This window comes from Salvelinus alpinus, chromosome 11 (assembly GCF_045679555.1).
Source record: "Salvelinus alpinus chromosome 11, SLU_Salpinus.1, whole genome shotgun sequence".
NCBI lineage: Eukaryota > Metazoa > Chordata > Actinopteri > Salmoniformes > Salmonidae > Salvelinus > Salvelinus alpinus.
Genome location: NC_092096.1, coordinates 51,416,320 through 51,488,408, shown reverse-complemented (window position 1 = coordinate 51,488,408; position 72,089 = coordinate 51,416,320). Strand labels below are relative to the sequence as shown.

Below are 72,089 nucleotides of genomic sequence, written 5' to 3'. Positions count from 1 at the left end.
CCCACACATATTCTATGGGATTGAGGTCAGGGCTTTGTGATGGCCGCTCCAATACCTTGACTTTGTTGTCCTTAAGCCATTTTGCCACAACTTTGGAAGTATGCTTGGGGTCATTGTCCATTTGGAAGACCCATTTGCGACCAAGCTTTAACTTCCTGACTGATGTCTGGAGATGTTGCTTCAATATATCCACATAATTTTCGTTCCTCATGATGCCATCTATTTTGTGAAGTGCACCAGTCCCTCCTGCGGCAAAGCACCACCACAACATGATGCTGCCACCCCCATGTGTAGTTGCAAACCGTAGTCTGGCTTTTTTTTATGGCGGTTTTGGAGCAGTGGCTTCTTCCTTGCTGAGCGGCCTTTCAGGTTTGTCGATATAGGACTCGTTTTACTGTGGATATAGATACTTTTGTACCGGTTTCTTACAGCATCTTCACAAGGTCCTTTGCGGTTGTTCTGGGATTGATTTGCACTTTTCACCCCAAAGTACGTTCATCTATAGGAGACAGAATGCGTCTCCTTCCTGGGCGGTATGACGGCTGTGTGGTCCCATGGTGTTTATACTTGCATACTATTGTTTGTACAGATGAACGTGGTACCTTCAGGCGTTTGGAAATTGCTCCCAATGATGAACCAGACTTGTCTAAAATAATTTTTCTAAGGTCTTGGCTGATTTCTTTGGATTATCCCATGATCTCAAGCAAAGAGGCACTGAGTTTGAAGGTAGGCCTTGAAATACATCCACAGGTACACCTCCAATTGACTCAAATGATGTCAATTAGCCTATCAGAAGCTTCTAAAGCCATGACATAATTGTCTGGAATTTTCCAAGCTGTTTAAAGGCACAGTCAACTTAGTGTATGTAAACTTCTGACCCACTGGAATTGTTATACTGTGAATTATAAGTGAAATAATCTGTCTGTAAACAATTGTTGAAAATAACTTGTGTCATGCACTAAGTAGATGTCCTAACTGACTTGCCAAAACTATAGTTTGTTAACAAGAAATTTGTGGAGTGGTTGAAAAATGAGTTTTAATGACTACAACCTGAGTGTATGTAAACTTCCAACTTCAACTGTAAGTACATTTTTGAATGTATCAATTTTAAATGCTTTTGCCGCAGGTGCAGCATGCCTTATTGATTACAAAGGGATATTTAGCTGCAACAGACAGATATAAAAGAAGTGCAGATGCAATGCTTTGATGAGTGATTTACTTGTAATTCTGTCCCCAAAACATTTCTGCAGCATTGAAGGTCCCCAGGAACACAGTAGCCTCCATCATTGTTCAAATGGAATGCGTTTGGAACCACCAAGACTCTTCCTAGAGCTGGCCGCCTGGCCAAACTGAGCAATCGGGGGAGAAGGGCTTTGGTCAGGCAGGTGACCAAGAACCCGATGGTCACTGACAGAGCTCCAGAGTTCCTCTGTGGAGATGGGAGAACCTTCCAGAAGGACAACTATCTCTGCAGCACTCCACCAATCAAATCAGGCCTTTAATGGTAGAGTGGCCAGACAGAAGCCACTCCTCAGTAAAAGGCGCATGACAGCCTGCTTGGAGTTTGCCAAAAGGCACCTAAAGGACTCTCAGACCATGAGAAACAAGATAATCTGGTCTGATGAAACCAAGATTGAACTCTTTGGCCTGAATGCCAAGAGTCGCGTCTGGAGGAAACCAGGCACCACCTATCACCTGGCCAATACCATGCCTATGGTGAAGCATGGTGGTGACAGCATCATGCTGTATGGATGTTTTCAGCGGCAGGGATTGGGAGACTAGTCAGGATCGAGGTAAAGATGAATGGAGCCAAGTACTGAGAGATCCTTGATGAAAACCTGCTCCAGAGCACTCAGGACCTCAAACTGGGGCAAAGGTTAACCTTCCAACAGGACAACGACCCTAAGCACACAGCCAAGACAATGCAGGAGTGGCTTCGGGACAAGTCTCTGAATGTCCTTGAGTGGCCCAGCCACAGAGCCCAGACTTGAACCCCATCGAACATCTCTGGAGATAACTGAAAATAGCTGTTAGGCGAGGCTCCCCATCCAACCTGACAGAGCTTGAGAGGATCTGCAGAGAAGATTGGGAGAAACTCCCAATTTGCTTGCGCAAAATAGAAAACTGCCCGTCTTAACTATCTAATCACAGAAGGTTGGTGGCACCTTAATTGGGGAGAACGGGCTCGTGGTAATGACTGGAGCAGAAATAGTGGAATGGTATCAAATACATCAAACACAGGGTTTCCAGGTGTTTGATGCCATTCCATTCGCTCCAATCTGGCCATTATTATGAGACGTTCTCCTCTCAGCAGCCTCCGCTGTATCTAATAGACAACAATGAGAGTTGGGAGTTTTGAATACTGCCACTAGCGTTTGCATGATATGCAATGCATTTTCAGACTGGTTGAACAATGTTTGTGTATTGATATTTGCATAGAGTGAGCACTGTGTGTATATTCTGGCTGGACGTATTTCATAAATGAAAGACATGGTAACTTGGCAATGCAGAAATAATGACACACTGAAGATAAACTTGTACAATATATATGCTGCTGCTGTTATAATTTGGGTTTCAGAAATAATGAGTTAGATTTCATGATGACTTTTTATACTGTATTTAGTGGAAGCTGTTCCCAATGCAGAAATACGTATTGTTGCAAATGTGTGGATTGCACCCCTTTGTGCCCGATGTTACATATATATACACATTTGAAGTCGGAAGTTTACATACACTTAGGTTGGAGTCATTAAAACTAGTTTTTCAACCACTCCACAAGTTTCTTGTTAACAAACTATAATTTTGGCAAGTCGGTTAGGACATCTACTTTGTGCATGACACAAGTAATTTTTCCAACAATTGTTTACAGACAGATTATTTCACTTATAATTCATAAATAGCTTAGAAAATTCCAGAAAATTATGTCATGGCTTTAGAGGCTTCTGATAGGCTAATTGACATAATTCGAGTCAATTGGAGGTGTACCTGTGGGTGTATTTCACGGCCTACCTTCAAACTCAGTGCCTCTTTGCTTGACATCATGGGAAAATCCAAAGAAATCAGCCACGACCTCAGAATTTTTTTTGTAGACTTCCACAAGTCTGGTTCATCCTTGGGAGCAATTTCCAAACGCCTGAAGGTACCACGTTCATCTGTACAAACAATAGTATGCAAGTATAAACACCATGGGACCACGCATCCGTCATACCGCTCAGGAAGGAGACGCGTTCTGTCTCCTAGAGATGAACGTACTTATGTGCGAAAAGTGCAAATCAAATCAAAGTTTGTCACGTGCGCCGAATACAACAGGTGTAGTAGACCTTACAGTGAAATGCTTACTTACAGGCTCTAACCAATAGTGCAAAAAAGGTATGAGGTGAACAATAGGTAAGTAAAGAAAAAAAAACAACAGTAAAAAGACAGTGAAAAATAACAGAAGCGAGGCTATATACAGTAGCGAGGCTATAAAAGTAGCGAGACTACATACAGACACCGGTTAGTCGGGCTGATTGAGGTAGTATGTACATGTAGATATGGTTAAAGTGACTATGCATATATGATGAACAGAGAGTAACAGTAGCGTAAAAGAGGGGTTGGCGGGTGGTGGGACACAATGCAGATAGCCTTGTTAGCCAATGTGCAGGAGCACTGGTTGGTCGGGCCAATTGAGGTAGTATATACATGAATGTATAGTTAAAGTGACTATGCATATATGATAAACAGAGAGTAGCAGCAGCATAAAAGTGATCATTGCAGTGATGCAACCCGTCAAGATGCTCTCGATGTTGCAGATGTAGAACCTTTTGAGAATTTCAGGATCCATGCCAAATCTTATTAGTTTCCTGAGAGGGAACAGGCTTTGTCGTGCCCTCTTCACGACTGTCTTGGTGTGTTTGGACCATTCTAGTTTGTTGGTGATGTGGACATCAAGGAACTTGAAGCTCTCAACCTGCTCCACTACAGCCCCGTCGATGAGAATGGGGGAGTGCTCAGTCTTCCTTTTCCTGTAGTCCACAATCAAACCAATCCCAGAACAACAGCAAAGGACCTTGTGAAGTTGCTGGAGGAAACAGGTACAAAAGTATCTGTATCCTCAGTAAAACGAGTCATATATCGACATAACCTGAAAGGCTGCTCGGCAAGGAAGAAGCCACTGCTCCAAAACCACCATAAAAAAGCCAGACTATGGTTTGCAACTGCACATGGAGAAATGTCCTCTGGTCTGATGAAACAAAAATAGAACTGTTTGGTCATAATGACCATTGTTATGTTTGGAAGAAAAAGGTGGAGGCTTGCAAGCCGAAGAACACCATCCCAACCGTGAAGCACGGGGGGGGGGGGGGGGGCAGCTTTGCATATACCCTGCCCATTCTCCTCCCCCATGTCGCAATTTGTGCCACCCATAAGTTAGAAACATACATGCCACCATATATTGTGTTCCCTACCAGTTATCTCTTCAGACCTCAGTCCTACCTACCTTAAAAGTTATGGAAAATAAGCTCTTTTAGCATTTCTCCAATAGCTTTCCTGAAGCCTCCACTTCTATGTCAAAGATAATAAAACAAAAATACTGTAGTAAATACCACAGTAATGTCGACAAAAATAACTACATTAAATACTACAGTATAGTACAGTCCGCAAAAACACCACAGTAAATACTACGGTATAGTACAGCGCAAAAACACTACAGTAAAAACTACAGCATACTACAATCCACAAAAACAATACATGAATTACTATAGAATTACTATAGTATATGCTACCATTTTTTTTATTTACAGTATACTGTATACAGTAAATACTACAGTATTATAGTATAGTATACTGTAGTATATTTTATGTGGGCATTCAGAGTATATGGTCCATTCTAAAGATGGATACTTCAAGTTGCAGTGTATTACAAGTTGTGTGAAAATTCAATGTGTGCAATCCTCATTAATTGAACTTGGGAAGTCCTTTTATAATAGTGTCAGGGTTTAAAAAAACTATCCAATCTGTAAAAATAGACCAACATGGATATTTTATGATGCAGTCCTGTAAAATATATTTTTTTACCAGGGAACCAGCAGCATGTTTACAATTCACACACGACTAAGGTGACCTCAATACTAAACATTTACTGACATCATTCAGAGTTTATGGTCTGTAATCTGGAGACCCAGAAACAAACTTTGCATGCTGGCCATCTTCTTGATTAAAGGGATAATCTACAGTTGCTACAGTACATCCATTTTTAGATATTTAAAAGGAATAATACACTCCCATCCGTACTTATTTGCACAGTGAAGCTAAAATTTGTACATTTTGCTCTATGCTCAAATGTTTCATATGAGGCGACAGTACAGAATGTCAGCTTTTATTTGAGGGTATTTTCATACATATCTGTTTTACCGATTAGAAATGAAAGCACCATGTGTCTAGTCCACCATTTGAAAAAGTATTTGAACAAATTCACTTATAGTGTACTAAAGTAGTCAAAAGTTTAGTATTTGTTTCCATATTCATAACACGCAATGACTACATCAAGCTTGTGACTCAAAAAACCTGTTGGATGCATTTGCAATTTGTTTTGTTTGAGTTTCGGGTTTATGTTTTGAAAAACAGGAACTAAATGGTGACTAATTTATTGTCACTTACAGTAAATAAGATCAGAAGATGTTTCTGAACACTTCTACGTGAATGTGGATGCTACCATGATTATGGATAATCATGAATGAATCATGAATTATAAATACAAAATGCTAACCTCTTTAATATTACCAATATCATGGTAGGTTATGTAAGGTATGTCAGTCTGCCACCAGACTATAATGGAATGTACTCTTTTGAACTGTTTGTCTCGATTATATTGACTATGTTATTTTGTGTTGATGCTTTGTGTATTTTGCCTGTAAACATCACCTGAAAAGTGCTATACAAAACAATGTATGGTCATTAGTGTCTCTTTCTAATGTCTCTCAAATACAATAGATTTTTCTTTGTCAAGCTGTCATTTGTTTAACTGTAGTGCATAATCTATTTCCTAGAAAAAGTTTGTGAACCGTACAGTATGTCCTAATCATTGGTGACCACAGGAGGTCGCCGTTACATTTTGTAAGGCTGTTTGTATGGGTGAGAAATGGGGCAATTCAGTTGGACTACATAACATTGTTGCAACCATATTCCCAGGGCCGGATTAAGAAATCATAGGCACCGGGTCTGTGTTTTTCTTTATAGCTCCCCCCCACACACAGACACACACTTCCCGACACACCATCATTTTCTGTAAACAAATCCGTGCACCAAGATGCAATTCGACACGTGGTAAATTTACTATTGAAGAAAAAGACCCTTTATAATAAAGCCATAATCCAATTTGCAATGTGGCATAGGCTACAGTAGAGCAGAGGCGTTTTTACAATTTCCACTCATGGGGAACATTTGTTCAGGGTCTAGAAGAAAAAAAACCTTTTAAAAATGCATTTCATGCAATTCTACGTCATTTACATGGTAGAAGACATTAGCTGACTCTTTTTTAATACCACACAAATGACCGAAATGAGTGGTTACTCTGACACAGACAAATTGAGATCAATCTGGTTTGGAATTTAAACAAACAATCACCCAGGCCAATGGACACACAGATTGTGCAATAATAGGAGGCAATATATACAGCATGTACTGTATATATTATGGGCAGTAGGCCAGGGGAGACAGGGGATCGTTGTAACACTCCCAATATCTCTAATCAGGAACAAGCTACAATCATGTGACTCACTGAAGAAGCAAGACTCTGTGATAGACTCCGCAGATTTGATTGACAAAAATCTGATTTTGAGGTACGAAATTCTTTTTTTGACCCAATTTTTTGTTGTTGTTGATGGCACCACCTGCTTTGTCATTAGATTCACCAAACTTATTTCAGGTTTATAACCAGTGTGTGTAGATATATTTGGTGTAAGTTAGCAATGCTAAAGTTTGAACATGTAGCTAAAATTGAAGACAGCTAATGGCTGCAAGGGTCAGGGTTAGTTGTAACAAGCCTAAAATGGTCTGGGTTTTGGGAATGCAAATTATGGGCCCACCAAGCCTTGGGGAATTCATTTGTTTTTTCCATTAGGGACACCACAAACATTCAATTGTTTAGTCCACATGTTGTTGTTTAGTTGTCAGATGTTGTTTAGTTGAGAAGGGACAGTTAATGGATCGTATTATTATATTATTTCTGCTGCACAAAATGTTAAACATGGCAATGTGGTTCTCATGTTCTCAATAAAGGCTTATAATATTTCGTTGCATGTCATGATATATGATTTTTTTTCAAACTGTTTCAATTTCACCCCAAGCCCTGTTACAACTGACCGGGGAGGTGGGATAAATTGTAACATTTCACTCCTTGTATGTGTCACGCTGGTCTAAAGGGATGGAGAGACAGGCGCAGGAATGTGTAATAGGGGTTTTTATTTACCCAAATGACCACGTGCCATGTAAAGGCACGGGGACGAAGACCAAACAAACACGTATACAAAACACAGGGTTGAAACCCAAACAAAAGAGCGAGGAGTACCTCGAATAAATACACCGGGGCGAGACCCGCAACATACACTCACACAATGATACCACACGGGACGAGACCCGTAAACATCTGCGCAATACAAGCGGCACGAAAGCCAAAACAAAACAGCACAGGTACTCACACAACCAACGGACATTGGAACAATAATCGACAAGATCATTGAACAAAGGGCACACTTATACAATTACTAATCAGGAGAATATGGGGACCAGGTGTGCGTAATGACAGTTCAGTTCCTAGAGGCCTGTGACGTAGACCTCCGAAAATGGTGCACGGAATGAGCAACAGTACCGGAGGGATCCGAACATCAGACGGAACGGGCGGGAGTGGGCTCCGCATGTAACGCCCGTTCGATGTCCGTGTCAACCTCCCATACCACCGGTGCCACTAGGCAAGAAGCCGGAAGAATGAGAGTAGGATCCGTGGACCGCTCCTCTGTGTCATACAGCCGAGACAGTGCGTCTGCCTTAGTATTCTGGGAACCTGGTCTGTATGATAGAGTGAACACAAAACGGGTGAAAAACATGGCCCACCTTGCCTGGCGAGGATTCAATCTCCTCGCCGCCCGGATGTACTCCAGATTGCGGTGGTCAGTCAAAATGAGAAAGTGGTGTTGAGCCCCCTCAAGCCAATGCCTCCATGCTTTCAGAGCCCCGACAATAGCCAACAGCTCCCGGTCCCCAACATCATAGTTTCGCTGCGCGGGGTTGAGCTTCTTCAAAAAGAACGCACAGGGGCGGAGTTTAAGTGGCGTACCCAAGCGCTGAGACAGCACAGCTCCTATCCCAGCCTCGGACGGACGCGTCCACCTCAACTATGAACGCTAAGGAGGGATCAGGATGAGCCAACACCGGAGCCGAGGTAAACAGAGCCTTCAGATGACAAAAAGCTCTGTTCGCCCCAGCGGACCACTGCAGTCGCACCGGTCCCCCCTTCAGCAAAGAGGTAATGGGAGCCGCTACCTGACCAAAGCCCCGGATAAACCTCCGGTAGTAGTTGGCAAACCCTAAGAACCGCTGCACCTCCTTTACCGTGGTTGGAGTCGGCCAATTACGCAGGGCTGAAATGCGATCATTCTCCATCTCCACCCCTGACTCGGACAGGTGGTATCCTAGGAAGGAGACAGACTGTTGGAAGAACAGACATTTCTCAGCCTTAACATACAGGTCATGCTCCAACAGTCGATCAAGCACCTTGCGCACCAGAGACACATGCTTGGCGCGTGTAGCGAAGTATATTAGAATGTCGTCTATATGCACCACTACACCATGCCCGTGCAGGTCTCTGAAAATTTAATCAACAAAGGATTGGAAGACAGATGGAGCATTGTTGATATCACAAGTTTACTGGAGAACTGAGACGAAGTAGAGACTCTGGACAGGGTGGATGAGGTTTAATTAAAAGCAATTTATTCAGAGGTAAAGATATCTGAAATAGCGTGCACGGACCCTTTCATCAAGCTCAAATGGAACTCTCCGAAAGAAGCCCAGATAACAGAGTGCATAGACATTTTATACAAAGATAGAAAGTAGGTTGAGTCTGGAAGTTCTTGTCCTCTGGTTGGTCCTGATGAGTTGGGCGAGGTCCCCTTCAGGCTAGTATCGCTGTCTCATTGGCTCTGAGTAGATTTCTTTGTCTTCAGAAATGTTCAGCTAAAACAGGAGATTAGGTGTGTGCGTAGATGTTCCTATTTTGACATTTCTGTGTGTCTCTGTAAAATGTTCAGACTGAAGAGGAGATTTTGTGTGTGCGTAGATGTTCCTGTCTTATCAGTGTTTATGAAAGGTTTGCGTCAGCCCTCTGTTCTTGAGTATGTGTGTCTCAGTATCTCGTGATATGCAGTACCAGGCACCCTTTTCTTATCAGTCTTTATGAAAGGCCTGTGTCAGCCATCTGTCTCTGGGTGTGTGTGGGTCTCAGTATCTGCTTATGAGTTTGTGAGAAACCCTGTTTGGAAAGAAGTTAGTTATAACAACGTAATAGCAAATATGCTTGTGTTATAATAAATGATATTTATTACAAATCCCCCTCTTCACGTCTCATAAGAGACGTGACAAAAGCTAGGACAAAAGCTACAAGTGGCAAAAAATAGAGTAAACTTTATCAGAAGATAAAGTTTTGATTCCCCCTCTTCACGTCTCCAAAGAGACGTGACATAAACTAGGTAAAAGTAAGAAAAGCAAAAGTAAACAACCAGGGAAACTTTCTCAGAGAGAAAGTTTTGATTCCCCCTCTTCACGTCTCACAAGAGACGTGACATAAACTAGGTAAAAGTAAGAAAAGCAAAAGTAAACAACCAGGGAAACTTTCTCAGAGAGAAAGTTTTAATTCCCCCTCTTCACGTCTCCAAAGAGACGTGACATAAACTAGGTAAAAGTAAGAAAAGCAAAAGTAAACAACCAGGGAAACTTTCTCAGAGAGAAAGTTTTAATTCCCCCTCTTCACGTCTCACCAGAGACGTGACAAAAGCTATGAATGGCGTTTAATTAGTCATCAGTCCAATAGCCTGGCTCCGCATCCTCCAGGGCAAGCATAGGAAACATCTGTCCCTTCTCTGCCTGGTTGGGATCAATAGCAGTAGTTATGATCCTAGTGGTCAGCGTTCGAATACATGGAATGCAGCAGCATCCACAAAGCACCAGTATCGCAGTGAAGACAGATATAGATACCAGTATGGAGGAAACAAGCATCTTATATTTACCAAACGCATCCATCCAAGAGTCCCACATAGAGGTGTCAACCCCGGAGTGGTGCTTCATCTTCTCATTAAGTGTACGAAGACCCTCTAAGGCAACAGTAAGACTACCATCAGTTGCTGTGTTATTGGGAATGAAAGTACAACATTGCTCCCCGAACATGGCACAAACACCTCCGCGTTCAGCCAACAACATATCCACCGCGATTCTATTTTGGAATGCCATCAGGCTAGTTGCAGCCAACTGGCCATGAACCGCTTCAAAACCTTGTTGAGTCCAATTACCTAAATTTTAACCAAAAAACGGGAAAATGTTAAACCCTCAGGTCCATCCCTCTATACAACCTGTACCAGGTGGGCTCGTCGCCACCCGGGAACTTCAAACCTTCACAACAGGGAGGACAAACATCACTTTTTATTCATTCGACAACCGCTACTACAGCAAACCAAGGGTCCTCCTCTGTCAGGCCCACTCTCCTGCGAAAGCTTGATTCCGTATCAGCCTCTCCAACTGGAGCATCAAGCAACGGCATCATACCAGAGGTCCTTGCCACATCTGTAACAGACTTCTTCAAACAAGGTATGATACAGGTAGCACAGCACATGAGCATAAGAAAAACAACAACTAGAGTCAGAAATCCAGTAACCATCATTGTAGTGTACTTACCAAACCAACCACCCAGCCAGGGGAACAGTCCACTCTCCTCCACACCTGCAAGACCCTTCATCTCCACTGATAACCTTGCCAACCCACTCAGAGCTTTTGAAATGCTCCCATCCGGACTAGTATTGTTTAGGGACAAACGTGCAACACTGTTCTCCAATCATTTTACATACACCTCCCTGGTTGGCCAGAATCATGTCCAGTTCTAGTCTATTTTGTCTACTGGTTTGAGAGGTAGCATCCAATCGTTCAGCCATCCCGTAAGTACTGTGTGGGTGTAGTTAACAAATCATTGTTGATTATAGTAGATATAATTGATTCAGGCATTCTGCTTAGCATCAACAATAGCTGGGCCAAAAATGGGCAATAAATGCCACAGGCCATCATTCCTGTTTGATGTCTGGTATTCGTGGGGGATCCCTATTGGGACCCCAACAGGTTGGTGTGCATGTTATCTGTACCCTCGGACCAAGGAGCGTCATGGTTCTGCCGTCTCCTGGGTTGGTACCGAGTCTCTGTGTCATGTGCAGCTCCCAGAAGTTGGTTAGCTGTAACCTCAATAATAGGCAATGGTGTTATCAGACTGGCCAAAGCACATGTGCAACGACAATATCCTTTCAAAATGGGGTCAATCGCCTGGCAGGTCCCCACATCCACCATACATCAGCAACACCTCTAGTTAATAGTGGTATTAGTGATGCAGGTAGTAGTAGGGAGCCTCCCATAGTCTATACCCCTACCTGTACTAGTGATACAGCTGTAATATCCCCCATATGCCTTAACTCCCCACGGTACCTTCTGGGGAGGGACTTCTGTGAACACAAGACTCAGAGTTTTACACAGGGTTGAATTTGGCTTAAACTTTCCAATATACACATCCAACCTTCCCCATTACTTAGGGCAAATGGGTGAGCAGCCAGAATAGGTCTGGCATGTCCACATACGACACAGTCCTTTCTATTTATTGTTTTGTAGGCCAACCACATATTCTCCCTTTCCTCATATTCAGTTTCAGTCCCCAATTGTTCACTATCTGAGATGTCTTTTACATTTATTACCTGTACCAGATTGGAGAGCTTAGGTGATGGCGTGGGACTTGGTCTTGAAGTGGTGGAGGAGGCCGGCTGAACCCTGGTCCGTTGGAACTGGTGGTGGTTCTGGCAGTACTGTGATGGTAACATCCCCATCGTATCCTAATCAGACAGCTCAGGACCACAAGCAGTCCTGTAAAGCCCCATCCTCTCCCAGAGAACACATCATCAGCTAGAGATCAAGCAACACTTTCACTTCTATGAACGTACACAGTGAGGAAAGGTCAGGGTCAGGGAATTCTTCATTAAGGAGTTGACCCCTGAGCTTTATTAGCAACAGTTCTTCTCCTTAACTCTGTGATCATTCGGCAGTGTCAGTGTGTCTCACCCTCCAAGTGCGATATGCCCCCAGGTCGAGTGAATCACCTTCTCCTTTAATTCATCTGTAATGCATAAAATCTTGGACATACAGGTTTGGTTAACAAACAGTTTCTCATTTGTTCTATCTGATTATATATTTAACTTCTATGCCTATTTTTTAGCTAGAATTTTTTAAATTTTAAATTAGTTTATTATTCAATAGGCCCCATCCTATCCTAGACCACAATGTACCCCTCCCCCGTTTGATACCTGGCCCTGGCCAGGTAACAACCTTACCTACTCTAAATAATGACTTACACCAATTTACCTCAAAACCAGTATACCAAATGACCACAAATGCATTATTTACATGGCCCTCCCCCGAAGCTGATCAGACTTCAAGAGACAGCCACGATGCAGGTCAAAGGTTACAACACCCCCTTATATTCGTGTTCCATACCATGTCTAGACCTATTAAAGAACCCCTTATCTTTAAAAAGAATTATGATAATACCCTCAAATCATTCGTTTTAAATTTCCTCTATGTTTCATGTAACTGTCTGCCTTCTCCCAATTCCATGAACCTCCACAAGTTGACCAATGGCGCCCTCTAGTGACTTTTCATGTAACTTATTCAGTCCTTCTCCAAATTTTCTCCCCAAAATACTTTATACCCTGCCATTGGACCTTGTGAATCTGTTTGGAGAGAGCTGCAGAAAGTTCCGTCAGTTTTCTCACATAGTCAGACATTGCAATTTGTTGTACATCAAGAGCGGGCATATGACCTCCCTCTCTTGGTGGACCAGACATCACCCTCCCTGTCATGATCTCATGAGGAGACAGATGAGTCCCTGCCCCTGGAGAGGCTCTCATGGCCATCAGCCCCAGGGGAAGGGCCTCTACCCACGACAGTTTGGACCCAGCACATACCTTGGCTATCTTAGCCTTCAAAGTCTGATTGGCCCTCCCACGAGGTCTTGAGATTGGGGCCTGTACATTTATATTGTTCCTTTCCCCCTGCTCTATCCTGCATTTTTTGTTCTAGGTATTCATTGAACTTTAGTTTTGGGCCATTAGCGGCTGCCATGGTAAATTTCAGGATCAGGTTTGACTATCTTAGTGCACTTAGCCCGTCACTGGCCGAGGCCAGCAATGTATTCTCGGTGCTGACACCGACTTATCTCTGGTGCCCCACACTCGTACACAAATAATTATTTACAGCAGTTATTACTGTTAATCAGTTTTTGTTAATCGAGTTGTTATATATTTTCCCAGAAGGTATCAGAATCGCCCTTCTGGAACAATATATCTACGAACTCAAGCGCTGCTAAAATAATTATCAATTCAATTTTAGGAATTATTTTGCAAAAGTTATCAGCGTTTTTCAGTTTTTCGAGTTGTTATATATTTTCCCAGAAGGTATCAGAATCGCCCTTCTGGAACAATATATCTACGAACTCAAGCGCTGCTAAAATAATTATCAATTCAATTTTAGGAATTATTTTGCAAAAGTTATCAGCGTTTTTCAGTTTTTCGAGTTGTTATATATCTTCCCAGAAGGTATCAGAATCGCCCTTCTGGAACAATATATCTACGAACTCAAGCGCTGCTAAAATAATTATCAATTCAATTTTAGGAATTATGGAAATACCAACATCACAATAGAGGAAAAATACAAGTCAGTTTTCAGCTCGGCGGCTGCACCACGGGCCAAAAGAAAACTCAGCTGTCCTCCCAAAAGTTATCAACTAGTGAGTCTCGTGAAAAGGCCAATCTTACACAACATTTCAAATTAACATTTCCACATTTGTATTTTATTACATAACAACATTAATACATTGATCGCAGGTTAAGTTCTTCACAGTGCATCTAGTTAAGTGCCAAGTCAACCATTTGCCCGACTATCTGAACTTGTATTTTTGTTTTATTTTGTTGATTCCCCCTAGGTAACTTCCAAGTGTTTTAACCAATCAAATGTTGTTAAGTCTGAGGAACCTTTTCTAGACTTGGATTCTCACGGAATTCTCACTCAACCCGACTGTCTGAATCTTTTTATCAAGTCAGTTACAATTATACATTAATACATTGATCGCAGGTTAAGTTCTTCACAGTGCATCTAGTTAAGTGCCAAGTCAACCATTTGCCCGACTATCTGAACTTGTATTTTTGTTTTATTTTGTTGATTCCCCCTAGGTAACTTCCAAGTGTTTTAACCAATCAAATGTTGTTAAGTCTGAGGAACCTTTTCTAGACTTGGATTCTCACGGAATTCTCACTCAACCCGACTGTCTGAATCTTTTTATCAAGTCAGTTACAATTATACATTAATACATTGATCGCAGGTTAAGTTCTTCACAGTGCATCTAGTTAAGTGCCAAGTCAACCATTTGCCCGACTATCTGAACTTGTATTTTTGTTTTATTTTGTTGATTCCCCCTAGGTAACTTCCAAGTGTTTTAACCAATCAAATGTTGTTAAGTCTGGGGAACCTTTTCTAGACTTGGATTCTCACGGAATTCTCACTCAACCCGACTGTCTGAATCTTTTTATCAAGTCAGTTACAATTATACATTAATACATTGATCGCAGGTTAAGTTCTTCACAGTGCATCTAGTTAAGTGCCAAGTCAACCATTTGCCCGACTATCTGAACTTGTATTTTTGTTTTATTTTGTTGATTCCCCCTAGGTAACTTCCAAGTGTTTTAACCAATCAAATGTTGTTAAGTCTGGGGAACCTTTTCTAGACTTGGATTCTCACGGAATTCTCACTCAACCCGACTGTCTGAATCTTTTTATCAAGTCAGTTACAATTATAACACAATTCATTGGATTCTCACGGCTTCTACCCGACTATGTGGATCTATCACAACACACATTTACTTAGATTCTCACGGCTTCTACCCGACTATATGAATCTGAGTCTCACGGCTTCTACCCGACTATGTGACTCTCTATATCTCAGATATCTTTACATGTTTACTTTTACATTTACAATAGACATTTATCATAAATTTGACAGTAACCCATACTCAACCTCAGTACTTCTGATCTTTAATTTGGATTTTCCTAATATACAATATGCAGATTTTTGATTTAACAGGTTTCTGCTTACCTTTGTTTTGTAGGCCTTATAGATCAGTTTCCTGAGGTGAGCTGGATTCCCGGCTGCTCCTTCGACAGGTCACCCTTCCTTTCTGATCCGTCTCTCACTTGTCTCTTTTCTCTATCAACTTTTTATGGACCGAATTCAGAGAAGAAAACCATCCTCTGCTACCAATTTGTTGATATCACAAGTTTACTGGAGAACTGAGACGAAGTAGAGACTCTGGACAGGGTGGATGAGGTTTAATTAAAAGCAATTTATTCAGAGGTAAAGATATCTGAAATAGCGTGCACGGACCCTTTCATCAAGCTCAAATGGAACTCTCCGAAAGAAGCCCAGATAACAGAGTGCATAGACATTTTATACAAAGATAGAAAGTAGGTTGAGTCTGGAAGTTCTTGTCCTCTGGTTGGTCCTGATGAGTTGGGCGAGGTCCCCTTCAGGCTAGTATCGCTGTCTCATTGGCTCTGAGTAGATTTCTTTGTCTTCAGAAATGTTCAGCTAAAACAGGAGATTAGGTGTGTGCGTAGATGTTCCTATTTTGACATTTCTGTGTGTCTCTGTAAAATGTTCAGACTGAAGAGGAGATTTTGTGTGTGCGTAGATGTTCCTGTCTTATCAGTGTTTATGAAAGGTTTGCGTCAGCCCTCTGTCCTTGAGTATGTGTGTGTCTCAGTATCTCGTGATATGCAGTACCAGGCACCCTTTTCTTATCAGTCTTTATGAAAGGCCTGTGTCAGCCATCTGTCTCTGGGTGTGTGTGGGTCTCAGTATCTGCTTATGAGTTTGTGAGAAACCCTGTTTGGAAAGAAGTTAGTTATAACAACGTAATAGCAAATATGCTTGTGTTATAATAAATGATATTTATTACAGCATTCATCAACCCGTACGGCATGACGAGGTACTCATAGTGCCTAGAGGTGGTACTAAATGCCGTCTTCCACTCATCTCCCTCCCGGATACGCACCAGGTTGTAAGCACTCCTGAGATCCAATTTGGTGAAGAAGCGCGCCCCATGCAATGACTCGGTCACACTGGCTATGAGAGGCAGAGGGTAACTATACTTCACCGTAATCTGATTTAAACCCCTACAGTCAATGCACGGGCGTAAACCACCATCCTTCTTCTTCACAAAAAATAAACTGGAAGAGACAGGTGAAATGGAAGGCCGAAAGTATCCCTGTCCCAGAGATTCGGTGACATATGTTTCCATAGCCGCCGTCTCCTCCTGTGACAGAGGATACACGTGACTCCTGGGAAGTGCTGCGTCTACCTGGAGATTTATCGCACAATCCCCCCGTCGATGGAGTGGTAGTTGAGTCGCCTTCTTTTTACAGAAGGCGAGAGCCAAATCGGCATATTCAGGGGGGATGTGCACGGTGGAGACCTGGTTTGGACTTTCCACCGTAGTTGTACCTATGGAAACACCTATACACCTACCTGAACACTGATGTGACAATCCCTTGAGAGCCCTCTGTTGCCATGAAATTGTGGGGTCATGATGGGCCAACCAGGGGAACCCCAACACCACAGGAAACGCAGGAGAATCGATCAGGAATAGACTAATCCTTTCCTCATGACCCCCCTGCGTTATCATACATAGTGGAGCCGTGACCTCCCTGATCAGACCCGACCCTAAAGGACGACTATCTAAGGAATGTACAGGGAAAGGCACATCAACAGGAACAATAGGGATCCCTAATATGAGGGCAAATGAACGGTCAATAAAGTTCCCAGCTGTGCCTGAATCTACTAGCACCTTATGGGGAATGCGGAAGAAACTCAGGAAATTCTATAGATATAAACATGTGCACAACAGGAGTCTCTGGGTGAGTTGGGTGCATACACACCTGGGATGATCCACCAGTGCCCTGCCTACCGTCTCGACTTCCTGGGAAACCTCTCCAGCACCGACCAGCAGTGTGTCCTCTGCGGCCACAGGTAGTGCAGGAAACAGTCCCCCCTCCGGTCACCCTTAGAGCAGCACCTCCGAGCTCCATAGGTGTATGTACAGAAGTGTTGTGGGATAGAATGGACGGACCCCGATCCGGACGTCCGCGGGTGGCTAACAGGTTATCCAGCCGGATGGATAAATCCACTAGCTGGTCGAGGGTAAGGGTGGTATCCCTGCAGGCCAGCTCCCGACGAACATCCTCACGTAGACTACATCTGTAATGGTCGATCAGGGCCCTCTCATTCCATCCCGCGCTGCCAGCCAGGGTTCTGAAGTCCAGTGAGAATTCCTGTGCGCTCCTCATCCCCTGTCTGAGATGGAACGAGCGTTCCCCCGCCGCTCTCCCCTCAGGTGGATGATCGAAGACCGCTCGAAAGCGGCGGGTGAAATCCTCATAGCGGACCGACGCTGCATCGATACTTCCCCATTCAGCGTTGGCCCACTCAAGCGCCTTCCCAGACAGACAGGAGATGAGGGCGGAGACACTCTCGTATCCCGAGGGAGCCGGGTGGACGGTCGCCAGGTAGAGTTCTAACTGGAGCAGGAACCCCTGGCACCCGGCAGCCGTCCCATCATATGCGCTCGGAAGCGAGAGCCGAATCCCACTGGGTCCAGATGACGGAGGGGTGGACAGCGGTGTGGGTTGTGGTGTTGGTTGGAGAGAAGTTGATGATGTTATAGGAAAAACTCCTCTTTCCCATCACTCTATGTTGAGCAGCACGCGATCCATGACTGTGCCAAGATGTTTAGGCATCGTCGCGTGCTGCTGGACTTGTTCCTCAACTGGTACTGGAGGACTGGGTGTACCTGCTGACTCCATAATATGGTGCGTGATTCTGTCAGCATTAGTGGTGTATAGGTGAGGACGGAGTCAAGCGCAGGAAACAGAACTGAGTAAAAAAATTACGTACTTTACTCAGGAAAAATATACAGTACAAATAAATCCACGTAGGGAATAACAAACCCTAACACGCAAGACTAACACATAACAGGAACAATCACGCACAACACATAATGAGAACCAGACGGTTAAATAGGGAAATAATAATAACTTAATGGGAACCAGGTGTGTACACTCAAGACATAACAAATGGAAAACAGAAACATGGATCGGTGGCAGCTAGAAAGCCGGTGACAACGAGCGCCGAACGCCTCCCGAACAAGGAGAGGCACCAACTCCCGTAACTGCCAAAATAAAGGAAACACTTGAGTAAATGAGGGATATAAATATGTCATGGTGTGGGGTGTATTTTTCCTGGCATGGTTTAGGTCCCCTTGTAGAATCTATGCCAAGGCACATTGAAGATGTTCTGGCAGCTCGTGGTGGCCAAACACCCTTTTAAGACATTATCTTGCTGTTTTCTTTATTGAGGCAGTTGCCTGTATTTACTTGTGATCAGATTTAAGACAGAGTTGTTTTTTAAAATGAATGATCCTCTGTGGCTAAATTATGTTCTCTGGTGTATTTTGAACATTGAGAGCAGACTCATGTGGTTGGATGAAAAATATATCATATATATATTTTTTCATTTTTTCTTTTTGGGGGGGGCCTCTTGGGGCCCCCTACGGGGTTGGGCCCTAACTCTGACTCACACAATTGACCAGTCAAATGTATTTATTACGCAGTTGTTGTTTTTATTTATCACAAGCAATAGACATTAGACCGGTGGAAATTGTCCTTTGGTCTGCAGAGTCCAAATGTGAGATTTTTTGATTTTTTTCTTTGTGAGACGCAGAGTAGGTGAATGAATGATTTCTGCATGTGTAGTTCCCACCGTGAAGCATGGAGGAGGAGGTGTGACGGTGTTTTGCTGGTGACACTGTCTGTGATTTATTTAGAATTCAAGACACACTTAACCAGCATGGCTACCACAGCATTCAGCAGTGAAATGCCATCCCATCTGGTTTGCGCTTAGTGAGGGGGACTATCATTTATTTTTCAACAGGACAATGACCCAACACACCTACAGGCTATGTAAGGGCAATTTGACCGAGAAGGAGAGTGATGGAGTGCTGCATCAGATGACCTGGCCTCCACAATCACCCGAACCTCAACCCAATTGAGAAGGTTTGGGATGAGTTGGACCTCAGAGCGAAGGAAAAGCAGCCAACAAGTGCTCAGCATATGGGGGAACTCCTTCAAGACTGTTGGAAAACCATGCCAGGTGAAGCTGGTTGATAAATAAAATCCAAACAACTTCACAGATCTTCATTGTAAAGGGTTTAAACACTGTTTCCCATGCTTGTTCAATGAACCATAAACAATTAATGAACATGCACCTGTGGAATGGTCGTTAAGACACTAACAGCTTACAGACGGTAGGCAATTATGGTCACAGTTATGAAAACTTAGGACACTAAAGAGGCCTTTCTACTGACTCTGAAAAACACCAAAACAAAGGGTCCCTGCTCATCTGAGTGAACGTGCCTTAGGCATACTGCAAGGAGGCATGAGGACTGCAGATGTGGCCAGGGCAATAAATTGCAATGTCCGTACTGTGAGACGCCTAAGACAGTGCTACAGGGAGACAGGACGGACAGATGATCGTCCTCGCAGTGGCAGACCACGTGTAACAACACCTGCAACACCTATAGGATCGGTACATCTGAACATCACACCTGCGGAACAGGTACAGGATGGCAACAACAACTGCCCGAGTTACACCAGGAACGCACAATCTCTCCATCAGTGCTCAGACTGTCCGCAATAGGCTGAGAGAGGCTGGACTGAGGGCTTGTAGTTCTGTTGTAAGGCTGGTCCTCACCAGACCTCACCGGCAACAACGTCGCCTCTGGTCCTCACCGGCAACAACGTCGCCTGTGGTCACAAACCCACCGTCGCTGGACCAGATAGAACTGGCAAAAAGTGCTCTTCACTGACGAGTCGTGGTTTTGTCTCACCAGGGGTGATGGTTGGATTCGCGTTTATCGTCGAAGGAATGAGCGTTACACCGAGGCCTGTACTCCGGAGCAGGATTGATTTGGAGGTGGAGGGTCCATCATGGTCTGGGGCGGTGTGTCACAACATCATCGGACTGAGCTTGTTGTCATTGCAGACAATCTCAACGCTGAGCGTTACAGGGAAGACATCCTCCTCCCTCATGTGGTACCCTTCCTGCAGGCTCATCCTGACATGACCCTCCAGCATGACAATGCCACCAGCCATACTGCTCGTTCTGTGCGTGATTTCTTGCAAGACAGGAATGTCAGTGTTCTGCCATGGCCAGCGAAGAGCTCAGATCTCAATCCCATTGAGCACGTCTGGGACCTGTTGGATTGGAGGGTGAGGGCCATTCCCCCCAGAAATGTCCGGGAACTTGTAGGTGCCTTGGTGGAAGAGTGGGGTAACATCTCACAGCAAGAACTGGCAAATCTGGTGCAGTCCCTGAGGTGGAGATGCACTACAGTACTTAATGCAGCTGGTGGCCACACCAGATACTGACTGTTACTGTTACTTTTGATTTTGACCCCCACCCTCTTTGTTCAGGGACATATTACTAAATTTCTGTTAGTCACATGTCTGTGGAACTTGTTCATTTTGTCTCATGTGTTGAATCTTGTTATGTTCATACAAATATTTACACATCTTAAGTTTGCTTAAAATCAACGCAGTTGACAGTGAGAGGAGGTTTCTTTTTTTGCTGAGTTTATATATACAGTTGAAGTCGGAAGTTTACATACACTGAGGTTGGAGTCATTAAAACTCATTTTTCAACCACTCCACAAATTTCTTGTCAACAAACTATAGTTTTGGCAAGCCGGTTAGGACATCTACTTTGTCCATGACACAAGTCATTTTTCCAACAATTGTTTACAGACAGATTATTTAATTTATAATTCACTGTATCACAATTCCAGTGGGTCAGAAGTTTACATACACTAAGTTGACTGTGCCTTCAAACAGCTTGGAAAATTCCAGAAAATAATGTTATGGCTTTAGAAGCTTCTGATAGGCTAAGATGTATGTATACTTCCGACTTCAACTGTATATATAATATATACTGTATATATTTCCTAAAACATTTTTTTTTCCATTTTGTTTCTTTTCTTTTCTTGCTGCCTCTTGGTCCAGGGGCTTCCGCCCCAGTAAACACCTGCATTAAACCAGCCCTGCATATTCCCATTCTCATTCTCATTCATTCATAACAACATTGTATTGTAAACCTTTTATACAAAATAATCTGTTTTCAAAATAATTGATTTGGATGTTGAGGTACCAGCAAGAGGTGCAGTGCATTTGGAAAGTATTCAGATGCCTTTACTTAAAAAAAAACCAATTTTGTTACATTACAGCCTTGTTCTAAAATGGATTACTGTATATGTTTTTTCCCTCATCAATCTACACACATTACCCCATAATAACAAAGCAAAAACTGCTATTTAGAATTAAAAAATATATATTAAATAGAAAACGGAAATCTCATATTTACATAAGTATTCAGACCCTTTACTCAGTACTTTGTTGAAACACCTTTGACAGCAATTATTGCCTTGAGTCTTCTTGGGTATGACGCTACAAGCTTGTGTAACGGATGTGAAATGGCTAGCTAGTTAGCAGGTACGCGCTACTAGCATTTCAATCAGTTACGTCACTTGCTCTGAGACTTAAGTAGGGTTGCACCTTGCTCTGCAAGGGCCGCGGCTTTTGTGGAGCGATGGGTAACGACGCTTCGTGGGTGTCAGTTGTTGATGTGTGCAGAGGGTCCCTGGTTCGCGCCTGTGTCGGGGCGAGGGGACGGTTTAAAGTTATACTGTTACATTGATGCTGTTGACCCGGATCACTGGTTGCTGCGGAAAAGGAGGAGGTTGAAAGGGGGGTGAGTGTAACGGATGTGAAATGGCTAGCTAGTTAGCGGGTACGCGCTAGTAGCGTTTCAATCAGTTACGTCACTTGCTCTGAAACGTATTAGTAGTGTTGCCCCTTGCTCTGCAAGGGCCGCGGCTTTTGTGGAGCGATGGGTAACGACGCTTCGTGGGTGTCAGTTGTTGATGTGTGCAGAGGGTCCCTGGTTCGCGCCCGGGTCGGGGCGAGGGGACGTACTAAAGTTATACTGTTACATTGATGCTGTTGACCCGGATCACTGGTTGCTGCGGAAAAGGAGGAGGTTGAAAGGGGGGTGAGTGTAACGGATGTGAAATGGCTAGCTAGTTAGCAGGTACGCGCTACTAGCATTTCAATCAGTTACGTCACTTGCTCTGAGACTTAAGTAGGGTTGCACCTTGCTCTGCAAGGGCCGCGGCTTTTGTGGAGCGATGGGTAACGACACTTCGTGGGTGTCAGTTGTTGATGTGTGCAGAGGGTCCCTGGTTCGCGCCCGTGTCGGGGCGAGGGGACGTACTAAAGTTATACTGTTACACTTGGCACACCTGTATATGGGGATTTTCTACCGTTCTTCTCTGCAGATCCTCTCAAGCTCTGTCAGGTTGGATGGGGAGTGTTGCTGTACAGCTATTTTCAGGTCTCTCCAGAGATGATCAATCGGGTTCAAGTCCGGGCTCTGGCTGAGCCACTCAAGGACATTCAGAGACTTGTCCCGAAGCCGCTCCTGCGTTATCTTGGCTGTGTGTTAGGGTCGTTGTCCTGTTGGAAGTTGAACCTTCACCCCAGTCTGAGGTCCTGAGTGCTCTGGAGCAGGTTTTCATCAAGGACATTTTTCCCCCCCTCATCAATCTACACACATTACCCCATAATTACCCCATAATGACAAAGCATTTATTTTTTTAAATATATATTAAATAAAAAAACTGAAATATCATATTTACTTCAGTATTCAGACCCTTACAGTACTTTGTTGAAGCACCTTTGACAGCGATTAATAACCCATTCAGCATTAGAATACATTTTTGGCTGCTTGGCTGCTTGGCTATTAAACTCGGTTAACTAAAATCTCGCGTAATCAGTCATTACCTGGCCAATATGGTTCGCTATTTTACACTAGGTCTACAGTGTAAGTATATAATCTATTATAGATATTAAACATAATTTTGTATAAGGAATAAGAGGTACAATCCCTGTATGTAAGGACAACATGATTCTCTGTGAAATAAATACAAAATATCCTACCTGCATGGTCTTAAAGTTTGGAACCATTACCATCTACGAGAACTTTGAATGCATGTTTATGATAAAGTTTCAAAGTGTGCGTGTAATGCCTATGCCTATAAACCAAGAAACTGTAGGTTAATTTAACGAGCAAATATCAAATATAAAATTAGCATCAATAAATATAATGTAATTACATGTGGGTGGAGTGACAACGTTTTATTGTTTATTCATTTCTTTAACGCTGGAGGGAAAAAATGGAAAGTTTGAGTGGAGTCCCGGCGGTTGAAAGTCAGACTGTAGCTCTCTTGTTAACTGTGTGAGGCGCACGGAGAGAGGGAGGGGAGGGAGGGGTGTGGGATCAACATTAGGAGACAGGGAGGGAAAAAAAACTATTTGTACACGCTTGCCTTGCAGAATCGGAAATAACGGCAGAGGCGGAGATTGACGGGGAAGACCGTGCGACGCCAATCATACTGTTTTCTCTTGCATGTTGTCTGTGAAACAAAAGTTCTCAGTCACAACCGACAACACACTACCCGACCACGTTGCGGGACTACAACGGATTTAACGGACCATTGGAATAGGGGAATATTCTTGCGTGGAGACATTTATATAGTCTCTATAGCAGTGGATGGTTGGAGGAAGCGGGTCCAGGAAAGTCACAGACGACAATGTAGGCAGCCCAGCCGGAGTCATATCATGGTAAGTCCCTTCTGTTCTGCAGACTGTAGCCTAGGTATGTAGAAACAGGCGGCCATAGTTTCCTGCCTGGCCTGCTTCTATACCCGAAACAACTATAATGGAAAATAATGCAGTTTTAACGAAATGATAAAGCAAGTTAAAGCATATATTATTTGATGTTTTAGGCCTATAGACTATAGAGCAGGCTATAGGTTATTCTTGCTATTGTCCTAGACATAGCCTATCTATCAGTATAATCACGACTTTGTTATTAATTGAACGTTGCAGGCTAGCTTATAGGCCACTATGTAGTTTAGACATTGCAATAAAGAGTTTAACTTTAACTTACCGCCTCTCTTTGCAGATATGTGCTCGTTTCCCCCTTAAACAAACATGGACATTCCCTAACAGTAAACTAGCCTATCACATTGAATTGAATGCGCCCTCTTTGAATAGCCTGTCGATGTTCAGCATAGATGCAATATTTAGGTTTAGGAATTTAAATGTTGGTTTTTATCTCAGTGTGTAGGCTATTACATATGCATTGACATGAAGTTAAAGCTGCATGCTACATATCGGGGCTAAATGGTGATGATCGGAAATAGTCTTCTCCATGTTTTCATCATTATGTCTATTTTGAGACTGGATCATTGAGAAGGAGTGAGCAATGGAACAGTCACCGAGACCTCTTTGTATAACAATACCACCACTGTTCTTCATTGACACCCAGACTTCAGTTGTTACCACTATTTTTGACAGACTGACTGAGACAGGGCGAGACAGAGAGGGGGGGGGGGGGTGGAGTGGAGACAGACAGACACAGAGAGAGATAAACAGGCTCACAGAGAGAGAAACAGAGAGGGAGAGAGAGAGAGAGAGAGATGGACAGAATTAGCTCTTTTACGGTTTCTCCTGCTGTGGACTGGGTGGAGCCGCATGGCAACTGTGAGACAGAGACAGACAGAGCGAGCGAGTGAGAGAGGGAGAAAGAGAGAGGGGAAGGGGGTGGGGACTTTTAGGAGAACTTGGAGAGTAGCGACAGTGGTTTGGGTGATGACGCATTTTCCACATTGGACCTGAAATAAAGAAAGAGAGGGAGTGAGAAAGAACGATCAAGGGATGGAGGGAATGCAGGGGAGTGAGAACATGAGTAGAGGGATTTTATTTCTCTGTTTATGAAGAGGCAGAGTTTGGAGGAGAGATGGAGAGGGGGATGGAAACACCACTTGCGCCACTAAACCTCAACTTGATCTATTTCTCTCTTTTTTTCTGTCATTCTTCTTTCTCTCTTTCTCTTTCTTTCTTTCCCTCTCACACACATGCGCACATGCAAAATCGCATGTAATATTACATGCAAACGTGACACTGATGCAAGCATACAAACACACACACACATGCAACTGGCGCAAGCGTACACACACGCACACTCACAACCACACACACACACTGAGAGTAATTCTCAGTGCCAGACAGCATTCAATAGCCTTGTCTCTAGTTATTTTGAAACACTTAGGGGACATGCCAGCGTGACCAATCAGGGCAAGGGGAAAATCACAAGACAAACTGTGATGAAAGGCTGAGATGAGGAAAAGACAGGGATGAGGAGGAGAGGTGACAGAATGAGATTGATGGAGACTAGAGGTCGACCGATTAATCCAAATGGCCGATTAATTAGGGCCGATTTCAAGTTTTCATAACAATCGGAAATTGGTATTTTTGGACACCGATTTGGACGATATTTTTTTATATATATATATATTTTTTTTTACACCTTTATTTAATCTTTATTTAACTAGGCAAGTCAGTTAAGAACACATTCTTATTTTCAATGACGGCCTAGGAACGGTGGGTTAACTGCCTCGTTCAGGGGCAGAACGACAGATTTTTACCTTGTCAGCTCGGGGGATTCAATCTTGCAACCTTACAGTTAACTAGTCCAACGCTCTAACCATCTGATTACATTGCACTCCACGAGGAGCCTGCCTGTTACGTGAATGCAGTAACCTAAGGTAAGTTGCTAGCTAGCATTAAACTTATCTTATAAAAACAATCAATCAATCAATCATAATCACTAGTTAACTACACATGGTTGATGATATTACTAGTTTATCTAGCGTGTCCTGCGTTGCATATAATCGATGCGGTGCGTATCGTTGCTCCAATGTGTACCTAACCATAAACATCAATGCCTTTCTTAAAATCAATACACAGAAGTATATCTTTTTAAACCTGCATATTTAGCTAAAATAAATCCAGGTTAGCAGGCAATATTAACGAGGTGAAATTGTGTCACTTCTCTTGCGTTCATTGCACGCAGAGTCAGTGTATATGCAACAGTTTGGGCCGCCTAATTTGCCAGAATTTTACGTAATTATGACATAACATTGAAGGTTGTGCAATGTAACAGGAATATTTAGACTTAGGGATGCCACCCGTTAGATAAAATACGGAACGGTTCCGTATTTCACTGAAAGAATAAACATCTTGTTTTCGAGATGATCGTTTCCGGATTCGACCATATTAATGACCTAAGGCTCGTATTTCTGTGTGTTATTATGTTATTATTAAGGCTATGATTTGATAGAGCAGTCTGACTGAGCGATGGTGGGCACCAGCAGGCTCGTAAGCATTCATTCAAACAGCACTTTCGTGCGTTTTGCCAGCAGCTCCGCTGTTTATGACTTCAAGCCTATCAACTCCTGAGATTCGGCTGGTGTAACTGATGTGAAATGGCTAGCTAGTTAGCGGCGTGCGCGCTAATAGCGTTTCAAACGTCACTCGCTCTGAGACTTGGAGTGGTTGTTCCCCTTGTTCTGCAAGGAACGCGGCTTTTGTGGAGCGATGGGTAACGCTGCTTCGAGGGTGGCTGTTGTCGTTGGGTTCCTGGTTCGAGCCCAGGTAGGAGCGCCCAGGTACACTGGCAATATTAAAGTGCCTATAAGAACATCCAATAGTCAAAGGTTAATGAAATACAAATGGTATAGAGAGAAATAGTCCTATAATTCCTATAATAACTACAACCTAAATCTTCTTACCTGGGAATATTGAAGACTCATGTTAAAAGGAACCACCAGCTTTCATATGTTTTCATGTTCTGGGCAAGGAACTTAAACGTTAGCTTTCTTACATGGCACATATTGCACTTTTACTTTCTTCTCCAACACTTTGTTTTTGCATTATTTAAACCAAATTGAACATGTTTCATTATTTATTTGAGGCTAAATTAATTTAATTGATGTATTATATTAAGTTCTGACGAATATTAAAAGCTCTGACGAAGGCCGTGAGGCCGATACGTAAGCTTATTAAATATCGGTGATACTATCAAGAGCAGTGTGCGGTTTCCTTTTTCCTTCATCTTGCTCAATTGTTGCCATGCACCTGCAAATAAGATTGCTCAGATGTGCGAGTGCCTTTTGAATTTTGTATTATATTAAGTTAAAATAAGTCTTCATTCAGTATTGTTGTAATTGTCTTTAAAAATCGGCCGATTAATCAGTATCGGCTTTATGGTCATCCAATAATCGGTATCGGCGTTGAAAAATGATAATCGGTCGACCTCTAATGGAGACGTGAATCCAACATATCAATTATTAACTTGTAGACAAAGTGGAATTAAAGCCAGACTCAGTCAGTGGCACGAAAGATACATCTCCTTCAAACGTTGATATTTAGTTACATTGACAACCAAACACAATTCAATAGCACTTTTGCAATGCAGTAAATAGCCTATTAACTATTAACAAATTAACAAATTATATTAACAAATGATATGTTTTGATCAACATCTCCAACTAAACCCCAAATAAAAGTTAAAGAATAGGATTAAGCCAGTGGCTCAGATGAAACTACCCACGCATGAGATATCCTGTAAATGTCGATATTCAATATGACTTTTGTAATACAGTAAGTAAATAGCCTAAAGTTAAGGCTATCTTACAAACTACGTAACAGTATTTATTCAACCTTAAAAGGAGTAACGCATCCATGGCCACATTCTGAGGCTACTGTAACTATAAATGTCTTCTTATGTAATCATAGAAAGCGTCTCCTGTTCAAGATGGCATGCAAATGTCGCAGGTTTGTGGAGATCTTCATAATTGCCACAATAATCTGTGCAGAATCGCGGAACTGCATTAATCACTTGCACTATGTACTTTTAATGTCATCAACTGCAATCCAGGTCATTTGGTTGTGCTATTAGATGAAGCACAGTGATAACGCATTAAGTTGTTGTATTAAAACAAAATATCTGACATAGTTTTTTCATTGGAATTTGGCTGTGCTTTCAAATGGTTGAAAGGATAGTGATTAAAAAATTGAGAATTCTACAAACTTCTTGCTGTCTTTTTGAGTGGGTGAATAAAGGTTGTAATCTCGTTTGTAAATGTCTCAACAAAACATGACCCAGATTTCCACGTTGAAATTACATGGTGTGCCCAGTGGGTTTCCTCCTCATGATTTTTGTTATTTAGGGGGATTCAGAAGAGGAAATCAGTATCTTCTAGTCTGCCTACCATCTCACTCTCACTCCCTCCCTTTCTATCTCCCTCGCTTCATCCCTCTCGCTTTCTACATCTGGTTTATATCACTATTGTTTCCCATCGATCTCTCCAAGTAGTTTAGCCTCCTTCTCTCTCTCAGCCCCCCATCTATCTCTCTCTCTTGTTCTCTCGCTTAACCCTTTTTTACACTCTCGTACTCTTTCTCTCTCCACCTATGCCTTTACTCCTGCACTCTTTAATCCCCCCCCACGCTCTCTCTCTCTCTCTCTCTCTCTCTCTGTCTCTCTCTCTCTCTCTCTCTCTGTCTCTCTCTCTCTCTCTCTCTCTCTCTCTCTCTCTCTCTCTCTCTCTCTCTCTCTCTCTCTCTCTCTCTCTCTCTCTCTCTCTCCCTTAACCCCCTCTCTCCCACTCTCTCGCTTCGTCTCTCCACCTCTGACTTTTCCTCTGCACTCTTTTATCTCCCCCTCTCTCCCTTTTCTCTTTCTCTGCCAAGCATCTGTTTGGAGGGCTCCTCTAGCCTGTCTTCCGTTCCCGGGCTGTGTGCTGCATGCAGGAGAGAAAGACAGGAAGTCTGACGGAAGAATGACATACCCGTGCCCTGACCATGCAGAGGCCTCCAGAATAATCACTACAGAGTACACACAAACACATATGGACACACGTATGCACAGTGCTGTGAAAAAGTATTTGCCCCCTTTTGAACTTTCTTTATTTTTGCATATTTTGGACACAGAATGTTTTTAGATCTTCTACCAAAACCTAATATAAGATAAAGGGAACCTGAGTGAAGAAATAACACAACATTTTGATCATTATTTAAATGATGTTATAAACAAAGTTACGCAACACCCAATACCCCTGTGTGAAAAAGTAATTGCCCCCTTACACTCAATAACTAGAGTGACATCTCTAGCTGCAATGGCTGCAACCAAACACTTCCCGTAGTTGTTGATCAGTCTCTCACATCTCTGTGGAGGATTTTTTGCCCACTCATCCACGCAGGACTGCTTTAGCGAGATTCGAGGGTTTTTGAGCGTGAACTGCTCATTTCAGGTCCTGCCACGACATTTCAACCGGGTTTAGGTCTGGCCTTTGACTTGCTGGTGTGTTTTGGATCAGTGTCTTGCTGCATGATCCAGCTGTGCTTTAGCTTCTGCTCACGGATGGATTGCCTGAATGCATGGTTCCTTCAATGATGGCAAGTCGTCCAGGTTCTGAGGCAAGCCGAACACTGCATTCCACAGTAAGAGCCTCACGCCAACGGTCAAGCATGGTGGTGGTAGTGTGATGGTTTGCTGCCTCAGGACCTGGACGACTTGCCATCATTGAGGGAACCATGAATGCTGCTCTGCATCAGTTCATTCTGAAGGAGAATGTCAGGCCATCCGTTCGTGAGCTGAAGCGCACCTGAGTCATGCATTCCTCCACAGCGATGTGAGTGAAGGATCAACAACTACAGGAAGTGTTTTGTTGCGTTCATTGCAGCTAAAGGAGGCACAACCAGTTATTGAGTATAAGGAGGCAATTACTTTTTCACACAGGGGCATTGGGTGTTGAATAATGTTAATAAAAATACAAATAATTATCAAAATGTTGTGTTATTTGATCACTCAGGTTCCCTTTATCTAATATTAGGTTTTGGGTGAAGATATATAAACATTCAGTGTAAAAAGATATGCAAAAATAGACAAAAACAGAAAGGGGAAATACTTTTTTCACAGCACATTATGCACACAGTCACACACACATGGACACACATATGCATGTATACAGACACACACACACACACACACACACACACACACACACACACACACACACACACACACACACACACACACACACACACACACACACACACACACACACAGTACAGTACTACCTAAGTTGCACTAACCTGCCCTGGAGAAACAAAGCACAGACCGGATAAAACACATCACACATCTACCCACTTAGTTAAGATGGAAAGCCTCACTCGGAGGGAACTATTTCCTTCTGAAGTCCAGCCGAATAGTGTTTGTACATCTAGTTTACTAATCCAATCACCTTTTGTTTCATGCACTACGGTGGGACCAGCAACAGTGCTTTTGAATGAGCCATAGTGCGGAAACATAACCATCGATTATTTTAACACTGCACAAAATCACAACTTCAGCCTTCAGCAATAACATGTGACTACAGTATAGCCTGCTGTTTCTGGTATACAGTACAGTGCAGAGCAGTAGGCGGTGTCCTAAATAACACCCTATATTGTGTACTACTTTTGACATTTACCCATAGAGCTCTGGTCAAAAGTAGTGCACTCTATGGATAATAGTTTGCCATTTGGGATGCAAGCAGAGACTCTGTTTCAGAGGAATGGGGGCATTAGAGTTGTACTTTGTATACCCTTTATTTTACTACAGGAAGTCACATGGCGATAAAGAATACATTTCCCAAGGTAAATCTAGGCCTAAATAGGTTAGCGTAGCCAGAAACGTTTCAATAGGACGTGGCAATAGCATTAAGCGTTGCACGTATAGCACTAACATTAAACTGTACAGAGTATACATGTTTTGTTATTGGATCTGTGGAAAGGATATTCAAAGGGTTAATAATAACTTCATGAGGCCGTTTTCATACATAGTAGTGCTCAAGACATTGGATGAGACACATACGGTGAGGCCTAGGGCTTAGAGCAGTGGTACTATGCAGAAGGATAGTGTTGCATCTAGAGGGAGTTTGTGAAGAAAGGTAATTTGGCTTTAAAAAAAATAATAGAGTTACACGGACTCATTCTGTGTGAAATAATAGGAGTTGACATGATTTTTTGATGACTACCGTTTCCTCTGTCCCCCAGACGTACAACGTCTGTATAGGTCCCTCAGTCAAGTGTTGAATTTCAAGCACAGTTTCAACTACAAAGACCAGGGAGCTTTTTTTTGTAAGCCTCATAAAGAAGGGAAGCGGTAGATGGGTAACAATAATGAATCAGACATTGAATATCTCTTTAAGCATGGTCAAGTTGAGAATTATGCTGAGGATTTTTCCCGGATAATACTAAACGGGATGGAGCTAAGCACAGGCAATATCCTAGAGGAAAACCTGCTTCAGTTTTGCTTTACACCAGACACTGGGAGAGGAATTCACCTTTCAGTAGGACAATAACCTACAACACAAGGCCAAACCTACACTGGAGTTGCTTACCAAGAAGACAGTGAATGTTCCTGAGTGGCCAAGTTACAGTTTTGACTTAAATGTTCTTGAAAATTTATGCCAAGAAATAAAAATAGATGTCTAGCCATGTTTCCCAACACGTTGACAGAACTTGAAGAATTTTAAAAAGAATAATGGGGAAATATTTCACAGTCCAGGTGGGCAAAGCTTTTAGAGACGATTCACAGCTGCAATCGCTGCCAAAGGTGTTTCTAACATGCATTGACTCAGGGGGTGAACACTTATCTAATCAAGGTATATTAGTGTTATCATTCATCTTTAAAAAGTGTTAGAATTGTTCTTCCACTTAAGACATAACAGAGTATTTTGTGTAGATTGTTGATAGAAAATGACAATTAAATCCCTTTTAATCCTACTTTGTAACACAATAAAATGTGAAGAATTCCAAGGGGGTGAATACTTACTGTATGATACTACTGCTCATTTAGTGATCCACCCTTCATAGAGTGGAGCAGTCAGCAGTAGGTAGTAGACACTGTACCCTTTTACAGCATTTATCTCTACTCAAAGCACAACTGACTGATTTAACCTGGTCCCAGATCTGTTTGTACTGTCTTGCCAAGGCAATATTATGGCAAATGTCATGCAAAACAGCTCAAACAGATCTGGGACCAGGCTAGTGTTGATATATAATCAATCTTCAACCAATTACTCCTATAGACTCCCCAAGGTCATATTGCAGATGATGCATGAACTCCAGTTACAGTAATCAATGGTTGGAATCACCTAGAGTAAATAATTTGGCTCTGCAGCTTGAATAGTTAATTAGGGCTGTTTATCTTATTATGTCCTGACCTGGGCTAAGTAGAATCATTCATGCCACTGACCCTGAGCAACATCTGCTGACCTCTTAGTTAGATTCATTTCAAGTGTAGAAAAAGTTATTTTGTGTAAAACAGTTTGTACTCCTCTAGCTCGGTTCTCTCTCTATAGCTCTCTTTCTCATTCTGGTTCTCATCCTCTCTCGCTCTCATCTCTCTGTATCCTCTCTCTCTCCCTCTCTTTCTCTCTCTCTGCCTCTCATTTGACTGTTAGTCCACTTCCAATTCTTTTGGCCACATTCTTTCAGTTTGTTTTTCTTTCCCTCCCTCCATCCCCCCTTTTCCAATCTTTTCCCTCTCTCTCTACCAGAACCCCCCCCCCGCCCTCTCTCTCTCTCCCAGAAACCCCCCTCCCGGCCCTCTCTCCCCAGCCGTCCTTTTCTTTTTCCACACGCTTGTTTGACCATTCTTCCTTTCTTTCTCTCTTTATTCCCCTGTCTTTCTTTACCCATCAAAATCTGTATTTTTTTTTAGAAGCTCTGCACAATATGCTTTCTGTGAGGGGGGATCTCACTATAATTATTGTCAGATGACTGAGATATTATGAGAGAGGGAGAAAGAAAGAAAGTAGGAGAGAGGAATTGAGAGAGTATGGAGAAAGGAGGGAAAAGGATGAAAGGAGAGCGGTACAAGAGGAAACATGGAAAGAGGGAGGGAGGGAGGTAGGAAGAGAGAAAAAAAGGTTATGGGTTGCCATGCCGACAGTCCTGTATAAAAATAAACAGTGTGCTGCTAGCTCTCTACTCTGTCACCCTCCACCGCTCTGGCAGACCTATCGTGTGTGTGTGTGCATGTGCGTGTATACGTGGATGAGTGTGTGAATGTGCCCGTTCAAGTGCGTGTGCGCGTGTGTGCGTGTGCGTGTGTGTTGTGTGTGTGTGTGAGAGAGAGAGAATGAGCAAGACTGAGTTAGTGAATAGGAGTGGGAGCCCAATCTGTGCACTATATACAGTACCAGTCAAAAGTTTGGACACACCTACTCATTCAAGGGTTTTTCTTTATTTGTACTATTTTCTACATTGTAAAATAATAGTGAAGACATTAAAACTATTAAATAACACATATGGAATCATGTAGTAACCAAACAAGTGTTAAACAAATATATATTTAATATTTTAGATTCTTCAAAGTAGCCACCCCCACACTCTTGGCATTCTCTCAACCAACTTCACCTGGAATGCTTTTCCAACAGTCTTGAAGGAGTGCCCACATATGCTGAGCACTTGTTGGCTGCTTTTCTTTCACTCTGCGGTCCAACACAGCCTGGAGGTGTGTTGGGTCATTGTCCTGTTGAAAAACAAATGATGGTCCCACTAAGCGCAATCCAGATGGGATGGCGTGTCACTGCAAAATGCTGTGGTAGCCATGCTGGTTAAGTGTGCCTTGAATTCTAAATAAATCACAGACAGTGTCACGAGCAAAGCACACCAACACCATCACACCTCCTCCTCCATGCTTCACGGTGGGAACCACACATGCAGAGATCATCCGTTCACCTACTCTGCGTCTCACAAAGACACGGCGGTTGGAACTAAATAAATCTCAAATTTGGACTCATCAGACCAAAGGACAGATTTCCACCGGTCTAATGTCCATTGCTCGTGTTTCTTGGCACAAGCAAGTCTCTTCTTATTATTGGTGTCCTTTAGTAGTGGTTTCTTTGCAGAAGTTTGACCAAGAAGGCCTGATGCACGCAGTCTCCTCTGAACAGTTGATGTTGAGATGTGTCTGTTACTTGGACTCTTTGAAGCATTTATTTGGGCTGCAATTTCCGAGGCTGGTAACTCTAATGAACTTATCCTCTGCAGCAGAGGTAACTCTGGGTCATCCTTTCCTGTGGCAGTCCTCATGAGAGCCAGATTCATCATAGTGCTTGATGGTTTTTGCGATTGCACTTGAAGATACTTTCAAAGTTATTGAAATGTTCCTGATTGACTGACCTTCATGTCTTAAAGTAATGATGGACTGTCGTTTCTCTTTGCTTATTTTAGCTGCTCTTGCTATAATATGAACTTCTAACTTTTAACAAGGCACACCAGTTAATTGAAATGCATTCCAGGTGACTACCTCATGAAGCTGGTTGAGAGAATGCCACGAGTGTGCAAACTTGTCATCAAGGCAAAGGGTGGCTACTTTGAAGAATCTCAAATATAAAATATATTTTCATTTGTTTAACTCTTTTTTGGTTACTACATGATTCCATATGTGTTATTTCATAGTTTTGATGTCTTCACTATTATTCTTCAATGTAGAAAATATAAAAAATAAAGAAAAACCCTGGAATGAGTAGGTGTGTCCAAACTTTTGACTGGTACTGTAATACACTATAGGGAATAGGTAGTACACTATAGGGAATATATAGTACACTATAGGGAATATATATGGAATAGGGTGCCATTTGGGGCTTAGGTCTAGCGTTCACTGGAACTCCAGGAATTGTCTGACACTCCCCAGACCATGCAACAGGAAGTTGTGTGTGTGCGTGTATGTGTGTGTGTATGTTTTTTGTGTGTGTGCGTGTGTGTGTGTGTGCGTTTGCGAGTGGGACAAGCCAGCTGTTTAACACAAACACAGACATAGCAGCAGCCTTTCAATGTCCGGTTATGGATTAACTCTTTACATCTCTCTCTCTCTCTCTCTCTCTCTCTCTCTCTCTCTCTCTCTCTCTCTCTCTCTCTCTCTCTCTCTCTCTCTCTCTCTCTCTCTCTCTCTCTCTCTCTCTCTCTCTCTCTCTCTCTCTCTCTCTCTCTCTCTCTCTCTCTCTCTCTCTCTCTCTCTCTCTCTCTCTCAGGGCTCAGAGGCAGTGGAAGATTGTGTGCAGGGGGCTCTCTCGTCCCTTTACCCGCCCTTCGAGAGCACAGCCCCGCCTCTCCTCTCTCAGGTAAACAGACACACACACACACACACACACACACACACACACACACACACACACACACACACACACACACACACACACACACACACACACACACACACACACACACACACACACACACACACACATGTTTGCTTATACATGTGTGCTTACGTGTGTGTGTGTGTGTGTGTGTGTGTGTGTGTGTGTGTGTGTGTGTGTGTGTGTGTGTGTGTGTGTGTGTGTGTGTGTGTGTGTGTGTGTGTGTGTGTGTGTGTGTGTGTTTGCCCATCTGTGCAGGTTTTCTCTGTGTTGGAGTCGACTTATCAGCATGACAGTCTGAGGTACCTGCTGGACTACTTCATCCCAGCAAAACATCTTCTTCACAAACTACAGCAGCATGCCTGTGTGAGTACACGCACACACACACACACAAGCGCGTGCTCGCGCGCCACTCCCAACAACGTAACAACATATACTGTATTTGTAAACATGTAAACATACACACACATGCACGCCTACCCATTGTCGCCCACTTTAGTCTCCGTAACTCCCTCTCTCACAAATACACAAATAAACAGACCTGGACACATTCTTTCTTTCACACACACATTGGGGAACATTCTCCCACATTGTGATTTTCACACACACACACTCAAAGTGGTCTCTGTTTTCATTGTCGCTCGGTGAAGCAGCCTGGGACGGGAGTAGGAGCATGAGTCATGGTAATAATTATTTCCATATGTGACTGCTGTGCACTGGAAGAGAGGGAGGAGAAGAGGGAGGGGGAGGAGGAGGAGAAAGAGAGAGATGGGGGTTGGGTGCCGGCCCAGGGTGTGGGGGAGTGAGGGAGAGAATGGACAGGGGGGCAGTCATTTCACTGTGGGAACATGTGTGTGTGTGCGAACGAGCGTGTGTGTGGGTTGCCGACTAGAGAGAACTGATTGAGAAATGGGGGGAAGGAGAGTGGGGCAGAACACTGGGGTACATTGAAGGAGAAAGAGGAGGAGAGAGTGTGTGGGAGAGGGGGGTAGATAGAGAGACAGAAAAACATGAGTGAGGGATTGATACTCAAAACAAGAGGAATGCAGAAGTTATGTTATGTATGGGGGTTGGGGAGATGTGGTGGTCTATGTTGAGAATAAGAGTTTCCAATGTCAATGAACAGAATAGGACCGAACGGGAGAGAGTAAGAAATAGAGTGAGAGTGAGAGAGATGCAGAAAGAGGGGGCAGCAGGGCCAGGAATATAATTTGATAATGGTCTCGTGAGTCGGGGAACGTTGGATGAATCGAAGCAGAGGGGGAGGGAGAGGGCACATGTCATTGGCTAATTGGGGAATGAGAACAGCCAAGGGATTCTAACAGAGTTTAGTCCTCACAGCATGACACACTCAGAGCAAGGGAAGGAAGAGCAGAGAATAAGGTCGGTAGGTACAGAATAGATTTACATCTGTTGTGGTGCAGTTTATGGGGTATTGACACTCTCGTGGGAGGCCGTACTGGTTTCTTTAGGTATTCCATAGTAGTTCTTTGGCTCTCTCTCAGAATCTCTGTGATGTGACTCGTCTCTGACTCTCTCATGCCTGTTTGACTGTGACTCTGTTTTGCTCTGTTCCCGTCTCGGTCTTGGTTGCTGGTCAGTGTCTGCCCTGTTTTAGTTCTCATTCCAGATATTCTGACTATACATCAATATGTTACTGACTCATTCTCCCTCTCTCTCTCTCTCTCTGTCTCTCTCTCTCCCTCTCTCTCTCTCTCTCTCTCTCTCTCTCTCCCTCTCTCTCTCCCAGTCTCAGTATCTGGGCTGTCTGTTCCTCCACTCCGGTTGGCCCCTCTGCCTCGGAGAGAAGGTTGTGGTCCAGCTCTCTACTCTGGACTGGAGGCTGCTGCGCAGTACCGACTTCTACTTGCAGGTGGTTCCCTTCTCCACACGCTGCCCCCGCCTGGCCCTCAAGTGTTTGGCCCCTGGGGGCCGCAACGTCCAGGAGGTCCTGGTGCCCGAGTCACAGCACCCCCTGGTGTTCACCACAGAGTGGCTGCACAGTGTCAACAAGGAGAGGGGCTACAAAAGAGAAGGTGAGAGATGCAGGGAAGGAAGGGAGGGAGGAAACAAGGGAGTGTGGGAAAGGAGAAAGGGGTTGACGTAGGAGAGTGTATGAGAGAACTAATAGATTTAAGTGTAGAAAGATGGAGGAGAGATAAGCAAAAAGAGTTGTGTGACATTAATTTCTCTGTCTGTCCCTTTCCTCTCTCTCCATCCCTCCCTCTCCCCCTCTCTTCCCCCTCCCTCTCTCCGTCGCTCCCTTTCTCTCACTCCTTTCCCCTATCTTTCCCCTATTTCTCCTTCCCGCCTCCCTTCCTCTCATTCCTCCCTCTTTCTCTTTCTCAGGAGGTGGAGGGTTAGATACGTGTCTGGTCAGTACGTGTGACGGGGTGGTCCGCCTACCGTGGGAGGAGGTGGTCTACCCCAAGTTCATCCATAACCCATCGGACGACCTGACTACCATGGCTGACCACCCAACCTCCGTCTCCGACCACACCACCGACCTCACCCCGGTGGTGGGCCTCGGCCTGGGTGGCTGGGGGGGCTCCTCCTCTGGAGAACCAGACTCCTGTTCCTGGGACGAAGAAGACGATGACCTACCTCCAGACAGTGTAGATGCAGAGGCCGTTCTACACCGCCGACGGTGCAGCGAGGACGGGTTAGGGAGGACGACGAGGCATCACCAAATGGGTGGTGATGGGGACTACGTGGAACTCTTGGAGCCCAGGGGGGGTCCGGACGGCGGCGCGGACCCCAGGCAGAGGTACCTGGAGATGCATGGTATCTGTAAGACCAAGACCCTGCCGCTGTGTAGGAGGAGCAAGGCTATCAAGCTCCGCAGAGGGAAGGCCTGGGGGTACGGGCGACTGGACGCAGCCGGGGGCAGTAGGGGCGTCCTGGGGGGTAAGAGGGACTCTGTGACCCCCCGGGGGGACTGGTTACCCCCCCGCCCCCTGCCTAGAGTCATCGATCTAGGCAGAGCGAAACGGTCTGAGTCGTACCCCTCCTCGCTTCAGAACTCTGACGAAGGGGAGAAACAGGCCCTCGGAAAAGACCCAGAAGGCCTAGGAAGCCAGGGGCTGTATTTTGATGGTCCGTCCAAGGAGAGGAGGCCCGGGGTGGGCAGGGAGAGGGAGGGCAGTGGGTGTAACGTTACACAACCATGCAGGGGCAGCCAAGGAAGTAACAGTTTGGTAGCGACCGAGACAGCAAATCCCAAAGCAGCGCACGTTGTAGAGGGCCAATCGGATCAAAGCTCTCGCTCTGAATCTGTGTTTGAGGATGTTGATAAGCCACTGAGTGGAGACAGAGACACTATGCCCACTACAGACACACGAGGAAGTGGGGAGAATGCGGCGAGGCCATTGATTGATATTCCAGGAAATGGGGAGAATGTGGACAGCCCATTGGCAGATGGATCTGAAACCCAGAAAGGAAGACATTCCACTAGTGACTCTTGTGTACCAGACAAAACAGCAGACTCGACAGAACACAGAGAGACGGAACGTTCTCTCTCTCGGCCCGGTACTGACGCTGACCCAAAGGGAGCAACAACATCAGAAGAGAGGGATGAAGGAAAGACGGGGGAGATAGGAGTGTGTCCTAGAGGAAAGGAAGTGAAAACGGGAGGATTCAGGGCACCCAGGTAACTTCATAACTTCTTATAAAGATGCTTAGTTTGTAAATTGGGAGGTGTCGGAACAAAAAGTGAGCCGAGAGGGGGGTGACCTGGGGTGCTCTGAGATACCGTAACACTTGAAAAAAAGATCACCTTTATAATAATGCAATAATAAAGCATCGCATGCATTATCATTGCTTTTGCGTGCTGGCAGAGAGCAGTAGAGTAGAGGCGCTTGCAGAAGTCGCACACGTGGGAAAATGTGGCCCATTTTAGATGCCTGGCGACATTATCCGAATCTTTTTTAATACCTCGCAAACGATCAAAATGACAGGCTACTTTGACACTGACAAACTGAGAATCTGAGATCGTTAAAAAACGACCTTGTCTTCAAACCATTCAATAGCCTAGGCCTAGGTGTCTGGATCAACATATTGTACAATATGAGGAGGAAATGATAGTCCTAAAAAGGTTTTCCAGTTTCACTGACTCACCCACTGATACGCAGCTCACTCACCTGCGTGTTTTACTTTGTAAAACAATGCTGTTCGCTCAATAGGTCTATTTGGAAATGAATAACATATTTGGTACCCTACAGACCAGTGGCCATCAGTGCCATTTAATATATATTTTTTAATGTGCATGGCCTTATTTCTATTACAGCATACTGGATGACTGTCATTCATATTCCATTCTCCCAGTTCAATGTAACATCGAGAGGTTTAGCCTACTACATTTCCTATGCCCATCATGATGTTGCTACAACCTAGCTTGAGAATGAAAGTTTACAACATAGGTCGAAAGAAAAATGTGAGTAATCAAGGTGACAGATACTGTCTTTCACACTCTTGCCTGCATCTAGCTGATCTAGGGCGTAATCATTAGTCCAGTTGCAAACGAGAGTTTCTATTGGACAAATTCAGGTATGTTTATCCCGTTTCATTCAGTTTGCTTCCATTTGAGAAACATTTTTCAACAGAGTCGGCGGAATGAATACACAGTTCCCTTTCATAGCAGCCACATACAAACATCATGATCACTTTGCTTGTTGTATAATTCCTTCTCGCATCTACACACTCTCCTCACCTTTTCCCTTCACTTGTGGACTTCAGTGCACAAAACAACAGCTGTCTGTGACCAGGCGAAAAACTTTTCCAAGTTTCGTATCATAACCGCCAATCCGCTACACACAGCCTACAGTTGAAGTCGGAAGTTTACATACACCTTAGCCAAATACATTTAAACTCAGTTTTTCACAATTCCTGACATTTAATCCTCGTAAAAATTCCCTGTTTTAGGTCAGTTAGGATCACCACTGTATTTTAAGAATGTGAAATGTCAGAATAATAGTAGAAAGAATGATTTCTTTCAGCTTTTATTTCTTTCATCACATTCCCAGTGGGTCAGAAGTTTACATACAATCAATTAGTATTTGGTAGCATTGCCTTTAAATTGTTTAACTTTGGTCAAACGTTTCGGGTAGCCTTCCACAAGCTTCCTACAATAAGTTGGGTGAATTTTGGCCCATTCCTCCTGACAGAGCTGGTGTAACTGAGTCAGGTTTGTAGGCCTCCTTGCTCCCACACGCTTTTTCAGTTCTGCCCACAAATGTTTTATGGGATTGAGGTCAGGGCTTTGTGATGGCCACTCCATTACCTTGACTTTGTTGTACTTAAGCCATTTTGCCACAACTTTGGAAGTATAATTGGGGTCAATGTCCATTTGGAAGACCCATTTGCGACCAAGCTTTAACTTCCTGACTGATGTCTTGAGATGTTGCTTCAATTTATCCACATAATTTTCGTTTCTCATGATGCCATCTATTTTGTGAAGTGCACCAGGCCCTCCTGCAGCAAAGCACCCCCCACAACATGATGCTGCCACCCCCACGCTTCACGGTTGGGATGGTGTTCTTCGGCTTGCAAGCCTCCCCCTTTTTCCTCCAAACATAACGATGGTCATTCTGGCCAAACAGTTCTATATTTGTTTCATCAGACCAGAGGACATTTCTCCAAAAAGTATGATCTTTGTCCCCATGTGCAGTTGCAAACTGTAGTCTGGCTTTTTTATGGCGGTTTTAGAGCAGTGGCTTCTTCCTTGCTGAGCGGTCTTTCAGGTTATGTCGATATAGGACTTGTTTTACTGTGGATATAGATACTTTTGTACCTGTTTCCTCCAGCATCTTCACAAGGTCCTTTGCTGTTGTTCTGGGATTGATTGCACTTTTCGCACCAAAGTACGTTCATCTCTAGGAGACAGAACGCGTCTCCTTCCTGAGCGGTATGACGGCTGCGTGGTCCCATGGTGTTTATACTTGCGTACTATTGTTTGTACAGATGAATGTGGTACCTTCAGGCATTTGGAAATTGCTCCCAAGGGTGAACCAGACTTGTGGAGGTCTACAATTTTTTTTCTGAGGTCTTGGCCCATTTCTTTTGATTGTCCCATGATGTCAAGCAAAGAGGCACTGAGTTTGAAGGTAGGCCTTGAAGTACATCCACAGGTACACCTCCAATTGACTCAAATGATGTCAATTAGCCTATCAGAAGCTTCTAAAGCCATGACATCATTTTCTGGAATTTTCCAAGTTGTTTAAAGGCACAGTCAACTTAGTGTATGTAAACTTCTGACCCACTGGAATTGTGATACAGTGAATTATAAGTGAAAGAATCTGTCTGTAAACAATTATTGGAAAAATTACTTGTGTCATGCACAAAGTAGATGTCCTAACCGACATGCCAAAACTATAGTTTGTTAACAAGAAATTTGTGGAGTGGTTGAAAAACGAGTTTTAATGACTCCAACCTCAGTGTATGTAAACTTCGGACACTACCACTAAAATCATGCAGTACAGTGCACAGCAAGCAGTAACACCGGCGAGCCCCTGTCTTTCTCTCTCTTTAAGTCAACTACTCACCACTTGTTATCCGATGCGGTGCTATCTAGCTGTAGCTAATCAGTACTAGATTTATTATTTTATCCTTTGATTGGGTGGACAACATGTCAGTTAATGCTGCAAGAGCTCTGATAGGTTTGAGGACATCCTCAGGAAGTTGTCATAATTACTGTGTAAGTCTATGTAAGGGGACGAGAACAATGAGCCTCCTAGGTTTTGTATTGAAGACAATGTACCCAGAGAAGGACGGAAACTAGCTGTCCTCTGGCTACACCATGGTGCTACCCCAGAGAGTGCTGTTGAGGCTACTGTAGACCTTCATTGCAAAACAGTGTGTTTTAATAAATTATTTGGTGACGTGAATATATTTAGCATAGCTTTATCTAAAAATGATAGGCAATAAAAAAGAATATATGCTATTGATCCTCTGTGGCTAAATTATAGGCCTACTCCTGGTGTATTTTTATTTATTTAAATTTATCAGGGGTTCTGCAAAACCTCCAACATCTTTCCTGCGGCTATAATTCTGTAATGAAATACATGTTTTTTAGTAAGCAGGAGAATTACAGAGAAGGCAACTTGAATTAACTCTGATTTATTTTATTACCATTTTTACATTGCAAACAGAGAAAATAATTTTTCATGCCACGAGAGGTACCGCATCCTGGCCAATGGGTTCCGGAATGAAACAGTGAAAAATTGAGAGGTGCCGGTTCCTGTTCCGGCAGGATCTGGCTCAAATTAAGCACTGAATGTAATACCGTTTTGTGTGCAGGTACAATTCCTTCACATACGGATATAGTACACTTACGGTCTAATACAGGTGATTTTCGTTGTTGGACATAGAATACTGTAAAATCACCAGGAAATCAGCTCCAAGTGATTTTAATTTAGGAAATATGTTCTCATGTATTCCCACACATAAATAGAGAAACGTATGTGATCGTATCCCAATATAATCAAGGTTTAAAATTATGATGTTTTTATGAAATACTATATCTGTTTGGGCTTCTTGCTATCATTTAGTAGTGTACAAATTATTTATAATTATAATATCATTGTAAATAATTTGTACACTACTAAATGAATGTGAATTATTATGTGGATTGTATGTATTTTGTTATATTTTTTTAGAACCTAGAACCAATTACACTACAAGTTTTACATTGCAGGAAAGTTCTCCAGCAACAGGGTGATCAAATTAAGATCCTACATCTGTAGGATTCAACCATAACAACTAACCTCATACTCAGTATTACATCCCTGTATGACATCACTGTATCTTCTCTCTCAGGAGGAAGAGGAAAGGGAGAGGGGGAAAGGGGAAGGCTAAAAGTGGTGGTCGTGGCAACCAGAAGACTCGAGACCAGGCCGGTTCCAAACCACCAAGTAAAACACCTCAGCGTGGTCCCGCCATCTCCCCGACAACCAACCTGCCAATCACTACAACCAACCTATCAGAGGCAACACAGCAGCCTGAGGGGACGGATAAAGAGCTCACACCAGTCAATGAAGGGCAAGAAAAAGCTGAGATTGGGGAAAGCAATACAGGTTAGATTTTAGCTTCTTTTTGAGAAGTTTTTATGTCAATTGGATGAAAAGAATATGGCTAGAAGACATTATTCTCATGCCTATTCTTGCTTTTACCAACAGAAAACCAGGTTGTCCAATCAGAAGTCTCACCTGACACAACTACTAGCCAATCAGGCACATCCTTATCTAACCACTCTACAGAGGAGGTAGCGGCAGAGACATCTCCTGATCGATCAAATGGCCTATCACCTAAAGCCCCTCCTCTCCTAAGGGAATTGGACACAGAACTCCTCCAATCAGGAAAGCTGATGTTGACAGGTGGGTCATCTTTTATATCCATCTCATTTACTATCCTTCCATCCCTTTACCCTTATTTTCCTTTTATTCATACTTATCCGCCCTTCAACACTCTTGCCATTATCCACTTTCATCCTCTCTCTCTCTCTCTCTCTCTACCCCCTCCTCCTCCCACCCTCTCTCTGTCTGTAGGTACGGTGGACAGGCTGGGACGGGCTGTGGTTGTCACTGAAACGCACCTCCCAGAGGACGGTTGCCGTGCGGACGAGATGGGCCGTGTCTTGGCCTGTTATCACAGGATCACCCGGTAATACTCTGTCACTATGGCAAACTGTCCACAGTTTATTCATTCTATTTAAAAAATGTTTTATGCATTATTGGGAAAGGCACATAAGCAAGTATTTCACTGTTGGTCTACACTTGTGGTTTACAAAGCATGTGACAAATACAATTTTATTTGACCTGATTTTGATTTGAGCTCGTCTAACAAACTATGACACTTTATATAGTGGTTCTTATAGTTGTTTTCGACCGAAACTGAAATGTGAAGTTAGATGTTTCATTTTATTCCGCCTTCACCTCTCCCCCTCCCTCTATCTCTTTCTCCCTCAATCAGCTCTTCCGCGAAAGAGCGAGGCCTAACAGTAATAGTGGACAGTCGACAATCTCCTCCCTCCGCCCTCTGCCTCGCTGCACTGAAACAATTACAGGTGAGAAAGAGTTCAACGTTGAAGTGCTAAGAGTGTTTATACATGTACTGTATGTGTTTATATGTAGACACGTGTTTGTGTTGAGAGGGCGTCTCTAATGTGTGTTTTGTACGTCTGTGGGTGCGTGCGTGCGTGTGCGTGTGTGTGCGTGCGTTCCAGGCTGTGGTCCCGGGAGGTCTTGGCTCTGTCCTCATTCTGGTGGAGGAGCAGCACCAGGAGCCATCTACACACAGTCTAGAGGGAGTAGAGGTGACTACACACTCTCACACACACACACACACTTCTCTCATGTCTCATCAACACGAGCAATCCGCTACACCCACAATAACATTGGCTAAATAAGTTGAAGTGACCAATACAATTTGATTTGATTTGATTATCACACCATTTGACCCATGTCACTTTAATAGAAAATGATGTCATGTGTTTTTATAAAATGGACTATCGTTCATCCTCCCTACTCGTCCCTTCAGTGGCAATTGTTGCTGTGGACTATAAAACTATTTTACATCCATGGGTTCATCAACACGAAAGATAACAATTACATTTTCGGAAAACGATGGCAACTCCAGCTATCCTCTCGTGGAATTTGAAAGGCCTTAATATGTCTATCAAGTGTTTCAGCTGTCTTGATATTCTAGTTAGAAACCGTATTGACATACAGTAGCAATGCTCCAAGAAACACACCTGCACCAGAAGTACACACATAGAATAGGGAACCTTAGTGATGGACCGCCTCGATTCGGGTCTTATGTAGCAACATTTGAATTATATATTTTTTTTTTACATTGGATAAAAGTAGAGACTGCAGTTGCGGAACAATTGGAAAGTAATTCTGCTTTGAAAGTTGATCAAATTGCAACCCCACTTCTGAGAAAATGGCCCTTGAATGTTTTGGCACACCTACTGGAGAGCTTGTCTTTGTCTACACCCATTCAGCATCGTTCACACCATCTTAAGCCTTAATTCTTAAAGAGATGGGTGGGGCTAAGTTATTTGGCACATGCACAGGATACAGAAGGTGTAAACGGTACACTGAAATGGTTACTTGCATAGTAGTATTTTCAAAAACAGAAAGTGTCCAGATAAAAATATTTTATAACTATTAGATGATGCTTACCCGACACACTTGTCTAAATTGATGGGTCATGTGAAGGAAATGCTATAACCCCCCCCCAGCCACATCTAGCTGAGTGGATGGGAAACTTTTGTCTAGACATGTACACATTTTCATACAGTAGATGGACGTATTCACCCCCAGACACACCTGGCTAATGTGATGGGTCGTGTAATAATCCGGCCGAAGTGGAGTCTCTTTTTTTTAGACATGTAGCTAGCTAGGTAGCTAGCTAGCTAAACAATGAACCGGTATAATCCAAACTCATACTTTTACCAATACAAACATTGTCATAGCTGTAGTATGAATCTGCAGGTAGCTAAAGCTTACAAACTAGGTTCAATGTTACAGTAGCTTGTTAACATTGGGCTCTAACTAGCAATGAAAATGGGTTTCTGATTCAAATAATATTACTACACAGATCATACACGTAACGTTAGCTAGCGAGCCAGCAAGCTAACGTTTGCTAGCTAATTAACAGTATGCTTTAACTTGCGAGAAAAACACATTTTTGACAAAATTAGAAACTTATCTGAAAATGTAGCTAGACTCTTACCCATATACATGGATGAACGCTTCACAGCAGACTGGAACCATTTAACTCTGTTTTGTTTGTTGCTACATCTTGTTTGGCCAGCGTTGTGTCAAGTCACTCCGGGTCACACTGACCGTGGAATGTGCAGAAAGTAGCCCATCACTTTTTCCAAATGATCTGTCGATAGCGCCTGCTAAATTCAGGCCAATAAAAAAATAAAATAGGCTCGTAATTTAACAATTTTATTCGTATTTATGGATGGAATACAAGTTTGATATTAAGGCACATGAAAGTTTACATATTCCTGAACAAATTTCTGTTGATGTTTACGTTCAAATGCCTCTCTGTGAAGTAGTGATGTGCGACATATGTCTAGTTTCCTGAAATGAGTCACATTTGTACAAACTGGAAGCTATTTCGTCAGCGCCCAAAAAACTGAGGGTGTAATCATAATGATACATAACAAACTCAAAATCATCATCCTTAGTAAAGGCAAAGACCAAGAAGACAGAATCACTTTCCTTAACTGTATCCATAATGGAAAGAAAATTGCCTTTATTAATCTGTATGCTCCAGAATCATATGATCCTACGTTTTTTGATTCTCTGAACAGCATATTGATCGAATTAACTGAATTCCAACTTGTTATTGGGTCAGACATGAATGCCATTCTGGACATGCGGGATAAATCTAATAAGACCAACTACAATCCACAGGCAGTACAACATACAGTATACTCTCTGTGTCACGCCCTGACCTGAGATATCACTGTTTTCTTTATATTTTGGTTAGGTCAGGGTGTGACTAGGGTGGGTACGTTAGTTTTTGGATTGTCTAGTTTTTTTTGTATGTCTAGGGTTTTTGTAGGTCTAGGTGATTTGTATGTCTATGGTGGCCTGATATGGTTCCCAATCAGAGGCAGCTGTATATCGTTGTCTCTGATTGGGGATCATATTTAGGTAGCCATTTTCCCTTTGGTGTTCGTGGGTTCTTGTTCTATGTTTAGTTGCCTGTCTGCACTACCCATATAGCTTCACGGTTCGTTTTGTTATTTTGTTAGTTTGTTCAGTGTTCATTCGTTAAAATAAATAAGAATGTACGCATACCACGCAGCACCTTGGTCCGATTCATACAACGAACGTGAAACTCTGATTACAACCTCATTGATGCCTGGCGAGCTCTAAACCCTAAAGCAAAAGAGTACACTTTCTATTCAAATAGGCACAAAACATTCTTCCAAATCGATTTTGTACTATTATCTACTCCTCTATCAGACCTTTATTTTCAATTTTCACTGAAAATGACATACCCAAATCTAACTGCCTGTAGCTCAGGACCTGAAGCAAGGATATGCATATTATTGATACCATTTGAAGGGAAACACGTTGAAGTTTGTGGAAATGTGAAATTAATGTAGGCGAATATAACACATCAGATCTGGTAAAAGATTATACAAACAACAAAAAAAAGTGTTTATTTATTTTTTGTTCCATCATCTTTGAAAGAGAAAGGAGAAAGGCCATAATATAATATTGCAGTTTAGGCGCAATTTAGATTTTGGCCAATAGATGGCAGCAGTGTATGTGCAAAGTTTCAGACGGATCCAGTGAAGCATTGCAAAACGTCCGGAATTTTGTATCAAGTCTGCCCAAATGTGCCCGAATTGGTCAATTGATACATTTTCAAGTACATAACTATAGAGAACATACATTTTTTATTACCATATAATTTTTGTATGTTTACACACTCCCAGGAAGGTCATACATGATGGAAAGTTAGCTTTAACATTATTTACCTTCAGCAGTGAATGTATCAAACCATTTGCCGTAATAAAAGTTTTGTTGTTGTAACGACTCTCCTCCTCCTCTTCATCCGAAGAGGAGGAGCAGGGATTAAACCAAGGTGCAGCGGGTTGTGAATACATATAGATTTATTTGCTGACGAAAGACGAACACAAAAACTTATACTTGCATAAACTACAAAACAACAAACGACGTTAAACAGACCTGAACTGGTGAACATAAAAAAACAATGCACTCATGAACAGGAAAGAACGAACGAGAGACGAGACAGTACCGTGTGGTGCAATAAACACAGACACAGCGACAACCACCCACGACAAACAATGTGAAACAACCTCCCTATGTATGTCTCTCAATCAGAGGAAAACGAAAACACCTGCCTCTGATTGAGAGCCATACAAGGTCAATTAAACCTGACACTTAACATAGAACAAACACAGACTGCCCACCCATCTCACGTCCTGACCCACTAAACACAACAATACAAAAGGAAAACAAGGTCAGGAACGTGACAGAACCCCCCCCTTAAGGTGCGAACTCCGGACGCACCATAAAAAAAAGTCTAGGGGAGGGTCTGGGTGGGCATCTGTCCGCGGCGGCGGCTCTGGCGCAGGACGTGGATCCCATCCCACCATAATAAATCCCCGCTTCTGTGGCCTCCTCAAGGTGGCGACCCTCGCCACCGACCTTGGACTGGGAACCCTAGACATGGGTCCCGCTGGATTTAGGGGCAGCCCCGGACTGAGGGACGGCAGCTCCGGACTGAGGGACAACACCGGACTGGCTGGCGGATCCTGGCTGGCTGGCTCTGGCGGATCCTGGCTAGCTGGCTCTGGCTGGTCCTGGCTGGACGGCTCTGGCTGGTCCTGGCTGGCGGAAGGCTCTGGCTGGTCCTGGCTGGCGGAAGGCTCTGGCTGGTCCTGGCTGGCGGAAGGCTCTGGCTGGCGGAAGGCTCTGGCTGGTCCTGGCTGGCGGAAGGCTCTGGCTGATCCGGTCTGGCGGAAGGCTCTGGCTGATCCGGTCTGGCGGAAGGCTCTAGCTGATCCGGTCTGGCGGAAGGCTCTGGCTGATCCGGTCTGGCGGAAGGTTCTGGCTGATCCGGTCTGGCGGAAGGCTCTGGCTGATCCGGTCTGGCGGAAGGCTCTAGCGGCTCCTGTCTGGCGGACGGCTCTGTAGGCTCTTGGCAGACGGGCGGCTTTGCAGGCTAATGGCAGACGGGCGGCTTTGCAGGCTCATGACAGACGGGCAGCTTTGCAGGCTCATGACAGACGGGCAGTTCAGGCGCCGTTGGGCAGACGGACAGTTCAGGCGCCATTGGGCAGACTGGCAGTTCAGGCGCCGCTGGGCAGACTGGCAGTTCAGGCGCCGCTGGGCAGACGGGCAGTTCAGGCGCCGCTGGGCAGACGGGCAGTTCAGGCGCCGCTGGGCAGACGGGCAGTTCAGGCGCCGCTGGGCAGACGGGCAGTTCAGGCGCCGCTGGGCAGACGGGCAGTTCAGGCACCGCTGGGCAGACGGGCAGTTCAGGCACCGCTGGGCAGACGGGCAGTTCAGGCGCCGCTGGGCAGACGGGCACACCTGTAGGGAGGAGACGGAGAGACAGCCTGGTGCGTGGGGCTGCCACAGGACCCACCAGGCTGGAGAGACCTACAGGAGGCTTGATGTTACGAGGCACCTGAAGGACCGGGCTGTGGGGGAGTACTGGAGCTCTGGTGCGCAGCCTTGGCACCACTCCCCCAGGCTGGAATACTACACCAGCCCGTACCCTCCAGAGTGCAGGCACAGGTTGAACCGGGCTGTGGATGAGCACTGGAGATCTAGTGCCTACTACGCGCACTTCTCTCTTAGGCTCCACTACCACATTTGCCCGGTACGAGCGGAGCGTAGGCATAGGACGCACTGCACCCTCCCAGCGCTCTGGAGACACAGCACGCAGAGCCGGCGCAGGATACCCTGGACCGAAACTGCGTACCGGAGACCAGACGCGCTGAGCAGGCACAATACGCCCCGTCTGGATGCCCACACTCACATGACACTTTCGGGGGGCTGCTCTATAGCGCACCGGGCTATGGGCACGCACTGGCGACACCGTGCGCTTAACCGCATAACACGGTGCCTGACCAGTGACGCGATGCTTATAATAAGCACGAGGAGTGCGCTCAGGTCTGCTACCTGGCTTAGCCACACTCCTCTCTAGCCCCCCCCCAAAAAAAATTCTGGGGTTGCCTCTCGTACCTGTCCCGCTGCCGTGCTGCCTCCTCATATCGCCGCCGCTCAGCTTTCGCTTCCTCCAGCTCAGCTTTGGGGCGGCGATACTCCCCAGCCTGTGCCCAGGGTCCTTCTCCGTTCAACTCGTCCTCCCAAGTCCACAAGTCCTGGGATTTCTGCGGTTGCTGTCCTTTTCCCCGCTGCTTGGTTCTGGTAATTTGGTGGGTGGTTCTGTAACGACTCTCCTCCTCCTCTTCATCCGAAGAGGAGGAGCAGGGATTAAACCAAGGTGCAGCGGGTTGTGAATACATATAGATTTATTTGCTGACGAAAGACGAACACAAAAACTTATACTTGCATAAACTACAAAACAACAAACGACGTTAAACAGACCTGAACTGGTGAACATAAAAAAACAATGCACTCATGAACAGGAAAGAACGAACGAGAGACGAGACAGTACCGTGTGGTGCAATAAACACAGACACAGCGACAACCACCCACGACAAACAATGTGAAACAACCTCCCTATGTATGTCTCTCAATCAGAGGAAAACGAAAACACCTGCCTCTGATTGAGAGCCATACAAGGTCAATTAAACCTGACACTTAACATAGAACAAACACAGACTGCCCACCCATCTCACGTCCTGACCCACTAAACACAACAATACAAAAGGAAAACAAGGTCAGGAACGTGACAGTTGTTGTGAACTCTCCTCAAACATTATCATGGTATTTTTTCAGTGTAATAGCTACTGTAAATTGGACAGTGCAGTTAGATTAACAAGAATTTAAGCTTTCTGCCCATGTAAGACATGTCTATGTCCTGGGAAACTTTCTTGTTTCTAATCACATTAGCACATGTTAGCGCAACCGTCCCGGTGGAGGGACACCGATCCCGTAGAGGTTTTAATCAAGAAAATAGAAATACGACATATGAGCCTGATCATCATGCTTATTACTGCCAGATACACATTTCAGAATCTCCTAAAAGAGACACAAGATGGCGCTTTAATGTTTGCTTACTACAAAATCCTACTTTCTGTGAACAATTTGAAATGGAATTGAATTCATTTATAATGATTAACAAAAATTCCGTCGATGATCCTCAGATTCTATGGGATGCCATTAAAGGTTTTATTAAAAACAATGCAAATGCATTTGCATCTGGGCAGAATAAATCACATTTAAAGAATATATCAGAATTGGAAAAGCTGTTATCAACGTTAGAGCGTTCTCAACAAACACTTTTTTTTCAGAACAGGGTAGCAACTACTCTCTTCCAAGTTAAAATGTAACTAAATATATTGATAAGACAGAGAGGAGAGTTTGCCATCCATGGAGTTAGACTCAACCATTACTTCCATGGTAATCGACCCATGGTAATCGACCCACACAAGCCAGTTTGAGTCCTTTTTTAAAGATATAACTCCTGAGATCTATTACAATTTTTGTAACCAATTAGATCCACTGTTACATGAAATGATTAACAAAGCTGTTCACTAAGGTTCATTTGTAAATATGGCACTAATTTCGAATTTTCAAAAAAAACAAAAAGGTCACCCAGTGCTCTCACTACCACTCTCCTCCATCTTTGATAAACACAGATATTAAACTGTTTTAGAAAATGATGTCGTCCCGTCTCGAAACGTACATACCCAAATTGGTACATCTGGACCAAAGAGGAGTTTGTTAAAAAAAGATTATTCTCACATAACCTCCGTCGTCTATTACATATCTTACATGCTTTATCAGAGACCAAAGCTCCTTGGGAAGTTCTATCTCTCGAGGGGATAAGTGGTGGAGGAGGTGGGGGGCAGATGGGTAGATAGAGGTATGGGGGGGTGGGGACTAAACCAGACTGTGTTGCTAGGCGGGGTGGGAAGGGGTAGATGCGGGGGGTTGGACGGAGACATGTTGGGCAGGGGGGGATGGGATGGGGAGTTGGAGGTGTAGGCCCACCTCTTTTTGTTTCTCTTTTCTTTACATACCAATTTTAGAATTACAAAATCTTGTGTGATCAATGGAATCATTTCTCTGCATGTATTTCTTTTTTTCTTTTCTTGAGTGGCAGCCTACAGGTACATATGGTGTAAACTGTGTAAATTGATGTGAATATTGTAGCTGTAACCCCCCCCAACAACAACAAAAATGACCACGCATTTTTTTTTTAAAAGCACCAAAAAAAATGAAGTACTAATATTTATTGAATTGTACCTTTTTCAAACCACTGCCGACCCAAACTTGACTGGCTCAAATATTTTCTTTTCACATTGTCCTTTTCATCACAGTTCCAGCAACTATGGTCAATGCGTAACCAGACCAGCTCAGTACAGCTTGATTTGGCTTGGCTCAGTTTGGCTCAGTAGTGTGAACAGCCTTCTAGATTCTGACCACTTTATCACTTCCTTCCCAGAATCTGATGTTCTTTTCTCTGTGTCCTGTGTAGGTGCACACGGTTCGAGGGACAGGGGTCCTTCAGCAGTATATAGACAGGCAGCAGCTGCCCCTGGAGATGGACGGAGACTACAAACACTGCCACTCTGACTGGCTGGCCTTCAGACTGGTGAGAGATGGCGGGAGGGAGGGAGGAAGGAATGGAGTTAAGGTAGAGGAAGGAGAGAGAGATGGAATGAGACTACAAACACTGCTGCTCTCATTGGCTGGCCTTCAGACTGGTGAGAGGGGGGAGTGAGAGAGAGAGGATGAGATGGGGAGGGAGGGGAAGGGATGGATGGAGGGAGGGAGGGAGAGAGAGGGGAAGAGGGGAGAGGGAAGGCAGGGAAAGAGAGAGAGAAAAGTATGTTCCCAGCATGTCTAGCACTCAGAATGTCAAATTTGGCGCTTTGAATGTCAAGACTTATAGTCATAAAGTGCAGCCTATTCTTTCTCAAATCAATTCAGATTCCACATGCAGCTAAATCAATACGCCGCTATTGGCATTTTGAAAATGAGACTGGACTGATTTGTCTATTCACACATATTTCAAATTGAATAGGCTGCACTTTATGACTATAAGTCTTGGCATTCTATGCTAAACTTGACATTCTGAGTGCTAGACGCACGTGCGCACACACACCATGGCATTTGACTTGAATGAAAAAGTTAACTCACAAACAATGTCATTTCTTTAAATATTTACGATTTCTGTTCTGTGGATATTAAAGGTGTAATATGCAGAAATCGCTCCACCATTTCCTGGTTGCTAAAATTCGAATAGTTCGCCTATTTCAGTTTACGTGACAAAACAATCCATGTATAGTGTAGGGAATCATTGTACCATCTAAACCGCTGTGAAATATATTTTCAATAACCCAAAATATTGTAATTGCAGTTGTTTGAAGCTGGTGTACAAAACCGAAAGTAAAAGACGCATAAAACGGGAAGCATTAAAATAGCACACATAGAACAGATCTACCGCTTCTTAGACCTGCTTTCAATGAGAATGACAGATCTATAACTCACATTTCTATGTGATTTTGTCGGGTCGCTCAAAAAGTTACATATTGCAGCTTTAAAGTTATGAAATCAGCAGTATCAATGGTGACGTTTTCACCATCAAGCCCTTCTATGTCATGTGCAATATGAGCTAATATTCCTGTGTCCCAAATGGCACCATATTCCCTATGTAGGGCACTACTATTGACCAGAACTCTATGGGTCCTTGTCAAAAGTAGTGCTCTGGTCCATAGTAGTGCACTATGTAGGGAATAGGGTGCCATTTAAACTGTAGACTAAACTATACTACGTTTCTCCTGTCCCGTTTCTGCTGTTAGAGTGTGGAGAGTCTAACTGAGTGTTGTGAGAGCGCACTCTCTCTGTTGGAGGATGCACTGCAGTCTATGGACACAGCACCACTACCAGACTGTATCAAGGTAGGATACATGTATTACTGTATCACCACATCTATGTTGTTTAACATGGTACCAACACAAGTCAGTGAGGTGTTATGGGGTGAAACACTAGAGGTAATAATTGAGGAACTGAATTGAACTTTTGAGTAAACTTGAGGAACTTTTGAAAGAAATGGAAGAACTTTTGAGTAAGTGTAACATACTTTCTGTGTGTGAACCATCTGGCTATACAACACAACACAAGGTTAACCTCAGTGTTTTTTTTACTCTTTTCCAGACTGTTCCTCTAAGTGTGGAAAAACACAGACAGCTGATGACGAGCATCCTAGTCGACCAACGGCTGACTGAGCTGCAGCGGAGGGGTGGGGCCTGGCTGGCAGGGCTGGCCAATGGCACATCAGGACTGGCAAAGCGGTCCCCAGACTGCAGGTACCACCATCTACCCTGTCCCATCAGTGTGTCCAAATGATGATGCAGTTCAAATAGATTATCCTGTCATAGATATAACGTATGAGAAATGTTTTTAAAAGCGTTTCCTATTGTAATACTTCTCAATCTGCTATCTGTTATTAAAGGGATACTTCAGGATTTTAGCAATGATGCCCTGTATCTACTTCCCCAGAGTCAGATTAACTCGTGGATGCCAGTTTTAGGTCTCTGTGTCCAGTATGAATTAAGTTAGAGGTATATTTGCAAGCCAATGCTAACTAGTGTTAGCACAATAGATGGGTATCTATTGTTTTGGGCGAATCCTAACTTACACATTTTCACTTAGTCATGCATTGACGTCAATGGGAGACTAAGTGAATATTCGACTGAAGTGGAAGTTAGGATTCACCCCTATATTATCATATTCTATATGACCTTTGAACTCTTTGCGCCTTCAGAGCTGCTCTGGCTGCGACCTCTAACCTCTATGACAGCGTGGATGATTCCCTCCACCGCCTCGTCCAGGTGTCCAATCAGAGGGGCAGTGACCTGGAAGCCCTCGGACGATTGGCTGCCATGGTGGACAAGCTGGAAAAAGTAGGAGAGAGAGGGAAGCACAGAAAGAACGCTCACATTATAATAGTACAGTCTGGAGCGGCAGTTAAATAGTTATCTCTTTGAAAAGGTTGTTTGGAGAAAACAGACTGTTACAATTTGATACTAATGGTATTTCAAATGTCTATTATTTTGTCGCCCGTTCTACTTTTACTCACCCTCCCACCCCCTTGTCTCCCCATCCCTCCCTCCCTCCTCTGCCATCCCTCTCGACCTCTCTCTATCAGTGTGAGAGGGAGATAGAGCAGATCCAGGATCATTTGGAAGACTACAGGGAGCCTCCCATCTCTCTCAGCAGACTCTCCCTCAAACAGCAGAAGTTCAAGACTTTCAGAGAGTCGGCCAACGTGAGTGTGTGCGCGTGTGTGTGTGTGTGCCATGTGTGAGTTTGTGTGCATGTGCACGTGTTTCTGTATAATATACTGTATATGTTGCTCATCTGTATATTTTATGTGTGTGTGTGTGTGTGTGTGTGTGTGTGTGTGTGTGTGTGTGTGTGTGTGTGTGTGTGTGTGTGTGTGTGTGTGTGTGTGTGTGTGTGTGTGTGTGTGTGTGTGTGTGTGCGGGTGTGCATAGGAGCTGCACACTGAGACCCTGGTGGTCCTTGGAGATCTGGAGAGCTGGTCTGAGCTGGACTGGGGGGGGCTGATAGAGGTGCAGGTCAGGGTACCCCCGGTCAGAGAGAGACTCAGAGACATGTCTCACTGTCTGTCTGACTGCTGGACAACACTGGACAACACACAGAGACTACTGTCCACACTGACCGAGGTAAACACACAGAGACTACTGTCCACACTGACCGGGGTAAGCACACAGAGACTACTGTCCACACTGACCAAGATAAACACACAGAGACTACTGTCCACACTGAACGGGGTAAGCACACAGAGACTACTGTCCACACTGACCGGGGTAAGCACACAGAGACTACTGTCCACACTGACCAAGGTAAACACACAGAGACTACTGTCCACACTGACCGGGGTAAGCACACAGAGACTACTGTCCACACTGACCAAGATAAACACACAGAGACTACTGTCCACACTGAACGGGGTAAACACACAGAGACTACTGTCCACACTGACCGGGGTAAGCACACAGAGACTACTGTCCACACTGACCAAGGTAAGCTCACAGAGACTACTGTCCACACTGACCAAGGTAAACACACAGAGACTACTGTCCACACTGACCGGGGTAAGCACACAGAGACTACTGTCCACACTGACCAAGGTAAACACACAGAGACTACTGTCCACACTGACCAAGGTAAACACACAGAGACTACTGTCCACACTGACCGGGGTAAACACACAGAGACTACTGTCCATACTGACTGGGGTAAACACACATAATACTGGCCAGAACGGAGCAAATGGAATGGCATCAAACACCTGGAAACCATGTGTTTGAGGTATTTGATACCATTCCACTGATTCCGCTCCAGTTATTACCATGAGCCCGTTCTCCCCAATTAAGGTGCCACCAACCTTCTGTGACATGTACATACATACATTATACAGTACACACACGTACATGACGCCTACTGTAGACACAGACACAAGCATGACACGCTGTCACGGCACACATGACACACACACACACATACTGAAATAACCACAATTCAAACAAGCATACAGTAACAGCAACAAACACGGTTATGACACTGTCAACTAACCCTTGTTTCTTTTTTTATACCCTCCCCGTCTCTCCTCTCCCGACCTTTCTCTACCTCTCTCCACCCCTCCAGGCCAACCAGTGGTGCGACGTCATCTCCTCCACCTCACCCTCCCCCTCCACCCCCCTCTCCTCCCTCCCTCCCATTCCGCCATCTCGTTTTCAGGACGCCCGTGCCTTAGCCTTGGAGCTGGGTGGTGGAGCTCTCCTGGACCTGTGGTCTCAGACCCTTGAGAGATACCAACGCACTGTGGCCCAGGTCAGTCATTCAGTCGCTCGATGTATCTATTTATTTATCTGTCTATCTACCTACGGTATCTATCTATCTATCTATCTATCTATCTATATATCTATATATCTATCTACAGTATAAATCTATCTACAGTGTCTGTCTGTCTGTCTGTCTGTCTGTCTGTCTGTCTGTCTGTCTGTCTGTCTGTCTGTCTGTCTGTCTGTCTGTCTGTCTGTCTGTCTGTCTGTCTGTCTACAGTATCTCTCTCTTAACAATGCCCACTGTTTCTGCTACTGTTCCTCAGGTCAAACCCAGGCTGCTGCAGCAGGCAGAGCGAGGGCAGAACCAGGGCCAGGCCCGTCCCAAGACCCCCTCCACCTCCAGTCTGTGGGACCTGATGGGGCCCGAGGGAGAGGGAGACTGGGGTGTGGGGGCCGGGGGAGGGGAGGGAGGCCTCCAGTCCTGGGGGTCCCTGGCTTCACTGTTTCGCCCACAGACCTGCTCCACGCTGAAGATAGGAGAGGAGAAAGGGAATAAGAAGGAGGGAACAGGAGGAGGAGGAGCGGGAGGAGGAAAGTTTCTGCAGAATCTGCTGTATCCGGCAAAGAAGAGCGTAAGTGTGTGTGTGTGTGTGTGTGTGTGTGTGTGTGTGTGTGTGTGTGTGTGTGTGTGTGTGTGTGTGTGTGTGTGTGTGTGTGTGTGTGTGTGTGTGTGTGTGTGTGTGTGTGTGTGTGTGTGTGTTGGCTGTAAATACTGCATGTATTTATGTGTGTGTGTTTTAGATTATAATGGATTGCATAACATCTCCAGTGTGTTAGCGATCACCTGCTGGGTGTCGACGAACAGTGACGATTCAGCATGTAGAATTGTCCGGAAACAGAAAATGACGGCCGAAATTCTGGTCAGAGGCCACCCGCTGCTTTTAGCCGTTCGTATTCACTGTCCCTCTTCTCTTACATTGTACGATCCTAGATCCATCACCTCCCTCTTCCTCTCTTCTCTCTCTCTCTCTCTCTCTCTCCCTCTCCTCTCTTCCCCCAGCCCACAGAAGCCCCTTTGCCCCCCAAACCCCCCAGGAAGCGTCACCCCAGCTTCGACCTCCAGGCACTGCTGGCCCCCCGTCGGGGCCCTGCCACCGCCAGGCCCGTAGAGCCTCCTGTGGGTGCAGCCAGCCGTAACTCCCCCCTCACCTGGCTGGGACGCCGGGCCCTCACAGACCCTGTTATCGCCGCCGGGATGGCAGCCGCCGTCCCCGGATGGAGAGAGGGAGGAGGAGGAGGGATTGGGGGAGGAGGAGGAGGGGTGCAGGGGGGATCAGGGGTGCTCATCAGAGGTGTAGAGGTGAGCAGCAAGGAAGTGGTAGACTACACCGGGACGCCAAGACAACACGTGCTGCTGAGCCGAGCGGAGAGGGAGACGGGAGGGGAGAGGCAGGGCACCACCACCGCACAGAGGTAGTGTGTGTGTGTGTGTGTGTGTGTGTGTGTGTGTGTGTGTGTGTGTGTGTGTGTGTGTGTGTGTGTGTGTGTGTGTGTGTGTGTGTGTGTGTGTGTGTGTGTGTGTGTGTGTGTGTGTGTGTGTGTGTGTGTGTGAGAGAGAGAAATGCAGCTTTCTCTTCCTCTTACCCTCCTTTCTGACTTACCTCTTCCCTCTCTAACTTTCTCTCTTACTTCCTCCCTCTCTCTTTCTGGTTCTCCCTACCCCTTTCTTCTATCTCTTCATTCCCTCTCACTCTCCCTCCTCTCTCCTTACAGTAAACTGTACCTATTGTGGTGCAGGATGCTGAGTTCAGAGAGGCAGTACGTGGCTGTATTAAAGGGGGTGGAAGAGACCTACTTGCCCCTCCTGGAGGGTCCAGACACCCCCTCCTCCCTCAGGGGGAAAGCAGATCTCCTGTTCCCCAAATGGGCCAGCCTCAGCTCCTTCCACTCACAGAACCTCCTCCCAGCCATGGAGGGAGCTCTACTGCAGAGTCTGCTGCAACAGGACCTCTTCAGTAAATACGTGAGTGGGTCGATCATAGAGTTGGAGAGAGGGCTGTTTTAGCATGGGCAGTGCCATCAAGGGTACTGTAGAAGTAGATTAAAAAAAAAAAAATTAAATGAAGTACTTTACTTTCTCTCTCTCCATACCAAACCCCTCTCTCACACACAAATAGAGAGAGGAGTTTCTCCAGTACTCTCACTACATCAGGACTAAACCAGAATTGGACTCCCCGTTGGTTACTCAAGCTGCGGACTTCTTTAAGGTAAGAGACTGTCTCGTACCGAGGTTTTTTAAAATTTAAAACAGAGTCAGTGGAGGCTGGTGTGGGGAGAACGTCTCATAGTAATGACTGGGATGGAATGAGTGGAATGTTTGATACTGTTCCATTCAAGCCCATCCTCCGATTTAAAGTACCACCAGCCACCACGGAACAGCGTCACATTCACTAGCTTAAGCCCATTACAACAACAGTATTATATAGTATGGACAATTAAAACAGCATTGTATACACGGAAGCCGATTATAAGTGTAACGTATACTCAAGTAACTCATTAGGGTTGGATTACACTAAAACCAATCAACGGTCTTTCAGCATACAACAATAAACACAGTCTGATACACGCATAGGGCATAATCTGATCACAGCTTTAGACTGAGAAAACTTTAAAAGAAAAACATCACATAGATGGTTTTAGTAGAGATCTGAGGGTTTAATATTTACTGTAGTTTGGAGCTGTGTCAAATGCTGGAGGTGCAGTATTTAAAACGGCCACCGGGTGACAGTAGAAGATAAAATATTTCTAAGTACTGTGTCATGAAAATGATGAAGGTACTAACAATGATGATGATGATGGTGACCATACTGTAGATGGCAATGATGCTGAGGTCCTCTCCTTTCTCTCCCCCCTTCCCACCCTCTTCCCTCCCCAGCTCAGACTCCCGGCCACCCCTCCTCTCTCCCCCCTGTCGTTCCCCCATTGTCTCCAGGCCCCTACACTGAGACTTGAACAGTACTGCGATGCCTTGGAAGAGCTGGGAGGGCTAAACCCTGCCTCCGACTCCTCCCTCTCCGTCCTCAGACACGTCCAGCGTCACGGCGAGGACCTCCGGGCCAGCGACCTAATCGTCGGGTGTCCGGTGAGAACGCCAGACTTAAAACTAAATTCTCAGCTCTGGGCGGAAGCTAATTTAGAATAGATAAATCCCCACACTGGTATAATGATCCCAAAGTGTTGGACAAGGTTTCAACCTTAAATTGGGCATGCGTCCCAAATGGCACCCGTTTGACCAGAGCCCATAGTGCACTTCTTTTAAGCAGGGCCCATGGGGCTCTGGTCAACAGTAGTGCACTGTGAAGGGAATATAATGCAACTTGGGACTTCGTCGGGACAAACAGTTCACTAAGTACACCTGCAATCATTCACTTGAAGAACTCAATTTGTCCAGAACCACAGATCTAGAATCAGCTTTCCCTACCTCAGCTCTAACCATAGCCATTTGCGGGGTTAAGCCAAAACTGACCGTAGATCAGCACCTCGATGCAACTTGTTTCATCCTATTCCTATTTTTATAAGCCAATCCTACTCCTGTTTTCTGCTTCCTGTCCTGTAGTTCTGTTGCTTCTATGACACAGTTCTATCAATCACCATGGTGACACATACTCATACACACATATTCATACACGACACACATACATGCATGCACACATACACACAGCGAGCGAGAGAGAAACGCACGCAAACACACACATACACAAACACACACTCACTGTCAGTCTGACTGATGACATAATGCTTTGCTGAGTCACCTACAGAGTGGATTAAATAGCTAGGTTAAACCCTCCCACATAGCTACTAGAACACACCCACAAACACACACAGGCAAAAACACATGACACACACACACACATGCGTACACACACAAAAAGCTCTCTGAAAGTTAGCTAAATAACAGAACAGGGAGTGGTGGAGGAGTTAGGTTTGACGCATAGCTCGGGTTACATGAACCTCACATCACTGGATGGTTAAAAATAGCTTGTTTCAAAAGCTTCTCTTGAACAACACGAAGCGGTTTGGTGGGCGGTAAACTGTGTGTGTGTGTGTGTTAGGTCCCAGTGGCGGAGCGCGGAGAGTTGGTGCGTCAGGGGGAGCTGTTGGTGTGTGGGGGGACCAGGAGGAAGAAGACAGGGGTGAGGAGTGTGTTCCTCTATCAGCACCTCATCATCTTCACCAAGCAGAAGAGTCCCGGCTCAGGACGCACCGCCTACAGCTTCAAACACAGCATCAAGGTAACGGACACGCGCAATGACAACACGCGCACACTCATACACAAGTGCACACACAGACGCGCGTAAATACACCAGTATGCGCAACCATGCATACACAGGCGCGCGCCCGCAAACACACACATATGGCCTCGATCAGACGAGATACCCACAGAAGAATTAGACATGAAAAACCGTCATTACCAGAAAAGCGGAGATATGAGACGAAGGTGCAATACCACATGAATCCACTATGTGTACGGTTCCTACCTCTATTCTCTCCACATCTCTCTTTCTCTTTCTCCCCCTCCCCTCCCCCCTCCCTCTCTGTCAGACGGGTGAGATGGGTCTGACCCAGAGTGTGGGTGAGGAGGGGGTGAGGTTCGAGGTGTGGGTGCGTCAGGCCCCTCGTATCCGGGACTGCCTGACCCTGCAGTGTCAGAGTGGAGAGGGGAGGGCAGCCTGGACACACGACATCGCTCAGCTCCTCTGGACTCACGCTATACACAACACAGGTACAGTATGATCCCTGACATTTGACTCTGACCCACAGAACTAGAATACGATTTTAGTTCTGTGCTCTGAACTCTCACCTCTCACCCCAGCCATATACAACACAAGTTCCAAACTATTGTAGCGACCTTAACCCCATTCACCTAGTGACCTTGTCAAGAGGTTCGGATAAGGTGTTAGGTTGAGTCCTTGTCGGGGCCACCGCTCAAATTCACTAGTGTAAGATATTGCATCATGAATTGGACATGTAATGGAATTCTCTCTCTCTCTATGTCTCTCTCTCTGTCTCTCTCTCGGTCTCTCTCTCTTTCTCTCTTTCTTTCTCAGAGTTGTGTCTGAAAGAGACAATGTGTATTGGTGTGTCTAGTAAGATACTGCTAGACGTCACAGGAGCACCGGTAACATCTGAACTCGACTCTATCTACAATCTGAATGACAGAGGTGCTCGCGCGTGCACACACACACACACACACATACACACACACACACACACACACACACACACACACACACACACACACACACACACACACACACACACACACACACACACACACACACACACACACACACACACTGTCAGAAACCACCCATATATTATAAACACCCTGTGTGTAATACATATACTGTCCACCAGATGTCTCCCTGTGAATAATGGTATTTCACAGTGAGGACTCATGCTCTATATCTGCGGTGTTGCAATGTTAATTTCATTACAAACGCTTTATTGGCAGGCGACTGACCTCCACTCTCTTTTTCTCACACTCCTTTCCCCCTCTCTCATATCTCTCTCTCATATCTCTCTCTCATATCTCTCTCTCTCTCTCTCTCTCTCTCTCTCTCTCTCTCTGTCTCTCTCTCTCATCTCTCTCTCTCTCTCTCTCTCTCTCTCTCTGTAGTCCACAGTAGCTGTTCAGACTCTTCCTCTGTTGGCAGTCAGAAGGAGGGGGGGTCCCCAGCCTCTGGGAGGGGAAAAACACAGGTGAGTGACACAGACACGCACACACACGTACACACACACATGCACAAATAAACAATCAAATACACACACACACAGACACACATTCACACTGTGCCTCAAGTGAGAGATGTTTGTCTCCACAGAACCAGTCTCCTTCCACTGCGGTGTAATCTTCATCTCAACAACAAACGTGAGTGATCTTATCTTGCACACTTACTGTAATCTCTCTCCATTTCCTCTACCACTCTCTTTCTCTCCCTTTCCTTGTCTGCCCTGTCAACCCACAATCTCTCCTTTTAAACGTCGAAATCAGTCAAATGCTTTGACCCATTTTTCTCCTGAACGACGGAAGACACACCTGTGTCAGAAACCACAGGTTAACCCTTTATGGTTCGTATCAAACACCTCAACCTTCGTCTGCCTTTCTCCGCTCACTCTCCTCCCTTCCCTCCCTCCCTGTCCAGAAACTGGATTCTGGACTCTGGACCTAATAAAGACCAAAACAACATCTCTATGCAAGCCACTGGACGGGTCAAACTGGACAAGAAGTAAAGGACCAAAGAGAAAAGGGCATACAGGAAACAAAGAGACATTACGGCTCTAACTAACCCAGGACCTAGCATCAGCAGAGCCTGCTGTTGGTGGCCATGTTGGATCGGCCGGACCCGGTTGCTCGCCGAGTCATTGATACCGTGGACACTCCAACCACACAGTAGAGCCATTGTCCTCCTTCAGCGGCTCCCCACTAGGCCAAACCACTCTGCCTGAACCACTGACTGGCGGCCATGGCCTTCGTGCTTCCACTATCTCCTAAAACATACAGGAACATTATAGGAAATATAGCTTTATACTGACTTTATTGGACATTATTCAAATGTAGCCTTTTACAATGCTGTTTAAACAGTGCCGTTTTTTGGGGATGTTAGTACTGTAGTAGTAGTATAGATTCTGTCTGTGTGGCCGTATATGTGGTATGGTATAGGCTAGGTGTGATTGTGATCTATGCAAATGAGTACATGCGGGCCTGCATGTACGAGTGCACGCATCACACAGAGTGTGGAACACACGCATACACTCTGCAGACAGTCTTATTGTGCTATAGACAGTAGAGTACTGTTCCGACACTGTGGCCATCTTACAGCTTAGTACAGCAGCTATAGACCAACCAGTGGGCAGATATCAACCAACGACAGGCATGGTGCCCTACTCTCAGTAGGTCTTGCCTGGAAGTAAAGAGTAGAATAAATAATAACATGGAAAGGAAATGTCCACATCTTATTATAACCAAACTATTAATCTAAGCACTCAGAACCAAATAAGCTGTTAAAGAGAGAATACCAAAGTCTGTATTTTGAAGTGGTTTGTTAGTGATGATGTAAAAGCAAGTGAGAATCTGGGCCAAATGCTTACAGTGTGTCCAATTGTTATTGTTGAGGGTTTAAGGAAAAGTGGTATTAAGTCTTATTCAGACGTAAGTCTTATGGTAACCGTATAACTTGTTTTGGGGCCTTATAGCCCTGCTCTGTATAAAGATACAGTAGCTATTGGACTCGATGTAGTATTCTCGATTGGTCTTTTCAATGACTATTTAATTGAATGATTTTGTGATGAATCTTTTTCATATAAGCCATAATGTTATAATCACCAAGTGTACAAATGTTTTATTTGCTAGCATAAGTTAATGCAATATGAAGTTAGTTAGGTATAGTGTGTAAAATGAGTCATTTGTTTATGTCTGAGTAATGTGCTTATAGCTTTTAATACGTTTTTTCAAAATGAAGGAAAGTATTCCATGAAATGGAGATGTCTGTTATCTGCCGTATTATCTTGTTATGAATTGAAAGATTTTTTTTTTTTGAATGCAGTATGCACTATTAGCTTACGCCTCCAAATGTGATACATTACAGTAATAATGATACATCATTTGATGGGTGCTTATATTTGTCCTATTTAACACATGCATAGGTGTGTATTAATATGCATGTGTGATTTGGAAATGAAATTGTTTGCATATCCCGACTCTCCCTGAGACCTCAGAGAGTGGGGTCACAGCCGGGGTTGGCCATTATCAACAGCGACCCTGGAGCAATTAGGGTTAAGTGCCTTGCTCAAGGGCACATTGTCATATTTTTCACCTTGTCGGCTCGGGGATTCAAACTAACCAACCTTTCAGTTACTGGCCCATCACCCTTACCGCTAGGAACCTGCCGTCCTAATACAATACAATGCAATACTGTAAGATACAATCAAATACATGAGGGTTGAGTTAATTTACAACTACAAATATAAGTATTATTAAGTATAAAAGTTGTGTTTCTAAGCTAGTCAATTTTGGGAGCAAACTGAATTTAAATTGTGTTATTGTATAATATAAAGGTCGCTAACAGATAGCCTATATGTCAGCTATGTAACTAGGTTAGTCTGCCTGATATACACAGATAGCAGCAACCCTTGTCTCATCAGATTTCATGGGTGTCATAGCAACTCCATATCCAAATTAAAAAGTGCAAATGGATATTGAACCCATTGAATCAATATCTAATTTGTCTGATTAGGAGGTATGCAGTACTCATACAACAGTACTAGCTTGGTGCTGCAGAATATATTGCATTATATTGGGAGCTATTGTTTTCACCAGGAGAGAAGTCTTATAATAGGTCTTTAGAATAATGAACACCTTTTAACCATCTAGCTGTAGATTTTCATATTCAAAACGTCTTTTTATTACGCTTTGACATGATCCGTAGTTTTACATGTAAATACACGTTTTTTTTCCCCCAAGTGTTTTTTAAGTGTCATCTTACCTATGCAGTTTATGCCGAAAATATACTGATGTTTACAGTTTCGAAATAAATGCTTGTTCTGTTTTTGTTGAATGTCTGCATGCTACATGGTTACAATGTACTTGATACGCGTTATACTTCAATTGTACTTCAACTGTACTTAGATCATTTGTACCTTTCTTATTGAAATAAAACTGGACGGAAGCCATTGAAACTCAATAACCTCTTAGTGGTATCGCTTTGGATACAGAGGATGTTACCATGTCGGTCCCACTTTGCATCCCAAGTGACTTAAACCAATGTATTTACATAGAAGTAGGATAATCAGGTGCAGTGTAGTTACAGACAGTGTAGCACATTCTTACGTAATACTTACTGCTAGTAGCGATACTTACTGACGGGTTTGCAGTTCGTGTACCTGCACATTGATCATTGCACAGACATTCACTAATAGCGTGTGTGTACCGCAACTGTGTTCCCCTAGATCAGCATCAGTTAAACTCCAGCAAACCACCAACAAAACCTAGGATGACTAGATGACTATGCGGAGAGGGTCAAATACTCCACAGAGAAAGAAGAAAGGAGTGAGTGAGTGAGTGAGTGAGTGAGTGAGTGAGTGAGTGAGTGAGTGAGTGAGTGAGTTTATTTTTATTTATTTATTTTATTTTACCGTTATTTTACCAGGTAAGTTGACTGAGAACACGTTCTCATTTGCAGCAACAACCTGGGGAATAGTTACAGGGGAGAGGAGGGGGATGAATGAGCCAATTGTAAACTGGGGATTATTAGGTGACCGTGATGGTTGAGGGCCAGATTGGGAATTTAGCCAGGACACCGGGGTTAACACCCCTACTCTTACGATAAGTGCCATGGGATCTTTAATGACCTCAGAGAGTCAGGACACCCGTTTAACGTCCCATCCGAAAGACGGACCAACCAGTGGGTGAGTGAGTGAGTGAGTGAGTGAGTGAGTGAGTGAGTGAGTGAGTGAGTGAGTGAAAGAGAGGAATGAGGGATGAAAAGTGGGGAGGTGGGGAGAGAGGAGTGAAACAGGAAGGGGCTGACCCTCTGAGAGAAAGGGGGGAGCGAGAGAGGACAGGAGGAGAGGGAAAGAAGACAGGCAGACAGAGAGGCACAGAGAGGGGAGACGACGTGCACGAGACGATGTGCATGGCCGGAGAAGAAAGAATGAAGGAGACGGAGGAATAGAGAGGGGGCTTATAGAAAAAGGCTGCGAATAGGGGGAGACACAAAGAACCAGGGTGGTATTGCAGTATATCCAGGCAGGCAGAAAAAAAGTAGAGAGAATTAGAGAAGTTTTTATTTTTGCAAGGGGAATGGGGCGAGAGACAGAGAGAGAGAGTAAGTGAGAATGTGGCAGAGGGGGAGAGTAGGGCAGAGAGCGAGATAACTGCGAGGGCAAAGAGAGACAGAGAGCAGCAGTGAAAGAGAGTCAGAGAGAGGGAAAGAGAGAGAGCGGGGCAGAGAGAGAAAGTGAGAGAGAGAGAGAGAGGTAAAGGGGGGATGTTGACAAAGCAGGGAGAGACTCTAGTTGAACAAAGAGAACGTGGAGAGAATGAGCCGGGTGCAACATCAAAGGGATTTTTTGTGTCTGGTTACCGGGACAACAGACATTTGCATGCGATTAGCTTTTTACATCATATTAAGATGGGGGTGAGGGGGAGAGCCAAGGGCAGGGAGCAATAGATCATACAGCGGAGTGAGAGAATGAGTCGGTGTTGCGAAAAGAGAGAGAGGGAGAGGAAAGAAATAAGGGAAGTGAGAGAGAGAGGGAGAGACGGGGGGCAGACAGGTGACAGAGAGAGAGAGAGGGGGGCAGAGAGGCGACAGAGAGAGAGAGAGAGAGAGACATTGGTCATCTCCTGTGGATCAACTGACTTATGGGCTGCCGACAGAGATTTCAGTTGTTAAGCCAGTATGTATGATTTATGCCATCAACATGGGTTGCGTCTCAAATGGCACCATTTTGTCTATGTGCTGCATAGGGAAGAGTTGGAACTGGCTCAAAACAGTAGCACACCTTGCCCTTAATTGCACATACAGAATTAACGTCAACAACATGCATGCCAGTCTTTCCTGGTTGAGGGTCGACGAGAGATGAGCTGCTTCTCTTCTAGTTTTGATGAGAAATAAATAAACAAATTGCAGATTGTCTCCATAATCAAATAACATTCAGCTCAGACACCCATTCATACCTCACAAGACATGCCACCAGGGGTCTCTTCATAGTACCCACGTCCAAAACGAATTCACGGCAACGCACTGTATTATACAGAGCCATGATCGCGTGGAACTCCCTTCCATCTCCAATTACTCGAGCAAAGCAGAATTACCTCGAAAAAAACAGATTAAACAACATCTCATGGAATGGCGGGTACCATGAGAGGACACACACACAAACACACTAACACACAGACTCACACTAACAGGCACGTTGTTTTTGTATTGTTTGTAGTATATCTTTGCCTTTTAAATGTGTGTGATTTTCCTTGTCTATCAGTGTACCCGTGTTTTGTTACTTGTCATGTTTTGTGTTTTAATGTGGACCTCAGGAAGAGTAGCTGCTGCCTCTGCAAAAGCTAATGAGGATTCAAATAAACAAATAACGAACAGTGCACTACTTTTGACCAGGTTCCATAGAGATCTGGTCAAAAGTAGTGCACTACATAGGGTGCCATTTTGGGCACAGCCTGGAGAGATACAGTATCTGTTAAAAGACATTTCAGCACTGATAAACATCGCTGCCAGAGAGAGTCAATACTGAACTGGACTGTGTACTGTGAATAGATGAATGGACACAACATTGACCCAAACAATGCACTGAGATAGGAGAGAGTGCTATACTATAAACCTGTATACTGCATACTGTGATATAATACTGCATACTGTAATACTGTAGCTAATACTGTAATACTTTAGCTAATTAGATAGATAGATAGATAGATAGATAGATAGATAGATAGATAGATAGATAGATAGATAGATAGATAGATAGATAGATAGATAGATAGATAGATAGATAGATAGATAGATAGATAGATAGATAGATAGATAGATAGATAGATAGATAGATAATAATAATGCCCACAAAATGAGGTGGAAACTGAGCTGCACTTCCTAACCTCCTGCCCAATGTATGACCATATTAGAGAGACATATTTCCCTCAGATTACACAGATCCACAAAGAATTTGAAAACAAATCCAATTTTGATAAACTCCCATATCTACTCGGAGAAATTCCACAGTGTGCCATAACAGCAGCAAGATTTGTGACCTGTTGCCACAAGAAAAGGGCAACCAGTGAAGAACAAACACCATTGTAAATACAACCCATATTTATGCTTATTTATTTTAACTTGTGTGCTTTAACCATTTGTACATTGTTACAACACTGTGTATATATAATATAACATTTGTAATGTCTTTATTGTTTTGAAACTTCTGTATGTGTAATGTTTACTGTTAATTTGTATTGTTTATTTCACTTTTGTATAATATCTACCTCACATGCTTTGGCAATGTTAACACATGTTTCCCATGCCAATAAAGCCCCTTGAATTGAATTGAATTGAATAGATAGATAGATAGATAGATAGATAGATAGATAGATAGATAGATAGATAGATAGATAGATAGATAGATAGATAGATAGATAGACAGACAGATAGATAGATAGATAGATAGATAGACAGACAGACAGACAGACAGACAGACAGACAGACAGACAGACAGACAGACAGACAGACAGACAGACAGACAGACAGACAGACAGACAGACAGACAGACAGACAGACAGACAGACAGACAGATAGATAGATAGATAGATAGATAGATAGATAGATAGATAGATAGATAGATAGATAGATAGATAGATAGATAGATAGATAGATAGATAGATATCACAGCAGCAAGATTTGTGACCTGTTGCCACAAGAAAAGGGCAACCAGTGAAGAACAAACACCACTGTAAATACAACCCATATTTATGTTTATTTATTTTAACTTGTGTGCTTTAACCATTTGTACATTGTTACAACACTGCATATATATAATATGACATTTGTAATGTCTTTATTGTTTTGAAACTTCTGTATGTGTAATGTTTACTGTTCATTTTTATTGTTTATTTGACTTTTGTATATTACCTACCTCACTTGCTTTGGCAATGTTAACACATGTTTCCCATGCCAATAAAGCCCCTTGAATTGAATTGAATAGATAGATAGATAGATAGATAGATAGATAGATAGATAGATAGATAGATAGATAGATAGATAGATAGATATATTCTATCTATATTAGTATATATTGCCAAATCTGATTTTCAGTTTTACTTTGACCAAAATGATTTTCTTCCCTCTGTTCAATGAATGAGCACTTTTGGTTTTGAGACATAGATAATTCATGCATACATCAGACATGTGAATAGCCAAATCAGATTCCACACACACACACACACACACACACACACACACACACACACACACACACACACACACACACACACACACACACACACACACACACACACACACACACACACACACACACACACACACAACCTGTTTATGGTACACACTCCCAGACATCAACACAATGACCAGACATAATCTGCCTCTCTTTCTTTCCTTCCCTTCTCACTCTCCCTCCATTCTTTGTCTCTCTATCTCTCTTTCTATTTCTGTCATCTCTCTGTCTCTCCATCAATACCCTCCTTCTTCCTCTGTCTCTCTCTCCCTCCCTCCATCTTTCCTCTCCATTTCCCTGTCTCCATCTCTCCCTCCCTTTTCTACCTCTATCTGATTCTTATTTTCTCTCCCGCCATTTCCCAGCCTCTCTCTCTCTCCTTCTTCTCCTCTCCCCCCTTCCCCCCTCTCCATCTCCCTGTCTCCCTGCCCTGCGTTGCCAGTGTGTGATGCCTCAGTGCCCTCAGTATTGTGGCTGGCCGCATTATGCCAGTGGGCGTCACTCTGCCCGTTGTCACGGCAGCATTGTGATGGGGGGGTGGAGTATTACAGTATCAATACCCTGACACTGCGACAAAAGGACAGCAGCCACAGCCACATATCACTCCACCTCTGCACTCCTTCTTCTTCCCTCATCCCTCGTTGTCTCCCTCTCTCTCGCTCCCCTTTTCTCCCCCCTCCCTCTCTCTCTCCTCCACGTCAATTGCCTCCCCCTTTCAATTGATTTCCTTCCATCTCCCCTCTAAATGTGTACATATTGATCCCTCTCCCTCCTTTCTGTCTCTCGCTCCTTCTCTCGTTTTTTTTACTCCAACATCTATCAGATTTCATTCTCTCCATCCAGAGACCTCCTCCTCCCCTCCTCCCCTACCTTCTTATCTCACTTCATCTCTCTCTTTCTCTCCTCCCACCCTCATCTCTCATTTCATCACCCCCCCCTCCATTCTCTCTCTCCCCCTCTGTCTCTCTCTGTGCGATCTCTCCCCCTCCCCGCCAGTTTTTTTGTTTGTCTCTGTCTCACTCACTCTATGCATATTAATTGGTGCGTTTCTGCTGCGGCGGAGAAAACAATCAAAGCATTACACACACACACACACACAGCCTCAGGGGCGGGTGATGATGCCATTGTGGCAGACACAAACACGTACACATATGCCATGAAGGTACATACACACACGCACACGCACATACACACACACACACATAGGTCTATACAAAATAGACACGCAGTACAGACACACATATGCCATGATTGTACACGCACGCACTTACACACGCACGCACTTACACATGCACGCACACACACACACACACACACACACACACACACACACACACACACACACACACACACACACACACACACACACACACACACACACACACACACACACACACACACACACACACACACATAGGTCTATACAAAATAGACACACAATACAGACACACATATGCCATGATTGTACACGCACGCACTTACACACACACACACACACACACACACACACACACACACACACACACACACACACACACACACACACACACACACACACACACACACACACACACACACACACACACACACACACACACTCACTTCCATGCATACAACAAACAGACATGCACTGCACATATGCCACTCACACTGATACGCAATAGATGGCTATTGGTAGTAGATTATGGCAGGCAGACAGTATCATCATCATCTCTAGCCAGTAAGGCAAATGTATAACTCTTATTTGTATTATTATTGTTATTATTATTATTATTATAGAACATTGCTATGACTGTGATATGTGGTTGTCTTTACCTACCTTAGTTGAATACACTGACTGTAAATCAATTTTGACAGTGTCTTCTAAAAATGACCAAAATGTAAATGTATATTATTGTATAATGAACAACTCATATTTAAATACAAAGAGCATGTTTGAAAGTGTTATTCAATAAAATCATGTATTATATTCTACAGGCCTGTGAGAATATATGAGGGCTGGTGATAAGAGCAGGAGAAATATATTGGTCAGG

At 44.1% G+C, this 72,089-nt stretch overlaps 1 protein-coding gene across 1 annotated transcript; it reads left to right on the top strand.

Moving 5' to 3' along the window:
- Positions 1–23,788: 23,788 nt before the first annotated feature.
- On the top strand, positions 23,789–65,786 carry arhgef40 (Rho guanine nucleotide exchange factor (GEF) 40). Its single transcript, XM_071333426.1, has 28 exons — positions 23,789–24,111; positions 35,424–35,513; positions 35,790–35,897; positions 37,282–37,567; positions 37,881–39,180; positions 43,344–43,600; positions 43,703–43,900; positions 44,072–44,186; positions 44,496–44,589; positions 44,749–44,838; positions 52,701–52,817; positions 54,028–54,126; positions 54,383–54,534; positions 54,993–55,131; positions 55,377–55,496; positions 55,726–55,917; positions 56,903–57,088; positions 57,366–57,674; positions 58,103–58,515; positions 58,816–59,065; positions 59,220–59,309; positions 59,978–60,184; positions 61,155–61,334; positions 61,645–61,825; positions 62,151–62,264; positions 62,723–62,805; positions 62,928–62,974; positions 63,249–65,786. The coding sequence occupies exons 1-27, from the start codon at positions 24,109–24,111 to the stop codon at positions 62,952–62,954; spliced, it is 5,400 nt and encodes a 1,799-aa protein (XP_071189527.1). The 5' UTR covers positions 23,789–24,108; the 3' UTR covers positions 62,955–62,974; positions 63,249–65,786.
- Positions 65,787–72,089: the final 6,303 nt, after the last annotated feature.

Bases quoted from the DNA above. Each gene is read 5' to 3' on its own strand.
- arhgef40 (XM_071333426.1), top strand. The intron at 43,601-43,702 runs GTTAGATTTTAG...TTTTACCAACAG, and splicing joins GATTGGGGAAAGCAATACAG to AAAACCAGGTTGTCCAATCA. The intron at 44,590-44,748 runs GTGAGAAAGAGT...CGTGCGTTCCAG, and splicing joins CTGCACTGAAACAATTACAG to GCTGTGGTCCCGGGAGGTCT.